This window comes from Saimiri boliviensis, chromosome 20, assembly GCF_048565385.1.
Source record: "Saimiri boliviensis isolate mSaiBol1 chromosome 20, mSaiBol1.pri, whole genome shotgun sequence".
In the NCBI taxonomy this organism is placed as follows: Eukaryota; Metazoa; Chordata; class Mammalia; order Primates; family Cebidae; genus Saimiri; species Saimiri boliviensis.
The window spans coordinates 24318643-24390731 of record NC_133468.1 but is presented as its reverse complement, the minus strand read 5'-3'; positions in this window follow the sequence as shown (position 1 = coordinate 24390731).

The window sequence follows — 72089 nt, the reverse complement described above, 5'->3', positions numbered from 1 at the left end:
TCTCTTGTCCTGACATACAGCACTTGTACATGACGGGCAGTGAGGAAATGTTTACTTAAGGATCCAATCACTTATGAATCCTCACCTTTTATTTTCCTTCTTTACTGGGGGAGAGCCAGGTGACCAACTTCACTAATCGCTATTTCCTCACAAACAGATTTCTCTGAAAGACATATTCAGTAAGGCTGAGAGTCGAGAGTGACTGTAACACATTCCTCCTGACTTCGTTTTTGCTGGATGTGCCAACTGATTTCCATTGGCTGCAGTCTGATTTTTTTTTTTTTTTGAGGGCTGTGGCATAGGTAGATACTTTTCTGGCTAATGTGCATATTCATTTTGTGTTTGCCATGGAAAAGACTCCACCTAATCTTTAAGGCATAAATGAATCATTCAGTTGTGTGGAACTCACTGAAATGCTGTCTGGATTTTCTAAACCCTGAGCCCCCAGGTGCTGTCATGACCCTGCCTTCATTTCCTTCCCTGCAGGCCTTTTCCCTTATTCCATGTTTCTCAAGACAGACGAGGGGAGTGTGGCAGGCAGGACATTTTCAGCTGTGAGTGGGAAAGAACCCAGTGAGAAGTGGTGTAAGCAATCTAGACACTGCTATGTCAAATTATAAGTTCGGAGGTAGGATAGTTGCAGGGTGGGGTCATTTGGGGGATCAACAAAGGGTGGCGCCTGGTTACCCCATCTTTCTGCTTATGTGTAGCATGTTTGCCTTTGTCCTCAGACTGACGTCTTTTCGTGATTGCAGGAAAGCTGCAGCGGCTCCAGCCATCACCTCCACACCAGCCATGCTGTGAGCAGAAAAATGGGCTGCTTCTCACACTTTTGCTTTTAAGAGTCAGAAAACTTTTTTTTTCAGGCTGGGCAAGGTGGCTCATGCCTGTAATCCCAGCACTTAGGGAGGCTGAGGCAGGTGGATCACCTAGGTCAGGAGTTCGAGATCAGCCTGGCCAACATGGCGAAACCCCCTCTCTACTAAAAATACAAAAATTAGCTGGGTGTGGTGGCATGCACCTGTAATCCCAGCTACTTGAGAGGCTGAGGCAGGAGAATTGCTTGAACCCAGGAGGCGGAGGTTGCAGTGAGCCAAGATTTCCCCATGATACTCCAGCCTGGGCAACAGAGAGACTCTGTCTCAAAAAAAAAAAAAAATTTTTTTTTTTTTTTTCAGAAATCAGAAATCCCTGTACAGATCTTCTCTTAATCTTGTTGGCTTGCCGGGCACGGTAGCTCAAGCCTGTAATCCCAGCACTTTGGGAGGCCGGGGCGGGTGGATCACAAGGTCAAGAGATCGAGACCATCCTGGTCAACATGGTGAAACCCCGTCTCTACTAAAAATACAAAAAAAAAAAAAAAAAAAAATTAGCTGGGCATGGTGGCGTGTGCCTGTAATCCCAGCTACTCAGGAGGCTGAGGCAGGAGAATTGCCTGAACCCAGGAAGCGGAGGTTGCGGTGAGCCGAGATCGCGCTATTGCACTCCAGCCTGGGCAACAAGAGCGAAACTCCGTCTCAAAAAAAAAAAAAGAAAAAAAATCTTGTTGGCTCATACTCAGCCACATGCCCACCTTTAAACCAATCACTAGAAGATAATTGGAATTACTATGATTAGTTTAGATTCATTAAGATTTATCCTTGGCTGGGTGTGGTGGCTCATGCCTGTAATCCCAGCACTTCGGGAGGCCAGGGTGGGTGAATCATCTCAGGTCAGGAGTTCGAGACCAGTCTGAACAATATGGTGAAATCCCATCTCTACTAAAAATACAAAATTAGCTGGGCATGGTGGCAGGCGCCTCTAGTCCCAGCTACTTGGGAGGCTGAGGCAGGAGAATCGCTTGAACCCGGGAGGCAAGGGTTGCAGGGAGCCAAGATCACACCACTGCCCTCCAGCCTGGACAACAGGGCAAGACTCCATCTCAAAACAAAACAAAACAAAACAAAACAAAACAAAACATTTGTCTTTGGGAATGGAGAGGGTCCCTGTGTCCTTTGGAGCATAAAACTGGAGTTGTGTAATCAAGGAAGAGGAGAGAGGAGGGCTGCTACAGGAAGCAAAAGGGGTATGATTGCAGGCTCCCTGGGAAAAGTTTGACTTCAGCCAAAGGCTGGAGCAGCTTCCAGAGGGACCCTCTGCCTTACCACACCATTGTAACTTCTCTCCCTTGGGCTCAGTCACACTTGCAAGCCTGTTGTTTAGGGCAGTGGTGCCCAACCTTTTTGGCCCCAAGGACCAGTTTCATGAAAGATACTTTTTCCATGGACAGGGGTTGTAGGGCGGGGATGGTTTCAAGATTAAAATGTCCGACCTCGGATCATCAGGCATTAGATTCTTATAAGGAGCGTGCAACCTAGATCCCTGCCCCTGCCCCCCTTTTGCCATTCACAATAGAGTTTGCATTCCTAGGAGAATCTAATGCCACCACCCATCTGACAGGGGGTCAGGCTGGGCACGGTGGCTCACCTGTGATCCCAGCACTTTGAGAGACCAAGGCAGGTGAATCATCTGAGGTCAGGAGTTTGAGACCAGCCTGGCCAACATGGCAAAACCTGTCTCTACTAAAAATACAAAAATTAGCTGGGTGTGGTGGGATGCCTGTATTCTCAACTACGCGGGAGGCTGAGGCAGGAGAATCATTTGAACCTGGGAGGTGGAGGCTGCGGTGAGCCAAGATCGTGCCACTGTACTCCAGCCTGGGCAACAGAGCAAGACTCCCTCAAACAAAGGATAACGGGGCAAAGCTCAAGCAGTAATGCTCACTCACCTGCTTATATCTTATACAGCCTGGTTCCTAACAGGTTGCGGACATGAACCAGTCTGGCTTAAGGATTGGGGGCCCATGCTTTCCTTACCTTACCAGTGGGATGACTTGCCTTACCAGTAGATGTTAGAGCCAACCTCAAGTCAGGATTCCCTGGGAGTCATTTTTTTTTTTGACCAAAATTTTATTAAAATTTCAAGAGCAAAACAGAAGTTGACAAGTAGGAAATAAAAGTTTTGCCTTTCCTTATGCAAATACCACTCTTCAGAGATGCCACTTAAAATCTTGTTGTTTATCCTTCTAGACTTTATAATGGTAGGTTTAAAATACATATATAATGAAGATATGCTTAGGGGAAGAGGTGTCATTGTTATAATTAAATCACCTGGGCTCCTCTGAGTAATGGTTCCCTGGATTCTCTAATCCCACACTGTGCAAGCCACCCACAGCCAGCCTAGACCTTAGCAATGCCCAGAACCAGACCAGAGGATGTCTCTCTTGGACATGATACAGTGACTTCAAACACCAGACAATGATGAGTTTTTCCAGGACATTGCACCCACTTCTTAAAATAAAACATATTAGTGTTGTTATAAATCAATCGAACATGGTTCATAATAGCAATAATGCCCTTGAAATCTGTTAATCTTGCCATTGAAGAATGGTATGCACAGCATTTGCTGCCCTTGGCTTCACCTTGAGCTATTAACTAACAAATCAGTTATTAGCCAGTGGTAATGACCAATTTTCAAGAGATGATTGCTTAAATATCACCCACCTTGAAAAGAGAATTATTACTGAACCGAGAACTGAACTCTTATTTTCGACTCAGTAGAGCTAATGATCTTATCTCACCCCAGTGTGTGTCCCTCCCCTCCCCCAGATCCCCCCACCTAACCCCCTTGTCTCATCTGCTTTCTTCCTAGCTATGAGGTGTATGGGGAATCACATGGTTACATAACTGCTTCCTTCTCGGCCTCAGTGACTTGAGTCCAAGATAAGTTCCATATTTAATATTTATTCACAAAGCAGCGGTGGATGAAGACAGATGGTAATGAAATCAGTCTTGCTGAGAGGGACCACAATGATAATAGATTCTTTATGATGTCCAGGAATTCTGGACTCTCAGTCTCTGCTTAAATGCATGTTGGCGCCAACTCTGTCATCTTAAGCCTCAGTATTCTTGTCATCCTCCTGACCTCTCCTAGACCAGAGCAGGCAGGCTGTGCTAAAGGCATCAATCTGTCGTTTTCCTCATATAAATGCTTTAAACACCTATAGCCACAAATGACTCACCAGCAGGGATACTTTTCAGAAGAGGACAAATGAGGAGATAAAATAAAGGCACCCCTGCAGCCCTGGTGTTAGGGCTGGTTTTGCGTGTGCTGCCTCTGTGCCTGTAACTGGTCCTGCACAGCCCAGGTTACCCATCTGGACTTGCTGGGGATTTCAGAATGCCTCCTCTTCGACATCACTTTATTGGCCTGGAATGAAACTGGGAGAGAGGGTGGGATAGGGAAGAAAAAGGGGGAAAAGGGAGTCGTAAAATGAAGTGGAGTTGGCAAAGAGTCACGCTCCTGTCAAATGAGTAAACTCAGAATGTTGATTGCACTGGAGATAGTGATGTCCTGGGTCAAGCAGAGCTTTTTTAAGCAATCTGGCAGCCCTTTTTAGTAATAGGAGGTAAATCATTCTGACGTTCCTTGCTATCCAAAGCATTAATCATATTGAATTCCTTTGTTGTTCTGGGGTCTGGATCAAGTGTAATTCTACAGGAATTCCATTGTAATCTAGTATTAATTAATCTCTGTGTTATATAGAGTGGTGCCAAAAACCTTTCTCTGCGTTTGTTTGCTTGTACAAAGTTACTAGCTTTGTGAATATCTAACTCTAGCTGGGGAACTGTTACTCCTCTCTCTTGTTCTTTTTTTCGTCGCAATCTTGGAATTGTCATTTTCCTTGGGTAGGAACTGGGGAAGCTCACATATGAAGGAGGACCTTGCCTTGTTACACGAAAGCGTTAGGAGGGGTGGGAGGCAAAGATGGCGATCTGGCTGGCTACAGTCGCCTGGTGGTTCCCATTCCAGCCTTGCCCTTCCCAACTGTCATTTTTGGGCAACTTGTCTAACCTGAGTTTCCTTATCTGTAAAGTAGACATTGTAATTGTTCCCACTGCCTGGGATTTTTATGAAGATTAAACAACAACCAGCTCTTTCTTCCGTGATGACAAAAGCTGCCCAGGGAGGGGCTGCAATTGACAGGATGGTCTTCGGTCAGTGACACAGCAGGAGTCTTCCTTCCAGGATGTAGGATCTCAGGGTATATCATCGCTAGTGTCACTTCCAACTTGGAGATGGTGAGCGTTTGCAGGAGAAACCATGTGTTACTGGCTCCAGGAAACACCTGCCTGCCTCTCGGCTCTTCCCAGCATATGCCTAAGCCATAATAGAGGGTCAGAGGCTGAGATTCTTGGTTTTTCAGTGGTAAATAATGAATGTTGCACCAGCTGCTGGCAGACTCTGAAATCTTCTGTTTTAAGATGCAGAAGGAAAAAGAAACACAATAAAAATACCCAATATGCATTTATCTGGTATATCATCTTTAAATAGCTCCCTTCAGATTTCAGAAAAGGTAACTCTATCCTCCTTCCTGGCTGGCTGGCTGCATTCTGCCACAAAATGGGGCTACTGGCCCTCGATTTTGACCTGGTATAAAAAGCAGTATATTTTTATGACCTGGTAATAGTCACATTTCTACACCATAAAATATTAAAGCAGGCATGACAGGGCCTTTAAGATCTTCGAGGCAGGTGCTATCAAAATGTGCCCCTTTATTATTTATTTATTTGACTCTTTTTGTACGGTGAGGCTTAAATGCTTTTCAGGCCAAATAATTAAATTCCAATATGGAGAGCGGGAATTGTTGGCAAAATGTATTCACTCTCGCTATTAGACCCTTGAGTCCCCAGGGGAACTCCATGGAGGGGAGTATAAACATCTGGCTTATGTTTATGTGTAAGATATGCATTATGACATATTGGGCCCACAGGAGTGATGCTATATAAAAAACACTTAGGAAGGGGACTGCGAGAAGTCCTTCTCTCCTGGCCAGCAATCTCCTAGAGCAGGGCTCTGTAAACTACGGCTTGCAGGCCAAATCTGCCCATTGCCTGTTTTTATACATCCTATAAGCTGAGTATGGTTTCTGACAATTTAAATGGTTGAAAAACCAAAAGAAGAATATTTTGTGGCATGAGAAAACAAAATGAAATTAAAATTTCATTGTGTATAAAAAAGTGTGACTGGAACACACCCATCATTTACATAGTGCCTATGGTGCAATTCCTTCAAGTTGAGTGGTTGCCACGGAGACTGTAGGGCTCCAAAGCCAAAAATATTGACTGTGCTGCCTTTTACAGGAAAAGTTTGCTGAACCCTGTTCTAGAGAATTCTGGACTTGGGCTCTGGAAAGGATAACACTGGGCTAACAGAGTTCAAGGTCCTTTATGCTGTTGATGCATTTGGATATTGACTTCGATTTAATGAACTTGATTATTTTCTGAAATGGACACAGGCAGATGAAGGGACAGGCATGCCCTAAAGTAGTGTTTGGACTCCACAACCCTCCCCTTCAAATGAAGCTCCTGGGATCGTACACTGGGCGCTGTCCTTTCCCTCTCTCTGCCGTGTCTCTTTATATCTCTGCCTCCTCATCTCCATGACTATTACCCACATTTAAGGCATGAAGATCACTTCTGAGTTTGGGCAAAAATCTCTAAACTGGTCTATTTCCATTTCATTTCAAGAAGCAGTTCATCCTCTACATAAAAAATAGTTGCAGCGATGTTTTAAGAAACAAAAGCAGGCCATATAACTTCTCTCAGATGGATGTGTTCCCTATTTTATTCAAGTCTCTGCTCAAATGACACCACCAGGGAAGCCTTTCCTTGCCCACCCTTTCTAGAACAGCCCCCATCTCACCCCATCATGGTTTTTTTTTTTTTTTTTTTTCATTTTAGTTTAGTTTAGTTTTTCTGTGTTCATATCTCACTTGCAGCCACTGACTCATGGCTCAAATGATTCTCCTGCCTCAGCCTCCTGAGTACCTGGAACTGCTGGTGTATGCCGCCATGCTTGGCTAATTAAAAAAAATTTTTTTTTGTAGACGTAGGCTTTGACTTTGTTGCCTAGTCTGGTCTTGAACTTCTGGCTTCAAACATCCCTCCTGCCTCGGCCTTCCAAAATGCAGGGATTTGCAGGCATGAGTCACCACACCCAACCTTGTTCCTCCTTTTTACTGCTGTTCCAGCATTTGTTATCACCTTACATTATATAGGTTGGTTCACAGGGTTATATCTGGTTTCCCCTGCCAGAGTGGAAGCCTCCTAAGAGTAGGTACCTTGACTGTCTTATTTATTAGGGTATTTCCAACATCTCACATGAGTACTCCAGAAAAGGTTGTTGAGTGAGGGAATAAACAGATCGGTCCTCCTGGCACAGGACATGCAGTGTTGGCATCACATTCTGCCTGTTTGCTTCTGCAGGGGCATGGCAGCGTTTAAAATTTCTATGTCCTTGCTCTCAAGGAGACCTGTGAATAGTAGGAGACAGAGACATTAAACACTGCTTAGCATTTAACTGTCCTGCCATCTGCAGCCTTCCTCCTGGATCCTGTTCTCTTTTTTTTTTTTTTGAGACGGAGTTTTGCTCTTGTTACCCAGGCTGGAGTACAATGGCGCAATCTCGGCTCACCGCAACCTCCGCCTCCTGGGTTCAGGCAATTCTCCTGCCTCAGCCTCCTGAGTAGCTAGGATTACAGGCACGTGCCACCATGCCCAGCTAATTTTTTGTATTTTTAGTAGAGACGGGGTTTCACCATGTTGACCAGGATGGTCTCGATCTCTTGACCTCGTGATCCACCCGCCTCGGCCTCCCAAAGTGCTGGGATTACAGGCTTGAGCCACCGTGCCCGGCCAATCCTGTTCTCTTTTAAGGCTAACCTGGTTATTTTCCCTGAACCCACGGAAGGTCGAGAAAAGCTTCCTGTGTGCGGCAGACACTGTCAGGCTGCACTAGGATCCCTTTGGGTCCCTTTCTCGCTCCTTCCCCTGATTGCTTTTGCTTTTGCGACCTGCACCAGTCACTCTTCAAAGGACACCTTTGGGCAACTGAAGTGGCTTTGCCCGAAATCTCAGAGAGGTGGGAACGCCTGTGGGTTTATCCACCAGGGGCTGTTCTTAGTGAACAGCTGACCTGTGCAGAGGCATGAAAGTTCAGCTTTTCTCTCCTCAAATGCAGGCAAACTCTGAGGTATCGAACTGTCACTCCCGGGGTTCTCTGTGGAGTTGGGCTGAAGCTGCTCTCCAGGGGAAAAAGCCAGAAATCAAGTTACTGCTCAGCTTCTCCCCGCTTCCTTCTCCCTCGCCAATTTCTCCTGGGAGCAGTTCCTTTACGAATCACTTGCCCACACACCTTCCTCTCTGAGTCAGCTTCTGAGGAATCTCACGTTAACACACTCTGCCTTTGCGTCACAGAGAGGCACATACACGTTGAATCCAAAGGAAGTACAAAATGGGAATATCAGTCACTGCGGCAGACCAGGGTTTAATATGTATTTTGGCTGGTGGGTGGAAGGCATGAGGCCCAAGACAGGAGGACTTTGAAGGGCCCTGAGAATTGAATCATGTCGGGGATGTACTGTTTTGATAATATGTTAGGCTCGTTCTTAGTAAAGGAATCATGTAAAAAGAGGAAGCTAAGAATGCTTTTATTTGAGTGATAAACGTTAAAATGAAAAAAATCGGCATGTATTTGGTTTTAGGGACTGGCAGAGCACGGGTCATTGTGGGGAGAAAAGGATGATTTTACATTTAGGAAGTTCTGTCAAGGTCCATTCTGGCAGATGTGCTAAGCTCTCCTGCCGCCGTTACTGACATGCCAACAAATCTTTTCATCCCGCACATGTCGGCAGCTTCTTTAAGATCACTGGGCCCCAAGTAACATGGTTTTTGTCCTTTACCAGGTGGTTCAATTAGTCAAGATTCTGAAAAAGCCAACTGGAACATTCTTTTAGCCCCATCTATTCAAGTCAGCCAACACTTCAAAGCTGGGTGGGGATTCTGAGAGCAACAGATTTCCCCAGCCCCAAGGCATCAGGGTTATTACTTTTTGATGGGCTCCTGGAGGGCTGGAGGAGGCTGCCAACCTTTCTCCATTGGGCAATGCCAGCACTGGAAGAAAATGGGGAGAAGAGCTTTCTTTCTGTTGGGCTGTTTGGAGTGAACAGCCTGTTAAGGAGTTGTCATGGAAGAACACTTTTCCTGTTCTCCTGCCATAATCATGTTGATTTCGATTCTTTAGTATCTTGGTGCTACCTGGATACCTTTGCTTCAATGATACATGGAATTAGTTTTACAGTTCTTCCCTTGCAATTAGCAGATTAATGTGGCAGACTGATAATGCTAGGAGGATGGATGCTTGAACACACAGGCTGCCGCCTTCCAAGGGTTCCGAATAGCAGCCCTGTTTTAGAGTAAACCTCAGCACATTGGCACCAAGTCACAGGATTTAAAATGTAAAGGGCATCATCTAGATCATTTTACCTGGAGGAAAAACAAGGCTTTAAATTGATGATATGAACTGATTCAAGGAAAGTCTGTTGGGCCCATATGCTAGAGACTGATGAAATGAAACAATTTTTTATTACAACGTCATATTTTAAGGAGGCAACTTGGTGGTGGTGAGAAAAATGAGAAGAATCCTTGCTTTCTAGTCAACAGACATGGGTTCGAATCTTGGCTTTCCTACTGGGTATCATTTGGGTCAAATGCTCAAACTCCCTAAGCATGTTTCTTCACTTTAGAAAACTGGGAGAGAAACAGCTTCTTGGCAGGGGTATTAAATTTTAAAAAATCTGTAGCAAATGTTTAATACAGCGTTGGCCCATAGCATTCTTTCTTTTCTCCCCAAAGACACACAGCTAATTAACGGCAAATCTGGTTGATGGCAAATCTGGTCTCTAGCTCTTCTGACTTCTGGTTTGGTATTTCTTCTATCCTACCTTGATTTGTTCCTTGATTTCTAGTTATTCTGAACAATTTTATTCTTGTGTGTGTGTGTGTGTGTTGGTGAATAGCATTGCCTGATCGTAAACCTCTGAAAATTATAAAGCATAAGGTAAGAAATGAAAAGTTACTATAAAACAGGACTCACAGAATCTAGCCATATTTTCCTGGAGAAATGAGAAAGTGGGGTGGTTTCTTTCAGTGACAGAATAACAAAAATGATTGATAATTATAGAATTAGTATTAATTATTTAGTGAAGTCACCAAATATGTATTGAGCACTTGTATTAATTTGGCACCAGAGGTGACTCAGAGGTGATTGAGGCAGATGTGGCAGATAGGTCTCGGTGCTCAGGTTACGTAAAGGGCTGGATGGGGTCAGAAGGGACTTATTTTTTTAAGTAAACCCTGACTCATTTTATTCCCTTTGAGCTGTGAAAGATAAAGCTAAACAGATGTAAAATAAAAGGAAGCCCTGGTAAACACAGCTTGCAATCAGATTATGGGACTCGTAAGAGATAGTAAAAGCTGAAAGTGTAGCTTTTAAAAATACTTAGGAAAAGGCGGTTTGAGGTGGTCCACACCTGTAATCCCAGCTCTTTGGGAGGCTGAGGCAAGAGGATCCCTTGAGCCGACGTGTTTGAGATTATAGTGAGCTATGATCATGCCACTGCAATCCAGCATGGAGCACAGAGAAAGATTCTGTGTCTTTAAAACAAAAATTAGGAAACAACTTTGATGATAGTTAGATAAGCAGCTATAAGAGGAAAGAAAGACATTTTGGGGAATATTTCTAATCTTTGAGGATGCTGTTAAGGAAGACAGACCTGTTTTCATACTTCATTCTTTTAGCAATAGGATGGAGTAATAATAGCTTGCTTTAGTGAACACTTATTAAACACCAGGTGTTGTGCTGAATGCTTTGAATGCATTATTTCAGTCTTCACAGGATGGGATGGTAGGTTTTAATATCATCATCCTTTTTACAGAAAAGGGAGTTGGAGTGCTAGGGGAGGTTGATGAAGTGACCCAGGGTTAGCCTCAAGGTTCAGATTCAGGCTTTCTGGCTCCAGAGCCCAGGGCATTCACGTCTCAGCCCAGTTTTGAAGGTAGACACATCTGGTAGGCTTAGTTAGCTCTGTGCTTTACAACCATACACATTGCGGAATTACTGAATACCTCTGTGATTCCATTTTCTCATCTGTAAAATGGTTTTGTCCCAGGATTGTGCTGAGGATCGAATGAGATAGTATTAACGAAAGCGAGCGGTGAATCTGCGAGGCAGGTAAGGTGTCCCAGCCTTCCAGGGACTTTCCCATTTTTAGTCTTTAAGTCTTGTAGCCTTGGAAACGCTTCAGTTGTCGGTAAATCAGCACAGCTGGTCACTTCCATGCAAGTCCCATTCCAACCTGCAGAATATCTGGGCAAAGTGATAATAGATTTTGGAGAACAGGAAGCAGCTCAAGGAGGCAAATGAATTTCAGCTGGTGTTTGAAGTGGCTGTCAACTCTCTTGGGCTGAAAGGCATCAGGGAAATTCTCCCTGATAAAGCCTGTGAGAAAAGTGGGGGAGTTAGAGCAGAGTTTGGGAAACAGGATGTTTGCCAAGCCGCGGTGCTAAGCCTTCGTGTCTGGAAGCCTCTGATGCACAGCCCCTTCCTGGGCCCTCAGGGCCTGGGATAACCTGCTGACTTAAAGAGCTAGGAGGGGGAGCCCAGGGGGCAAACTCAGCCCTTTGACATTTTGAGATACAGCTTTCCCCATTTCCCCTTTTATGGAACAGATTTTGGTGGATTTGAATCTGACTTTGCCACTGACTAACTGCATGATATTAGGAAGCTATTTCACTTCTTTCATCTTTAGTTACTGCATCCATGAAAAGGGAATGATGATAATCCCAACCCACTATGATGTGCTTAGGATCGAATAAGAAATTATGCTCGGAGTTTCACTCTTGTTACCCAGGCTGGAGTGCAATGGTGCGATCTCGGCTCACCACAACCTCCGCCTCCTGGGTTCAGGCAATTCTCCTGCCTCAGCCTCCTGAGTAGCTGGGATTACAGGCACGCGCCACCATGCCCAGCTAATGCTTTGTATTTTTAGTAGAGACGGGGTTTCACCATGTTGACCAGGATGGTCTCGATCTCTTGACCTGTGATCCACCCGCCTCGGCCTCCCAAAGTGCTGGGATTACAGGCGTGAGCCACCATGCCCAGCCTGTTATTGTTAATCTATTAGGGTAGCATTGCCAAATTTTGCAAAAAACAGTTTGGGCTTCCCAGTTAAATTTGAATTTAGATAAACAATAAGTATTTCTCAGGACAAGCTTATGCTACAAAATTATCATCTGAAATAGAAATTTATGTGTTCTGCATTTTATCTGGCAGCACTCTGTTAGGGTAAACAACTATTCTGGTTATAGCCCAGATTTGAGGGGTTTCCCAAGACCCAGGACTTTTAGTCTACAACTGGAGTAGCCACAGGCAATTAGGCATGATCGGTCACCCCATTAAGGTAGCAGTCTGGTAGCTGTTTAGAAGGCCATATTTGAAACTTAAATAATGGTAACAGGCCTTCTTCCCTAACCATACACACTCAACATAAAAATACACATGCAATGTTTTACATACGTTTTCAGGAATTTTCAGGAATTTTTTTTGAAGCCTATCCATGAGCTCCTGGTTAAGAATACAAGCTCCCCCAAAGCATCCAGATTTCAAATACTTTCCCTTCTTTTGGCAAAACTTGTGAGGATCTTAGGAAGAGACTCAGGAAATAGGTGGTAAGGGATCTGTGGCCCACTAGTCACTTCCAAACTGAGTTTTCAGTAGATTAGAACACTGATCAATAAAATGAAGATTAGAGCATATGTCTATGTAGCATAAAATGAGGCTGTGTTGAAATTCATCCAGTTAATTCAGGGCTTTCTTCTAAATCCACTTTGAGGTCACAGTGATCTGGTTTGATGGTCCATATTGATTGAATTGATTGAACTTATATGAAGAATTGAGGCAGGGCATGGACCTATCAGAATCTGGGAGATATTACAGAAAAAATATTGAAAACTGTATATGCTTGCTTACCTCTTTCTCTTTTCTTTTTTTTTAAATTTAGAAAATATAGTGAAATATACAAATGACTGAATGTACCAAATCAGGACCATATCAAGAGTATTAATAAATAACCACATACTAACAGCTTAATAACTAGAATGCCATCAATAATTTTGAAGACACCTCTGCGCTGTTTATTGTCACTTTAGTACAGTGCGCCATTGAATACATACATCCAACCTATTTATCCATTGTATCCTTGATGAACATTTGAGTTGTTTCATGTTTTGTCTTTATTTTCTGATTGCAAACAATGCTATCAACATTCTCCACCTGTTTTCCTGGTACACAGGAATTGACAAGAGTTGCTCCAATCTGTACTTTCTGGAGCGGAATTGCTGGGTTGGAGAACAGATGTGTTTTCTACATCGTGTCGCTTGTTTTCTCCAATGTGTTTATGGAAGTTATAGCCCCCACCAGCAGTGTAGGGGAGTTCCCATTGCTCCACATCCTCACCAGTGCTTGGTATGTTCAGACTTGCTAGTTTCTGCCTTTCTGGTAGATGTAAAATAGTATCTCACTGAAATTAAGCTTTTGTTCTTATTACTTAAAAGGTTGAACATCTTTTCATGTGTTTATTGCTATTCATTGTTTTCTTTTGTGTGAAATGCTTGTTCATGTCTTTGTCTAATTTTCTCTTTTTTTGGTCTTCTGCTTAGCTTTGTTGCTTATATGTGTAGCAAATATCGCCTTCCAGTTTGTGACTTTTCTTGCCACTCTCTATAAAGAAGAATTTGTTACTTGCTTGTGCTTGTCTTAGTTATAATTATTTGTTCAGCATCTACCCCTCCAACCCACCTGTAAGCTCTATGAGGACAGACACTGAGCCTGTCTCTGCCCCCAGAGCTAATACAGCACCTGACCTAAATAGTAGGTATTTGATAAGTATTAATATATAAATGAACCTACATGTCAATGTATTGTATAATATGGAGGGGTTCTTTTCTTTTTGTTTGTTGCAGTTTTTAAACTGCCATTTACAGGGGATGGTAGCAAAGAGGTGAAAATCTTTGCCATCTGAGCTTGATTAAGACCATAGGATCTGGGGTGCAATTGCTACTTACTGGCTCTGTGACTATGAGCAAATTAATTAACCTTTCTGTGCATCAGATCACTCTTTATAAAATGCTACCTATCTCATAGGATTGTTGTGCTAACATATATAATATAAGGCACTTAGAGCAGAGCCTGGGAGAAAGTGAGCAGTACATTAGTGTTTGATGTTATCGTTTTCCTGCTGAGTGAAAACCCTGGTGAGGTTTTCTGATTGTAATTTTGAGATTTGGAGTCAGAGAGTGCTAGCTTATTCTGTATGACAGAGAGGGGCAAAGATCTGAAGTTAGGGGGGCAGCTGGGTGTTGGGTGGGGAAAGAGTTGGGTAGGATACATTCTGGGGATGGGGTGCCTGAGAAGGGATTTTGAAAGCAGCATTGTCAATGATGAGTTAACATGAGCAGAAGCCTTCTAATCAGATGTGACAGGAACAGTAGCATAGTTAATAAAAAAAAAAGGTTAAATCAGGATATCATAAAAAACATATTTACATGTTTTATTTTAACCTGAGACACATAAAATATGTGTTCTTTACTCATCATCTGATGTCTGGCCAAGGACTGTTTTCTGGCCAGTGTCTGCTATTGGAATTTCTTGCAGCAGGCACTCCATCTATAAGACATTATGAATTCCAGTTATTATTATTATTTTTAAATTGGAACACCAACTTAAAAAATAAAAACTGGAGAAGTAATCTCAGGACAGAATCCTTCCAGAGGTTTACTCTTATCCCCTTATCTTTTTTTCCCCCCAAAGATTGAACCTGACAGTAATTTCACTCTAAGTCTGTTCAAAGCATTCAACTTAGTTTTGATAGAAACGAGAGCTGTATTTTGGTACTTGTATTTTTGTCTGCTTGTTTATACTGAATTGAATTACATAATCACCAGAGCAGCACAATTGCCACAAGCGAGTTGGAGCATCAGATTGGGTATTGGTTATAAGTTGTACAAGGTCATGGGTAGCATGGATTCCTCCAGTGGGTCAGTCAATAGAGGCCATTCAATGTGACTTCTCATGTAGCTTGCTGAAAGGCACACACTGTCTGCTCTGTGAGATCTTCAGTTAAATCCTCATTGTTTACCATTAGCTCTCTGAGTGGATTCTTTGGGAGCAACCTGAGGAGGGGCTGAACTTCACAGCTGGGTCCCTTTAGTGGAGATGAGAGAGAATCCCCTGGACTTGAGAGCCAGGGAAAAGCAGGTAAGAGAGAGTAAGCTCTTGGAAATCACAGGAATCTTGGGGGAGTTGTAGGGCTTCCCCCACACCACAAGAATTGGGAATTTAAGGCAATCCTCTTTAGACTTAAAGGGTCTGAGAAGTCCCAGATGACATTATAAAGAAATAAATGCTTAGATGTTAATTCAAAGCTTAGATGTTAATTCCAGAGGAAATTCTCCTGTATCTTTTCATAGATGTTTGCATGTTATGAGAAGACCAGAGAGAGATGACTTTACAAGTGACGTTTTTCTGTGGGCTGTGGATTCTCTTGCCAGGAGATCAGTAGCTAGGCCAAGTTTGCCTTCCTTGTAGTCTCTGTAAGCCTGAGGCTCAGCCTAGTTGAGGGGTTTGGGGTGGGAAGAAGGAAGTGGGAGGCTTTGCCTACACAGAGCTAAGGAACATCCTGCCTGGGGGCGTAAAACAATGCTTCTCTCATAAAGCAAGTGCCTTGCCATGTTTATGGAGCACCTCACAGTTTATAACCAAACTGTGATTCTAGGGGTGTCCACTTTACACCAAGTCTTAGTCACTTGTGAGGTAGGTGTAATAGCTCTTTGGGTTATTAACAAAATTATGAAAATGCAGATTTGATATTAGCTATTAAAACTTTTTTTTAAAGCCCTACAAATTGAAGCTAGACAACTTTATATAAACTTTGGGAGAAATCGTCACAGCAACTCACATGTAAGCAACCTTTGTGCTTTTCGATGGATGGACGACTCAGCCCACTGTGTTGACCTAATGAAAGAAACTGAGGCAAAGTTAATATAAGTAGAGAGTTTATTTGGGTCAAGTTTGAATACTGCAGCCTGGAAGACATAAATTCAAGTTGCCCTGAATATATCCTCCAATTAGCAGCACTTACAAGTGAGCTTTGAAAGAAAAAAACAGGGACAGTTCCTAAGTTGTTTGTCAAGAATTTATATCGGTTCATTAAAATAACATAAGCCATCGATTTGGTGTACATTGTTCTTTGGATCACAAATTCCAGGAACATGAAGATAATGGGTGAGGGTCACGTTGTGCAACTTGTGGTCACATTTTGGGTAATTTATCAGCTAGTCTGGGAACTACAGGGAAGGAAAGAAAAAAAATGCCTGAAACAATTACCCCCGGGCATGGCTGTGGGGGACCAGGCTGAAGTCTCATGCTCCTGTCACTTGGGGCCTGATAAATTTTGCTTACTCACATTGTTCAGACTGCTCCGAGACACTTTTCTTTCTCAACTGGAACATCCGATTTGAGCTACAACCAGGGAAATCTGTCAGATTGTCACTGCCTGCCCATGACAACTGAAGATGCTTCAGAAACTCTACAAAAGCTAGTTTATAGACTACTGTGGTAGTCCTTTTTTGTGTCACTGTAAAGGAATACCTGAGGCTGGGTAATTTATAAAGAAAAAAGGTTTATTTGGCTCGCGGTTGTGCAGGCTGTACAGGAAGCATGGCACTAGGTTGTCTCAGCTTCCGGTGAAGCTCAGGAAGCCTCCAAGCATGGCAGAGGCAAAGCGGGAGCAGGTGCGTCACATGGTGAAAGCAGGAATGAGAGAGAGAGAGAGAGAGAGAGAGAGAGAGAGAGAAGGGGGAAGTCCCAGATTCTTTTAAACAAGCAGATCTCGTGTGAACTAACTGAGTGAAAACTCACGCATCACCAAGGGGTGGTGCTAAGCCATTCATGAAGGATCCACCCCAACGATCCAATCACCTCCCTCTAGGCCCACCTCCAACAAAGGGGATCACATTTCAACGTGAGACTTGGAGGAGACCCAGATCCAAATCATATTAACTACTCTGGGCCTTCACCTTTGTTGTTCTTCCGTTTCTGTAGAAAGGCCTCTGATTAAAGATCTGCTTGCCTGCACTGTATACAGAGGCCTAGCTTTGGGAGCCCATCTGCATCGCCATCTCCTGAAAGGCAACATGACTGTTTAATTGAACTGACCTATTTCTAGAAACAGGAGACTGGTTTAATGGGATCCTTTGCCACTTGGCTGTTAACTCAACTCTTTTCTGCACAGCCACTAACTCAGCTTTTAAAGTATGAAACTTCTAGGGAAGTTTCAGACAGGGTAATGTGGGGGCTCAGAAAATGATACCTTGATGTCTGGACATGCTGAAAGGCCTCGGAAGTGGTCTCAGAGTGGAGGTCCCTCTAACCTGGTCCGCCTCTCACCACCCCCCAACCAAGCAAAGAAATACAATCACCTTCCTCGGTTCCCTGAAATCTCATTATTTATCTTAGAAAAGAAGACTGAAGAATGCAACCACACTCGGATGGACTTTTCAGAAGATAATGGCTGTCCCTGGGGGCTCATTTAAAATTTCAAAGAGAACCTATAGTTAATTTCTGTTCATTCAGATTCCCTAATCATTTGCTGCTCCTCAAAAGAATTGTCTGCCTTCTTCATCTCCTTCCTCCCCTATGAAAAAGGGTATTTAAGCTTCTGAACCCCACTGGGTTATTCTGTAGCCCATTGGGTGATTATTCTCCAATGATTTCTCCGTGCATCCAAATTGAAGTGAAAACTTCTATGCCTTTTCTTCCATCTAAAAAAAAAAAAAAAAAAAAAAAAAGCAGATTCAATAGAAGTGGTAGTGGAGTAAACCTCCATCCTTCCATAATACTTTAAAATACATGAATTTTTCAGATTAGTGAGAAGGTAGCAGAATCTGAAGCAAAGGGAACACGTGGCAGGTTTTGATGAGGAGTGGGGATGTTCCTTGAAGGTTCAGACGGGGAAGGGAAGGATGTTCTATGAGGTTGCTCCAGAAAATGTCGCTGATTTCCAGACCTGGCCATCAGAGGGCAGCATGAATTGCTGGGTGCCTAGCCAGGAGGGTATGCCCTAATATATCAAAAAAGAAAGAGATTAACAAAAGGCAGAACAAAACCTTGGTCTTCACAGTTTTGTTCAATGGCTCTGGCCTGACCAATTTGCTTCCCTGGCTGACCTTGCTTTTAGGCTAATCTTTTCTTTCTGCGTGGCTCCTTCCTGTTCTCTGGAACAGCTGACAATGGGCCCTTTGGAATTCCTTTCCTAGACTCCTTATACCTATTGGCTTCCCTCTTCCTTGAGTGCAGCGACGCTCTGGTTCTCTCCTATGGGCAGTGAGGGGAAAATCAATATTTATATTGGATTTAGCAGAGTCTGGAACAGCCACGTGCTGGTGCTGTGTCCTTTGTTTTCTTTAATGTATGTTCTATAGATGAAATCACTGGGCAGATGTTGGTTTAGCTGGTTTCATTATCCAAGTTCTGAATTCCCAGGAGGCCTGAGCTGTTTTCCATTAAGAATTATTATTTTAACAGCTAACTCTTTGTTGAGTTCTTACTGTGAATAGGTATTGAACGAGACAGTTTCTATGCATTATCTCATTGAATCCTTCCAACAGAACCGAGAGGCACGCACATTATTTTGAAGAAACTGAGGCTGCCTAAGGTTAAAAAGAAGCCATGAAGTGGCAGAGCCGGGATCTGACCTTGGTTTACCTAACTTTAAAGCTGGTGCTCTTGATGCCCACATGAACACATTGCTTCCTGAGCAGCCAGAGAAAACTATACTTTTCTTCTCACTTCTAGAGAGATAACGGGGTGTATCTTGCCCCATTCTGCAGACTTGCCTGAGATGAACTCTATTGTCAGCTAAGATGCTATCAACTGGGCTTTGTCAAGTATGTGAGGAATGTGGGGATTGTTGCTCTGTGTCAGGATCACGGTGTCCAGGTCAAAGCAACAGAAACTTCCAAACATCCTGAGACTAAGGACACGCTGAGACCCAGGCTTCTGTAGGCCAAGGCCGTGGCAGCCATAGGGTCAGGCCAAATAGGAATGGTCATCTGAGAAAACCCACCCAGAAGTGTTTAAAAAAACAAAAACAAAAACAAAAAATCAGAGCAAAACCAAGGGAGAAAGTTTTTTTTTTTTTGGTTGGGGTGAGGAGGTATGCTTGTGAATTACTGGAACACGTTGAAATTGTAGCAGTTCTCAATCTTATATGCTTAAGAAATACCGTACTCTTTTTTTCTTTTAAAACAACCCAATCCCCCATTTCCGTGGTGGGCAAGAACTTCAGTCTTGCTTAGTTCCAGAGACCGTCTCTTCCCCCGGCCCCAGAAGGGCTGAAGGTGTCTGCAGTAGAGTCAAAGGATTTGGGAGGGCCCCAGGTCGTAGACCATTAGTGAGCCTTGGATGCTGAGACACTCTTTAGCCCATTCTATGAGGTGTGATTCCTGTCCTGCTGCTTTTGTGCGGCAATTGGAATAAGAAAATTGCTGTCAAAGTAGAGAGCTACGTAACCATTCCTTGCTGAAGTCTTGCTATTTCTCTGGAACACAACCAGCCAGTCACCTTGGGTCACTGCTGCTCAGGTCCAAAATCCCTCTTGCCTTCTCTCTCAGCCTTTGGGAACATCCTTCTTAATCTTGAAAAACCTCACTTTTCTTCTTACTTTCATTAGAGGAATTTCTTCTAGTCTCCAACTCTAGTTTCCTATCTCCTAGGGATCCTGGCTTAGTCTCTTCTGTAAGTTTAGATGAAGAATTGCAAATTCCAGTGCCCGCACAGGCCAGGTAGGAATGGAAGTGAGCACCGGGGCTTGGAACATTACAAAGCACTTGGTGCATCTAAAGCGGCTGCTACTCGGCCCTGGTGAAACGCTGTCAGTCATGTTGACCTGTGCTGCTGTGTCTTCTGATTTTCCAAGAAAAGCCAGAAACCCAGTTTTTTTTAAAAAAATGAGTCATCTCTTTTGGATTAAATGTTGGCTTATGCATTTAAAATTACTCTGTGTAGGGCAAAGTAAAATACCTAGGGGCCACCAGGTTGCCACCGTGACCAGTGCAACCTTTTGAAAACAAAACCCAGGGAAGAAAGCGTTTTACAGTTTACAGACCTTCCCTTAGGCAAGAAAGCACATGGCTCAGTCCATGATTGGACACACACAAAAAAAGGAAAGATAAAAAAAACGGGAAGAAAAAAACACATCAGCAAATTTCTCAACCATCCTGTTTAAAAACAGACTGCCTTCACTCACACAGCCTGCATTCCTGAAAAGGAAGCGTCTGAAGATTCAAGGCTTTGCTTTTCTCAAATCGGTTGCTTGGGGAGTAAGAAATGAAGTTCCTTCTGGTTCAACATAAATTGCACACAGAAGTCTTGGGCTCGCATGATCTCGTCTTATGAACATAAAGTTTATACCTGTTGGATGCTGAAGTCAACATACTTTGCATCGCGGGAGTCAGGGCTTAGTGCAATTTGTTCACACTCAGTTTTTGATGCGGATTTTGCTCATTTGATTTGTTTAGAAACTACTCCCGACTCCGGAGAGAAACTTCACAGGAATGTGCCAATGATACAGATGATAATGTGTCTACAGCCAGTTTCCACATCATTAATAATATGCATTGTGTCTATTGAGCACTCTATGTACAGGTTAATTTGGCTGGAAGTGACACACACCTAATTCATACTGGCTTAGGTGGAGAAGAGGTTTCTATGGAAAAGCAAACTGTCTTTCTTCAGTGGTATGTTTCAGGAGTGACATAGTGGCTCAAGTGATGTCATGAGGACTTGCTTTCTCTTCATTTCTCAGCTGTGTCTCTTGCATGCTGGCTTCATTCCTAGGTTCCTTGAGATGGCCCTGGAAGCTCTAGACTCAAATTTTCCTTTCTGCTAGCAGACCCCGGGAAAACATGATGCTTTTCTCCCATCACTCTCGGAAAAGGTATCTTTGGTGCTGATTAGGTTACAAGGCCAGCCTTGAACCAATTGTTTAGCTTGGAGAATGCACCTTTTTGATTGGCCAAGGTGACATGAGTGCGCACGAACCCCTTCTTGCTGGAGCCTGGAATGACAGGAACTTTTCCTAAAGCTCATGGACTGAGAATGGAGGGCTCCAGAGCAAAGCTGAGATACTGTCATTTGCAGAAGGATGTATAGATACTGGGTGGGGTGGGGGGGTATAATAGATACCTATGCTAAGCACGTAGAGTGGTAAATATATGTTTTCACCATGATACCCCAAATACCTTGAATTATCTTCAGAACGCCTAACTAATGTACGGCTGGTGAATGATATTAACTTTGTGTAGTATAGATAATAGTGTTCGGGAGTCCGCTGTGAGGGAAGAAATTGAATATCATATGTAGAAGACCCTGGGAGGGTGTGGATATGGGGGCAGTAATTCATCAGGTTCTGTGCCTTGTCTAAACAATAAAATCACAATCTCCATGAAGGTAAGAACCATGTGTTACCGTGCCTGGTTTTCCTCACAGGCCCTGGATTCACAAATAGGGCACCTATGAAATATTTGATAGAAATCGGTATGTCAGAGAGATACCTGCGTTCCCATGTTTGCGGCAGCACTGTTCACAGTGGCTAAGATTTGGAAGCCACCTAAGTGTCCCACAGATAAAGGGATAAAGAAAATGTGGTACATATACATGATGGGATACTATTCAGCCATGAAAAAGATTGAGATTCTGTCATTTGCAACAACATGGATGGAACTGGAAATCATTACGTGAAGTGAAATAAGCCATGCACAGAAAGACAAATGTCATATGTTCTTACTTATTAGTGGGATTTTTGAGGTAGCGTCTCGCTCTGTTGCCAGGCTGGAGTGTAGTGGTGCAATCTCGGCTCACTGCAACCTCTACCTCCCAGGTTCAAGTGATTCTCCTGCCTCAGCCTCACAAGTAGCTGGGACTACAGGCATGCCCCACCTCGCCCAGCTAATTTTTGTATTTTTATTAGAGACACCCCTTGAGGTAGACTATCATCTGTGCTTTCTTTCATAAATCCAAAATGTAGAAGCACCTGTGGGGTATATACTGTCTTCCAAATACCATTCTAAGTGTGTCAAATACACAAACAACCCCACGAGGTAAATCCTATTACTATCATCACCATTTCACAAATGAGGAGACAGAAGTATGGGAAGATAAAGAAGCTTGCCCCAGTCTCACCCAGATAGTAACTGGTAGCTCTGAGATTTGAACCCAAGCAATCTGGCCTTAGAAACCACACTTGTCTACTAACCACTTCAGCTGTCAGCACCCATTCCTCCATTTCTTAAAAATAGTTAACTCTTTTTTGCTTGTGAAACTTTAAGAAAATACACTAGCTCTGCTGAATGTGACTGTGTTGATTCTCAACTTAAACTCATAGACTTAATTTTCTAGAATAGTTGTGTTAGCTAACTAGAAAAGTAGGAAGCAGTGAAGCGTGTTGAGTTTGACCTTAGACAGATATGAGCCACCTACTAGCTGTATGCCCTTGGACAAGTTAGGCTACTTCTTTGAATCTCAGTTTATTCATTAGTAAAATGGGATAATAATATTCTTACTTCATGGGGTGTGGCCAGGATTCAATGAGAAAACCATACGAAAACCTCAGACAGTGGCTAGAATGAAAAAATACACTAACAAGTAGACTTTCAAAAAATTATTTTGCCATAATAGGGATTGTCTGAGTGCAGGTATCCTATTAAACTTCTATGAGCACCATTTTTCTTTCTTTCTTTCTGTTTCTTTTTCTTTTTCTTTCTTCTCTCTCTCTCTCTCTCTCTCTCTCTCTCTCTCTCTCTCTCTCTTTCTTTCTGATGGACTTTAACTCGTTACCCAGGCTGGAGTGCAATCGTGCGATCTTGGCTCACTGCAACCATCACCTCCTGGGTTTCAGGTATTCTGCCTCAGCCTCCTGAGTAGCTGGGATTACAGGCATCCACACCATGCCCGGCTAATTTTTGTATTTTTAGTAGAGATGGGGTTTCACCATGTTGGCCAGGCTGCTCTTGAACTCCTGACCTCAGGTGATCTGCCTGCCTCCACCTCCCAAAATGCTAGAATTACAGGCATGAACCACCGTGTCTGGCCTATAAGCACTATTTTTTAATCACCTTCATTTTGTAATTAATGACTGGATTGTGCTATCTGATGAATGCCAGTCTCCTTCACTGAACTCTAAACTTCACTAGACTGTGAACATCACGTGTTTGTTTATATCATCCAGTCTTGATGCCAGGGCCTTACTGGGTACCTGGGTGTCCTGAGGGAATATCTTGTGTCCAGTAATGAACAAAGATTGGACATTTTAGAACATAAAGCATTTTAAGGATGACTCTGGATATAGGAACATTAGTTTACAAAACCAAATTGAGGATTTATTCTGTGCCATTTGAGATCAGTATTATCTGATGGGTGTTTTTCTGCTCCAGATTTGGTTCTGGTCCGACTGGGTTTTACATCCGTGTTCCTCGGACCACATCTTCCGCCTTTTTGCATTTGACCTTCCTCTTAGGAAACCCCATCTGAAAAATCCCCCCACACAGTGGCCCGTGCTGTATTTCACCAAAAAACCTCTGTATTTGGAAGGAATATTTACACATTATTGGTGTCTCTCTGAGAGTGTAAGGTGCTTACCGTATAGCTTGGCACAGTTTTTATTAAATAAAAGAACAAAGAGAGGAGAAACATGAAGGAATCACTAAATTCTTACATGCAGCTGAGACGATATGCCCCCACACTTGACCTCATAAACATTAAGCATTTTTTTATGGTGACATTTTTAGCCCATTCTGAAATGTATTGATTTGTTTCCTGTGAGTCATTGTCTGTTTCTTCTTTCTTTGTTAAAAAAAACATTAAATATCAATGCGATGATATAAATATATATGTGTGGGTGGATGGGCGGGTGAAAGGAATTTTCTTTCAAATTTTAAGAAGGGAAATAGGTTTCTCATAGGTTCCCACATCATCCATCAACTCATCACATCCTCCGTCTACTGCATTTCCCTGCTCGACACAAAACTGAATAATCACTCTGGTTTTAAAGCTGGAGAGACCACGTTTCAGAAGGTTCTGGAGAGGGCCTGCTATTTGGGAGACAGCTGAGGTTCCTTGCAGCTCTGATTCTGGGTGGAGGGGCAGTCCAGCCGCTATTTCCATTTTGAGCAGTAGAGGGCAGACGTCTCCACGCCCGCCCGCCGGCCCGAGATCACCTCGGCAACTTGATGTGTCTGCAAACAGCCTTTGACATAATAGCTTTGAAACAGCTGAAAATTGAATCGTGCCTTGAGGCCAAACATCGAGACCACCACCTCGGTTATATTCATCTGCCACAGTCAATGGGGTTCGCCATCGGCTCGGGGAGCTGCTTTTTCCTCTCTTCTAGTCCCACGGTAACTTTGCGTGGGAGAAAGGCAAATGGGGCTTGCTCACACAAAAGGTCGGCAGGGTTTCATTGCACAAACTTATCTGAGGGGCTGGAGATGTGGATTCCTCCCGCCGGCTGATGAAAGTCAAGGGAGAACTGGAAAGCTAAACCACATCCATCTCATTCTGGAATCTCTCTGTGGGTTTCCGCAGCTTTTTAGTTTCTCCGCTTAATCTAATTAGGACTTCGCCTCCCGAAATAAATACCTAATAAAGAATGAACCTATTAAAAGGCTAAATTTACTACACACGCGTTGGTGCGAACCCCCTGCCCGTTTCCTTGAAGCGGCAATGCCGATGCAATTGAACGTTGTTTGACTGGTTAATGGGCTCCCGCCGTAAGACGGATGATAGAAAATAAACATGGATGGGGGGAAAGCCGGCCGCTTGATTGAATTCTGTCGATGATAATGTCATCACCTGAAATGGCTGCCTGAAAAGAGTGTCAATGGGGGAGAAGCAGCAGCAGCCAGAGCCAATTGGCAACTGGGGAACAGTTCATTTTCTTAGAAGTAATTTTATTCTGTTTTGGGTTCACTGCCCTGGTTTGGGGGAGGTGGGGATTAACTTAAAGTAGATTTTTAAAAGAAATCTGATTGTGGGCCTCATGGATGCTTTTCAAAGTAGGGCATTTAGGCATTGACTAATTGATTCATTTGCTTATCAATAAATATTTCATAAAGGCTTACTCTGTGTGAGGTGCTAGGAGCTGGGGATTTGATATGGAGCAAAACAGGTTTGCCATCACTCTACTAAAACTTCAGAGTCATTACAGGAGGTAGAATTCGTTCATTAGCAAATGTTTATTAAGCACTCACTTTGGATCAGGCTTATAATCAGGAAATAATTATACAGTTACAACCTGGATGAGTAATATGAAGGCCATGCAGTGAGGTTGCTGGATGGGATGTCCACTATTTCTTTGAAGAACGTGTTAAGGAAAATCATGTAACATCAAACAGACCCTCCGATCAGTATGGAGGTTGGGAGATGATAGAGTTTATTAGCATGTTTGTGAGTTCACTTAACAGGTTCAAACCCAATCACCAAATTTCTCTGGACCTCAGTTTCCTTATCTTGATAGAAGTTGATAATAATTCACATCCAATTTGTCCAGTTTGAATAAAATGAGAGACTGTGCATGAAAGTGCTTTTTAGTTGTTGAAAATAAGAGAAATTATTATTAAGGACACGTGTTTTTCCAGGGTGTACCCACAGGATCTTACAGTCTCCTTGGGTAGACAAGAGGAGTATAGGTTGATCAGTAGCAAGCACTTCGGAACAGTTTAGGGATAAGTGGTAAGGTATACGGCACAGAAGATATGTGGGAATGAGGTCAGGGAGAAGGCGGGCCTGGGAAAACAGATCAAGTTTAGAAAGAGAAGAGCAGAAGCCTGAGGCCAGTTAACATTTGGGGCTCATGGGATGTTGGTGTTCACACAGGCAGTTGGAACACACAGAGACCTCAAGTTTAGGGTGGTGCCACAGGCACTGACGTGAAGTTGTGACTGGGCGTTAAGCAGTCAGTGCTAAGAAATTGATGGGAGACCATGGGAACATTCACATTTTACCCCACCTTCCTGAAAAGACAATGCTTAAAACCAGAACTTCTAAAACTTGTATAATGTATGGACCTTTCTTTTTCTTTTTCTTCTTAGTTGACACATAATAATTGTGTATATCTATGGGATACAGAGTGATATTTTCATACATGTATAGAATGTGTGATCATCAAATCCAGGTAATTAGCATAGCTATCACCTCAAACATTTATCATGTGTTGTGAATATTCAAAATCCTCTCTTCTAGTGTTCTTAAAATATACACTAAATTATAGCTAACCATATCCACCCTATGTTGTGGCAGAACATGGAAACTCCTTCCTTCTATGTACTTTGGTGTCTGTTACCCAGCCTCTCCCTATCCTCCCACCTCCCCATCCTTCCCAGTCTCTAAAAACCTCAATTACACTCTGCTTCTATAAGTATGTTTTTAAAAAGTTTCTATAGATGAGGGAGAACATGTGGTATTTGTCTTCTCATGCCTGACACTTCACTTAACATACTGTCCACGAGGCCCATCCATGTTGCCATGAATAACAGGATTTCGTTCTTTCTTATGACTAAATTATATTCTTTCTGTATATACCATATTTTTCTTTTTTTTTTTGAGGCTGGAATGGAAATGTTTCATTGTGGCATATATATGACACTATTACTGTTATGGAGACATTTTTTATGTAATGACACCTCATATTATGGAATCTATATAGTTCTGTACTGTAAACAAGGCATTTATACAAAGTGACACTTAGAGATATGTTTGGCCCCTTAAACTGGACACCATTGAAGACTGGCATACACACAGTCATAGGTGTGTTTAGCCTGTCTCCCAGTGTTAGGGTTTCTGTTTATTCTGGTTGTACTTCCCGTGGCAGACAATGTGTGTTTAGCCTGTCTCCCAGTGTTAGGGTTTCTGTTTATTCTGGTTGTACTTCCCTTGGCAGACAATGATCACGTTTTACTTTAGCACCATATTGTCAGTGCCAAAGAACTTGCATTTGCCAAGAAATAAATCTCCTGGGATGCAATGTCATGAAGTAGAATGGTATAGTCTATTCAATAAAGTCACTTTTTTTTTTTTTTTTTTACACTTCCCTGACAGTAATTTTTACCACTTTCTTTTTTTTTTTCTTTTAATTTTTTTTGAGACGGAGTCTCGCTCTGTCACCAGGCTGGAGTGCAATGGTGCAATCCTGGCTCACTGCAACCTCTGCCTCTGGGTTCAAGGGATTCTCCTGCCTCAGCCTCTCGAGTGGCTGGGACTACAGGTGCATGCCACCACACCCAGCTAATTTTTGTATTTTTAGTAGATACAGGGTTTCACCATGTTGGCCACTAAGGTCTCGATCTCTTGACCTCGTGATCTGCTCGTCTCGGCCTCCCAAAGTGCTGGGATGACAGGTGTGAGCCACAGTGTCCGGCCTAATTTTTTACCACTTTAATACCATGTGTTTTTGGTAGAATTTTGCCATGTTATAGAACCACAGGCAACCCAGGCTGAATGTTGAACTGGCTGCATTTTTGGAGATACAGTTCTCAAAATGTCTGGAATATTTTGTGCCTCTATTACAGTTTCCCTTCATGGACTTGAATTTTTGATCAAATGTGTTGTTTGCTTCATCTAGGCTCTTTCCATTCCTCCTTCAATTGTGAAGTTGATTTCTGGAGCAGTTTCGTGTCCCACTGCAGGGTAAGGTGATGGAGGTAGGCCGTCCACTGTAGCTTGTTTTAGAATAATTTATTCCACAGAACATTTGAGGTGATACTTAGGTCCTCTTCCCGGAATATCCTCTGTGCCGGCTTGTTTGACTGTCTGTCTCAGAAACACCTTGTGGGGTGTGCCCTGCTGCAGTCAGGGCAGTTGTCTGCCACCAAGGCTGCCTTGGAGGCTGGGTCATGGGTCCATGAGATTTCTATTCTTGGTGTGAGCAGTGACCTTGAGTCTGCTCAGGCTTAAGGGGACAGGTAGCCTCCCACCCCGCTTGCTCCCAGGGTGCTGAGGTAGAAAAGCTGTCATGCCTGGCTTGGGCTGGGTGTGGGAGGAATCACTTTTTTTTTTTTTCTTTTTAAGTATATAGCCCCTTTTTAAAGAAAAAATAGTATCTCCACTCCAGAGAAGACAGCTGCCTCTTGGTTAAGAACCTTTCCACGGCAAATAGTCGATTCTAAGGAGAAGTCTTGTTCTTACAGCTATAGGAACTTTTTTTTCCCTTTTAAAATTATCACTGAAGTGAGACTACATGATGAAAAAATCTTGAAACTCTTGGGTCCTGGAGAAAGCGTACACAGAGTCCTCGGGACAAACACGGGGCTCAGTGTGACGGGCACCGCCTTACCGAAGGCAGGCTTCGCCATGTGATTTTAGAGCGGTTTCAGGTCCTCTGGAGAGAGATTTGGGGCCTTTACTGGCCTTTTACATTAAGCACTGCAGCATTCTCCCTACACAGAGGGTCTCAGTTCCCTGCTCACTGCCGCATTTCTCCGTGATGTTTCTTTAGACAGCCAAAAAGCATTTATTTGATGAATGATGCTGGTGCCCCTCACTGGCCTTCATCCTATCTCCTTGTCATGACTCTTGCTGAAGATGGACCTCAACCCTTGTTGAGAGGCATGGTGGTGCCAGATTCACAGACCTGTTTTATACTTTGTGGAAAGAGAACTCACCCATTTAGAAGGCTCCTGTGCTGTCTCAGAGGGTTGTCTGCACTGTCCGCCTCAGTCTTAACATCCCCCTAAGCTTCATGGAGAAATCCAGTAAGAAGAGGCAGCCATTTTGAGAGAATTACTTAGATTCTGGCCGTAGAATCAGTAAGCTCAAGAGATCATCTTCATTTTTGTGCGATTCTGATTGTGGCAAACCATTCCTGCTCATGCCTTAGTTTGTATGTATCTCGGGTACCATGAGAGTCAACAGTGATAGAAACAGGCAGAAGTAGATTATTAAAAACAAAAGAAGAGGTGCATAACACGGTAGAAAAGAGATCAAGCCTGTAATCTCAGCACTTCGCAGGTTGAGGTGGGAGGATTGCCTGAGCTCAGGAGTTCAAGACCAGCCTGCGCAACATGGTGAAATCCCATTTCTACAAAAAATAAAAAACATGACCTGGATGTGGTGGTGCAGGTCTATGGTCCCAGCTACTTGGGCGGTGGGAAGATCCCTTGAGCCTGACAGGTTGAGCTGCTGTGAGCTGAGATCACGTCACTGCTCTCCAGCCTGGGTGACCAAGCAAGAGTCCCTGTCTCAAATTAAAAAAAAAAAGAAAAAAAGAAAAAAAGAAAGATATTTCCACGTGGTGCTGTCAAAGACTTTGGGCAGTGGTACCAATATATTGAGCATCTTCTATCCACCAGCTGAGTCACAGTGTGCCCTGCAATGTAAAGGGGAGGAATCTCCCCCCACAAACTCAGCTATATAATTCAACTATAAGCCCTGCATTCCGATGGCTAGAGGAAAACCTGACCCTATGGGAGTCCCTTTAACGTTCCCTGCTGTGTTCCACCCACTTACCTCCACCAGAGATTTCCCAAGATTCTAGGCTTTTTCATAGAGTCAGATACAGGTGACCTCATTGGTTCTTAGAGGTCAGCTCTCACTGCTTCCATTGGCCGTTTAGTTGCTGGTTCCTGGGGTTTAGGACTCTTTGGAAGCTCTTGCATCCTGGGCTAAGACTCCCTTAGCCTGCCAAATAGTTAGCCCTTGAGCTTTGCTGTTGGTGCTGCCCAAATGTCATCTCTTTCTGCTTACAAAAACTTTCCTCTTTCCCGGTCACTGGCTTGTTACCCTCAAACGCACACCTTTTCCTTCCCTTTGAGTTTCCTGCTTCAATCTCTTCAAAGTGCTGAGGCTTCACAAAGGATGGAAAGAACCATTGACTTAAGCAGCTTCTGCTTTCTACCCTGCAAAACACCCTAAGGCAAGGAGTAATTAAGGGTCACAATACGTGTTTGGGAAAGGGAAATAGGGAAAAATGAAGCAGAATGCTAATGAATATCTTAAACATTTTCCTGCCCGGTGATACTACTCCCCTCCTACGTTCAGGACCCTTTTAGAATATGATGAGAGGGTTTGGATATTTGTCTGATTTTCTTGTAACTCATGAAAAAAATACCTTTTGAATAGATAGTACACGCCTGTCGTTCAGAATTCAAAAGTACATCTATATTTGTAGTAGAAAGTCTCTCTCCCACCCTTATTCTCCAACCACTCAGTTCTTCTCTCCACGGGTGACTGTTTCTCAATTTTTCTGCCAGAAACACTTGATGATATATAGTCATATCTAGTATATCATTTTGCACCTGTTAGACTCAGTATATATATTTAAACTTTTGTCTACATAGTTACATGGAACTACCTCTTTAATTTTAGTAACTTTGTAACACATTCTATATTTCTTTCTTTTCTTTTGAGATGGAGTCTTGCTCTGTTGCCCAGGCTGGAGTGCAGTGGCGCAGTCTCGGCTCACTGCATCCTCTGCCTCTTGCGTTCAAGTGATTCTCCTACTTCAGTCTCCCATGTAGCTGGGATTACAGGCTCATGCCACCGTGCCTGGCTAATTTTTGTATTTTTAGTAGAGACAAGGTTTCACTATGTTGATCAGGCTGGTCTCAAACACCTGAACTCGTGATGGACCCGTCTTGGCCTCCCAAAGTGTTGAATTACAGGCGTAAGCCACCTCACCTGGCCCCGTAATTGCTTTTACTAGCCCTCTGTTGATAGACATTCAGGTTGTTTCAGTCTTTTCTATCATAAGTAGTGATACAATGGTGATCCTGGCTATTGTACACATGTGTAGGTAAATTTCAGCATGAATCATTAGAAGTTTAATTATTGGGTTAAAGGATATGTGAATTCTTAATTTTCATAAATGTTACCAAATTGCCTTTCTCAGATGTTAAGTCAATTCACATTTCCATCAACAATGTATAAAAGTACCTGTTCTCCCACCTTCAATACAAGTTACTACAGGTTTTTTTTTGTCTTTGTCAATCTGATCAGTGAAAGAATGTATTTCAGTATAGTTTTTAATGCTCATTTCTTTTATAAGGAAAGTGAATAAATTTAATATGTCTATAAGCCATTTTAGTTGCTGTGAGTATATATGTCCTTGACAATTTTTCCTTTTGTAGTTGGACTTTCTTATTGATTTCTAAGAACTCTTTGTATATTAATAAAAATAGCCTTTGATCTATAATACTCATTGCCACCTAGTTTCCTCCAGTTTGTAATTTCTCTTTGATTTTTCTTTCACTATTTTATTTTATGTAGAATTTTGTGGCATAAAATTCATCTGTACTTCCTTTTGGCATCTGAATTTTGTGTTACAGACCTGCTTTCTCCATGGTAAGATTATAGTATTTTCCCCCAAGTTTTCTATTAGAACCTTTAAGGAAACATATTTTCTGGTTTAATCTTTGGTTTGTCTGAACTACTTTTAGGTATAGGGAGTGATTTGGGAATCAAACATCATTTGTTTTTTCAGAAGATTACTTAGTTTTCCCAATGCCATTTTACTCATTTTGCAGTTCTTGAAAATTTTTTTGTGTGCATGTTGTTTCTGAATTATTCTAGTTTCTGAATTCTTCTAATAGGTATAGTTGGTACGCAGCATGAGAATTCTGGGTACACAAGTAATGAATGACTGCCGTTGAAGTCTAGAAATGAGTCTCATGGGCAGAAGTGGGGGAGGAGTCTATTTTCATTTCTTAACCCCTTTTATGGACGTTTATAGCCTTGAGAAGAATGGGTTGGCTTTAGAGTTAACACTCTTGGGGACAAACCTTGGCAGCAAAGAAAAACCTAGTTAGCATTTAGAATAAATAAGGTATAATGAGCCCATGTTAAATATATACTTTGCTATCATGTGGGAAGACCATTTGGCTTATAATGGCTTTTTTGTTCCTACTATAAATTATTTCCCAATATTTCTAAAGTTTTTTTTTTTTTCACAAAAATATGTCAGAGAGGTGATTTTTATCTCTGGAGGCACTCATTCTGAACTGTTTCCTTTCTGTTTTTCTCCGTAGAGTGATTTACTATACTGGCTGCATTTTTTCCATAGCCGTCTCTGTTATCCTGAAATCCTTTGTCCTATGTCACAGTCACAAATCATTGATCTTGGTTATTTTGGGGAAGAAGATACTTTCCAATAAGATGCAGTCATTCCGTCGCACACTGCCCCCACTGCCCTTGTCTCTCCCTGGGCCTGCGTCTTCGTGAGACTCTTGGATCATCAATCAATTTCCGACTGGCCGGTTTATTGAGGCAAACCTTCTCCTGGTATTTTTGGTTGGGTTGAGCAGGTATTTGGCACTGTGTGGACACAGTGAAAGCATCTCTCAACAGAAAATAATCAGATCTTCAGGAAGAATGCATTGCTGTTAAGTCTTTAGATGAAAATATATGTGACGAGGGAGCCATCTGAGATAAATATTTATTAGGAACTCTCACTTGGGAAGAGGGCATACTCTTGAAGTCAGTGGTTGTAAAAATGAATGGATAGGATAAGTACCCAGGGAGCTTGTTAACCAGGCAGAGTCCCAGGCTCCACCCCTGGGGTTTATGCAGTCTTAAGTCTGGGATAATTACTAGGCATTTTTATGTGAACACACTCTCAGTTGATGTTGATGTAAATTGTCTGCAGAGGACACTTTGAGATTCTTGACCAAAAGACTTGTACTTGGCAGTGCCCATTTCCAGCTGACATAGAGTGAAGACCAGGTTGGACTTAAGACTTGCCCCTTCATGCTCTGTCCATGATCTTTTCTTGGGCTGGGGTCTCCTTTTGCCCTCAGTTGTATATCCTTACTCCAAGTGTCTTAGGCCACAACTTGGTATTTTGTCTTTGGGCCTCTGATGCTTGCCATGGCCCTTCTCCTGATGAAAGTGGACTTCTTAGTTTTCGGTACCTGAGAGTTCAGATAAGAATCCGAATGGTTAATTCCAGTGACTCATCCTTTCATATGTAATCGATATTCTTGGAGTCCCCAACATGTGTTAAAATAATTATCCTTTATGTCTGTTTGCTGGGTGCTGGGGATAAGAAGATGAAGCACATAGCTTCCACCTTGAAGGTAGTCATGGTCTGGAGCTGGGCTTCGCAAACTTTAAAATAAAGGCTAAAATTATAAAGCTTTGTGAGCTATATGGTTCCCCGTTGTAACTACTAAACTCTACCACACAAGTGTGAAAGCAACCACAAAAAACATGTAGATAAATGAGTATGGCTGTGTTCCAGTAAAATTTTGTTTACAGAAATGAGTGGTGGATCCCTAGGGCATGGGTAAGCAATCAATCACATACGTTGTGATAAGGTTGGAATCAAGGCCAGGACCAAGGGTAGTTATTGTGCATCTCCTCAAGAGCCAGCTCTGATCAGTTGGTAGTGACTGTTTAAAGCACTGGGTTCATTCATTCATTTGCTCAACAATATTTCCCTATTTAATGTGCCTATGTTTCATATCGTGTGGTACGAATTAGAGTTATTTATTAGCTTTGTTTCCCATGCGTAGGGAGTTGTAGTGTTAGGACTACTATTTGCCTTCCATGAGTGATGTCTTCAAAATACACACGTAAATAAAGAATATTCTACATGTAAAACTCATATATGCAAGGAGTCTACAGTTTTGCAGTCACTCATTAAAGCAGACACCATTATGCCTTTTAAACAGATGTTAAAAGGATGTTAAGAAACATGGTAGAGATCACTCAGCTAGTGAGCTACAGAACAGCAGTTTCAGTCCATGTCTCTTGCTTATAAGTCTAAGACCTTTACAGTGCACCCAAGCTGCTTTGAATAATAATGATTTATGGTACAGAGCTGTGGTTTGAACTGTAGTGTAAACCAGAGGTCAATGACCTTTAAAAAGTGGCTTGCCGAAATTCCAGTCTTTTTCCTTTTGACATGCCTGGACAAGGTCAGCGTTGAAGCAGATCATGACAAGCTTGTCCCTAAAGGGTATGGGAAACAGGATTGCTGAGCTTATGCCACGTGTGTGCATGTGCATATGTGTGTGTGTGGGTGGTGTGTAACCCTACTGAAGCCAGAACCCACATAGTCCAGTCTCAGAACTGTGTTGCAATCAAAGGACTTAGTTAAAAACCCAAAAATGTCAATTCAGAACACCTCTCAAGTTCTTTATTTAAATTGCTCAAATGTTTAAAAAAAAAATTAAACCCAATTTTATTTTTGAAAGCTACATATTTAATATATACAATTTGATGAGTTTGGGGATAAGTATACACCTATGTAACCATCACCATCATTAAGGCCATAAACATATCCATCACCTGCTCAAGTTTCCTCTTGCCCCTTTTCTCCTCCTTCGTCTTTGTTGTCTCTTCTTCTTTTTCTTTATATCCTCCTCTTCTCCTCCTGGTCTTTTCTCTCCTCCTCTTCTTTCAATTTTTGTAGTAAGAATACTTAACATAAGATCTATCCTCTTAGCAAATTTTTAAGCCTGCAGTACCACATTGGTAGCTACAGGCACTGTGCTGTGTAGTAGATGTCCAGATCCAGATCTTATTTATCTGACATGTCTGAAACCGTGTGACCTTTTGCCGTCACCTTCCCATCTTCCCCTCCCCTCGACCCCTCATAACTAGCATTCTACTCTGCTTCTGTGAATTGGACTGTTTGAGATTCCACAGCTGAATCAGAGTGTACGGTATTTATCTTTCTATGTCTGACATGTTTCACTTAGCATAATGTCCTCCAGGTTCATTCATGTTGCTACAAATGGCAACTGAATAATATTCCATTGTATGTATGTACCACGTTTTCTTGATCTTTTCATGTACTGGTGGACATTGAGGTTCTTTCCATATCTTGGCTACTGTGAAAAAAGTATGGAAGTGCAGGTATCTTCTTGAGGTGCTGATTTCCTTTCTATTGGATATATACCTATAAGTAGGATTGCTGGATCATGTGGAAGTTCCAATTTTACTCTTTTGGGGAGTCTCCATACTGTTTTCATAATGGCTGTACTAACAACATTCCCATCAACAGTGCACCAGGGTTCCCTTTTCTCCACATCCTCACCTTTTGTTATATTTCCTATTTTGTGAAAAATAGCCATGCTAACAAAGGTGAAGTAGTATCTCACTGTGCTTTTGATTTGCATTTCCCTGATGATGATGAATGTTGAACATCTTTTTGTCTGTTGGCCATTAGTATGTCTTCCTTGCAAATATGTCTATTCAGATCCTTTGCCCATTTTTAAATTGGGTTATTTACTTTTTTGCTGTTGTGTGAGTTCCTTATGTATTTCAGATTATTAACCCTTTATCAGATAGAAGGTTCGCAAATATGTTCATCTGTTCTGTAGGTTGCCTTTTCATTTGGCTGATTGTTTCCTTGGCTGTCCAGCAGCTTTTAGCTTGATGTCATTCCATTTGTTTATTTTTATTTTTTTTTGCCTGTGCTTTTGGTGTCAAATCCAAAAGAACATTGCCAGGACCAGCGTCAAAGACTTTTCCCTTATGTTTTCTTCTAGGACTTTTATAGTTTCAAGTCTTAACATTTTTAAACCCATTTTAAGCTAAAATTTTTTTGTATGGTATAAGCTAAGGGTCTAGTTTTATCCTTCTGCATCCAGTTTTCCCAGCACCATTTATTGAAGAGACTGTTTCCCAAACATTAGGAAGGGGATACATATGCCACAGAAGCTCTTTTAAAAACATTCCTCTTATCTAATCATTGAATTCCTTCATTTCCTTGTGGCTTCTCCTTTTCTACAATTTTATAAAATTCGCATGAAACTACATCTTCATTGTAGCTTTTGTTCGGCTATCCCTGCTGCCTTATGCCATGAAGGCTAAGGAACCAGTCTGATGTTAGCAGAACCCATCCCACAGAGCTGGGGAGAGGAAAAAGCCTAGTGACAAAGCTAGAGACATCTTGGGGACAAAGAGGAATGGAAAAGCCTGGTAATCCTGCATGCATAGTCATACCTACAGCTACATCTGTATCTATTTCTATCATCCATATCTCTATTGATCTTTATCTCTCTCTCTACTGAGGAGGACACAGCTGTGAATCAGGGAAAACAGAGCTGGAGCCCTTATGGTACCACGCTCAAATCCTGCATCACTTCCGAATTTCACCTTGCCTAAGCCAGTGACATTCCTTATTGTTTAAGCCAGTTTGAGTCAGATGTGTATCATCTGCAGCTGAAAGGATTCTAACTATTCCACCGTACAATACCAATCAGGTCTGGCCTCTTACCTCTGTTCCTTACCTATCTTTTTCAAAGACTTTCCCTATTTGTGCCTTCCCTGTGATTATACCCTTCCTTCTTTCTGCAGTATATCTTTTTCTGGACTTTGCTTTCGTCCTGTTTTTGGAAATTGTCTTCATCTGCGAGAGAATGTGATACCAGCTTCAATTACACTTTTTCTATGACAGACATGCCTTTCCTCCTGTTTTTCAGTGCAGTGGCTTATCCTCGCTCGTCAGCTCTACAGGGAGGCTCCTTGAGCACCCGATGTGACTGTGTTCTCTCACAAGCCATTCCATTCCATGACTTTGTCTTCCTTCCTTCACAGCACTCATCATCAACCAATGACAGTACTGATTTGTTTACGCATTTATTATCCATTTCTCTGGCCATTTTCTCCTACGCAATGATGCTGAGTTCAGAGAGAACAGTCTTTTCTTACCTTGTCACCTGGAAAATAGTACGTGCTCGGTAAATATTCATTGGTCAAATGAATGAATGAATAATACAAGCTTAATGTGTTAAATCTCTTACAACTTCTTGCAGTTTTATAGGTAACAATGCCTTGACCCAAAGGAATTTCTTTTTTTCTTTTAAATAAATATAAGTTTTTCTTACTGCATTTTTATTTTATTCAAGTACTTTTTCCATTAGAATGTTTGTTTTTAATTTTTGTTTTGAGTTCTTAGGTACATGTACACGATGTGCAGTTTTGTTCCATAGATAAACCTGTCCCGCGGTGGTTTGCTGCGCCCGTCAGCACCTCACCTAGGTGTTACGCTCAGCATGCATTAGCTATTTTTCCTGGTGCTCTTCCTCCCCAACCTCCCCACTCATCGACAGGCCCCAGTGTGTGTTGTTCCCCTCCCTGTGTCCATGGGTTCTCATTGTTCAGCCCCCACTTATAAGTGAGAGAACATGAGGTGTTTGATTTTCTGTTCTGTTCCTTCATTAGTTTGCTGAGGATAATGGCTCCCAGCCCCATCCATGTCTCTGTAAAGGACATGAACTTGTTCCTGTTTATGGCCAAATAGTATTCCATGGTCTATATGTACCACATTTTCTTTATCCAGTCTATCATTGATGGGCATTTGGGTTGATTCCGTGTCCTTGCTATTGTGAATAGTGCTGCAATGAGCATACATGGAAATGTATTTTTGTAATAGAATGATTTATGACCCCAAAGAATTTCTAGTAGTGAGATATTAGGCACCAGTATCAGGACCATGGGGAAAATATTTTTGGTCATAGAACCTTTTTGGCAAACCTTTCATCAAATAGGCAGGTAGCAGAAGGATCTTGTTAGTGATATACTGTGGACTGATATTAGTGTTTGTTGTACCTGCACGAACCTCAAGAGGTTAGGACACCCTGCAGTTGTCGGCAGCTGTTTTACGTATCCATATTCCTTGAAGAGAGATCCACAGCTTTTGTTAGATATTTCTGAGATCCATGACCTTTCAACTTTTAAGAACTCCAGCCCTCAGTTACACTTGTATCCAGGATCTTTCATTAACTTTCCTTACGAACCACACCTCCCTGGGGTTTTAAAGGCATCAGAACAAAGATAGCTGGTGTGCTGAGTGAAGGAGTCTTCTTGTCCTCCTTCTTTTGTGTTCCTGCAAGTTGATTATTTTGTACTCCTGGCATTTGCATTTTGGCTTTTTCAAAATGGAAACTTAAATTTTGTTTTCTTAAGACAAGGTCTTGCTTTGTCACCAAGGCTGAGGTACAGTGGTGCAGTCATGGCTCACTGCAGTCTGTCTCCCAGGTTCAAGTGACCCTCCCACCTCAGCCCTGGAGTAGCTGGGACTACAAGTATGTGCCACCACGCCTGGCTAAGTTTTTCTATTTTTTTGTAGAGACGGAGGTTGCACAGGCTGGTCTCAAACTCCTAAGCTCAAGTGATCCTCCTGCCTTGGCCTCCCAAAGTGCAGGGATTATAGGTGTGAGCCACTATGTCCAGCCCAATTTAAAAAAGTTATAATAATCACACACACACACACACACACACACACACACACACACACACGTTAATAAATAACAAACCTATAACATTGCAAGTTTAAAGTAAAATTATCCTTCTGATTCCATGCTACAGAAATCAGTCCTAATACTGTGGTATAAATACTTTCTAACATCGACTGCAAAAATAATAAACTTGTATTATTATAATAACAATTATTTTTTGAGATGGGGTCTCTGTCACCCAGGCTGGAGTGCAGTGGTGCAGTCTTGACTCATTGCAACCTTCACCTCCCAAGTTCAAGTGATTCTCCTGCCTCAGCCTCCAGATTAGCTATGATTACAGGCATGCTCCTCATACCCAGCTAATTTTTTTGTATTTTTAGTAGAGACAGAATTTCACCATGTTGGCCAGGCCGGTTTCAAACTCCTGACCTGAAATAATCTGCCTGCCTCGGCCTCTCAAAGTTCTGGGATTACAGGGATGTGCCACTGCACCAGGCCTATCCATTATTTTTATAGTGGAAAATAATAAAAATGGATGAGAAAGAAATGCCAGTTGAATGACAATGAAAGAATGCTTATTTTTGTGGTCACTTGTGTGTTTCTACACCAAGTGCAGTTAGGCAGTGACATGGAGGTACAACTGCAACAACAGTTAGCAGGAAAGTGCTTGCTGGCATCATGCTAAGTACTTTACCTGCCTGGTTTTAAGCCTCACGAGAACTCTGTGATTCTCCTGTCTGTCTGTCTATTTATATCTTTATTTTCGAGATGGAGTTTCACTCTTTTACCCAGGCTGGAGTGCAGTGGTGTGATCTGGGCTCACTGCAACCTCTGCCTTCCTAATCCAAGCAATTCTCCTGCCTCAGTCTCCCAAGTAGCTGGGATTACAGGTGCCCGCCACCATGCCCAGCTAATTTTTGTAGTTTTAGTACAGACAGGGTTTCACCATGTTGGCTAGGCTGGTCTCGAACTCCTAGGTGATCTGCCTGCCTCGGCTTCCCAAAGTGCTGGGATTACAGGCGAGAGCCAATGTGCCTGGCTATTGTTATTATTTTTTAGCAGATCAGGAAACTGCAGAGAAATGAATGAACTTGCTTGAGGCAAGTGGTAGATTCCAGACTTTCTGGCAGCAAAGCCCACTCTCTTGGATTCTGACTCCAGCTCGGGTCCAGAAGCAACCACGATAATAGAGGAGTAGGGTTGGAGGAGTAAGAGGCAGTATTTGCTCTGGGCTCTTTCTTGTGTAAGGTCATGGAGTATAGTCTTGGTAATCTTTGCTCCTGTCCCTATCCTCCATCCTCTGTCACTCGTAGAGGGAGTGAATTGAACTTAATGAATATTATATTAATCCAGCTTCCTCAAAATGGCTGTCTGAAAAAACTCAGAAGGGGGTACCAAAATTGAACTGCGCATTTCTGAAATTCTCACATCAAATTACTTTTAAAATAACTATGTTAATGCCTCCCCTGGCACAGGAACTTTTGGAGCAGGAGTGGGACCTGCAGCTAGTTCAGGGAGAAGGAAGTTAATGATGTGCTATGGTAGCCGGTGGAAGCTGGGACTTCTACTCAGATTATTAATGGTAGTAAGAAGGATAATGATAAATGAAGTATATTTGTTAGATTTCAACAAGGTCCTAATTACAATATGAACACACAGGAAGACCTCCTCTTTGAAACAAAGCCGCTGGTGTATGAATGGTGATCGCTGATTGACTACGCTTCTGGTCTGAGTAAATGGAGACAGCTTCTTGTCATCTTCTTTGGGAAGATGGGGGAGTAGTCCAATTCCATGCTGAGAGCTTCACAAATAAAAGGTAGTCTGTCAAAATGCCACACTTTTGCAGCTAAAGTCCTGGGAGTTTAAGTATGAATCAGAATTTCCTAACTTACAGGATCTTGGAAAGTATTTTGTCCAGATCCTTCATTGACAGATAAGTAATCTGAGGCCAAAAAGCTTTCCACTGAAAGCGTTTCATCTATTCAGTGCTTCCTCCCTGGCATTTGGGGTATATATTGCCTTGGACCAGTGCTTCCATGGAAAACTGTGCATTGTTTAGAGCAGGCGTCCCCAAACGTTTTACACAGGGGGCCAGTTCACTGTCCCTCAGACCGTTGGAGGGCCGCCACATACTGTGCTCCTCTCACTGACCACCAGTGAAAGAGGTGCCCCTTCCTGAAGTGTGGCGGGGGGCCGGATAAATGGCCTCAGGGGGCCGCCTGCGGCCCGTGGGCCATAGTTTGGGGATGCCCGGTTTAGAGCATAGCTTTGCAGGTTGTTTGATTTTAGATTTTTACTGCCATTGAATTATTTTATTACTCTGTACCTTACAGGTAACAAATAGCAAGGCAAAACAGTTCTATTTAGTGAAGAGGCAACACTTCTCTCCTGTGGAAAAGTCAGTTTTGCATCCATTTCCACACTCTTTTCAACATTGTTTTACTCTATATTCATTTGAGGGTCTTTGGTGCCTACTGTGTTATGCTATCTGCCTGGTTCACTCATTTCAGTATTCAATAATAAATAAATGATTTAATGTTGTTTTATATATGTATGAGTCATGATTTTAACTTTGGTGGAAATGATTAACACTTCATGGTGGAAATGATTAACACTTCATCTTCATGTTTTTGGACATCTAAACCATCTTTTACTTAATTTTGAAACTGATTAAAATTCTTAATTTATTTTAGAACATTTGATATCTATACTATAAATGGAAACCATTTGCCATAAATAGAAGTTAAATGTAAAAATAGATACAATAAAAATAAAATAATGTTACTGAGTTTTAACTAGAAACTGGTTGGTGGAAGGCCTCTGAATGCAAGGCTTTCTTTATCTCTGTTATAAAGAGATTTTAATAGGAATTGAAGGTCATTAAGGACACACTAGCAGCAAAATGAGTCTTTCTCCTTGTGGGGGTCTAGTCAGAAAGATTGAAAGAAAATGGAAAATGAAATAAACTATTTAAGATGAGGTTCAATGTTGCTGAGTGCCATATCCATGCAACATCCAAAATCAACTCTAATATCACTTAAAATAATCTTCAGTGCACAGGGAGCACTGCTTTAGATAATTAGCTTTTTACTAATTTTGTAAACCTTCCTGGCTTGCTTCATCCACTGTAGCACATGATAAAAACGTTGTTTATAGTTAAGAACTAGAATGCATGGCCCGGCGCTGTGGCTCAAGCCTGTAATCCCAGCACTTTGGGAGGCCGAGGCGGGCAGATCACGAGGTCAAGAGATCGAGACCATCCTGGTCAACATGGTGAAACCCCGTCTCTACTAAAAATACAAAAAATCAGCTGGGCATGGTGGCGTGTGCCTGTAATCCCAGCTACTCAGGAGGCTGAGGCAGGAGAATTGCCTGAACCCAGGAGGCGGAGGTTGCGGTGAGCCGAGATCGCGCCATTGCACTCCAGCCTGGGTAACAAGAGCGAAACTCCGTCTCAAAAAAAAAAAAAAAAAAAAAACTAGATTGCATTTTATAGTACCATCCTTTTATGCAAAACCTTAACTAGCAAGAACATTTCCATAAAACTGAAAATGGGAAAGTTTTTCAAGTCGCTATGACAAAGTTCCGGCATTTGTTTTTCTTCAGGGATAGCTACTTTTATGCCTTACTCAGGTATGGCCTATGTCAAGTAACGGCAGATGAAAAAGAAGATTCTGTGGACATCAGGGTGACAACTAAAGCAAAGGGAGCTGACTTGTGAAAACAGAGCAGTCTAGACCATAGAGTATAGGAGCAGACAGCACTACACACATCCACGAACCCCTGGACCCCACTAGCGTTTCAGCAGCAGCAACCTAGAATGACTCTCAGGTCTTTAATTTCAGTTCAGAGCTCTTTCCTCAGCTCCCGGTTTCTATAATCTGTAACGTGGGAGACATCTTCACTGCGGCAATCCCATAGATGTCAGCAGTCCAAGAGGCTTATGTTTTTCCTCTTGAGCGTCTTAGCTCAGTGAATGGTGTGTCTACCCTCCTAGCTGCCCAAGCCAGGGAACTGATTCCCATTCTCACCCCCGCTTCCATTACATTCAATTAATTATCAGGTCCTTTGAGTACACTGCTTTACGAATTTTAAATGTGTTCACTTCTTTCCATTATCGCCGTCATTTATGCTGCCATCTTCTCTCTTCTAGACATCTTCAGTAACTTCCTAACGGGTCTTCCTTACTTTAGGTCTCCTCCTCTAGCTCAGATCTGTTCTACATATCCCTGCAAATGAATTTCATAAAATAAAACACCTGCCCGAAAGTTTAATGTGGCCTTGTATTGCGCCACATTATGAAGTCTGGATAGCTTTTGGAAATCTACGTGTTTGTGCGGTCCTTCATGGTCTCACCCTGCTTTCTTCACTAGTCTTTATTTGCGAACCATCCTTCTCCTAAGCACCTACCCTTTATCTCTCGGAACCCACAGACTCAGTCTCATGCCTGTTATAGTAAATAAATGACTCATGATTCTAGCTAAGGCTAGTTCCTTCACTTGTTCCCTAGACCCCATGCCCTCTTGCCTACTCAGAGGCATTATTTCAGCAGTCCTTCCCTTTCTCTCTTACAGCATCAAACTCTTTGTCTTTACTGGATCCTTTCCATCAGCAATCAAACTTGCTGTTATTTTTTGAATCTTAAAAAAATTTTTTTTTTGGATACAAGGTCTCACTCTGCTCAGGCTGGTGTACAGTGAGTGGTATGATCACAGCTCACTGCAGTCTCAACCTCCCTGGACTCAGGCTCTCACCTCAGCTTCCTGAGTAGCTACGACTACAGGTATGCACTGCCATGCCCGGTTAGTTTTTTTTTTTTTTTTTTTTTTTAATCTAGATGGGGTTTCATCATGTTGCCCAGGCTGGTCTTAAACTCCTGGGCTCAACAGATCCACCCACCTCAGCCTCCCGAAGTGCTGGGATTACGGGTGTGAGCCACCGTACTTAGCCAACAACAAAAACAAAAAAAATGATTGATTTAACTTTTCATGCCAATTGCAACTTTCATTTCTGTTTTCTTTGTTCTTTTCATTTTCTGCCCTTCCTTTCTCTTTTAAACCCAGCCTGATCAAGTTTTTGTCCCTATATCAATCCATCAAACTTGTTTCTAAGTTCACCAAGCAGTCTCTGCATTACTTAATGTAATGGTAATCTTTCAGGACTCATGTTCTGTGCCCTATGAGCTGCTTTTGGAATAGCTGCACATGTCCTGCTCCTGTTTTTGTTTTTGTTTTGTTGTTTGTTTTTTTCATTTTGTTTTTTTGAGACAGGGTCATGCAGGCTGGAGTGCATTGGTGCAATCTTGGCTCACTGCAGTCTCTGCCTCCTGGGCTCAGGCAGTTCTCCCACCTCAGCCTCCCAAGCATTAATAGCTGGGACTACAGGCAGGGACCACCACACTGGCTAATTTTTGTATTTTTTTGTAGAGAAGGGGTTTGATCATGTTTTCCAGGTTGGTCTCAAAACTTCTGGGCTCGAGCAATCCATCTGCTTTGGCCTCCCAAAGTGCTGGGATTACAGCTGCGAGCCACCACACCCGACCACTTCCTCCTCCTCTGATACTCATTCTTCCTTTGTCTTCCAGAACATAATATGCCTGCCTGGTTTTTCTCCTGCCTCGTCGGTTGTTCCTTCCCAATCTGCTTTCCTAGCTTCTTTTCTTCCTGACCTCTCGTGGTAGGAGTGCCCTGGGGCTTGGTCCTTAGTCTTCCTTCTTCTATCTACATTCACTCCCTTGGACTGTTGGGCTGGTTGCCTGACCTTTATGCTGTTTATACGCTGATGATTTGTAAGTATGCATCTTCAAGCTGATTTTCTTCCTGAACCTCAGACTCATACATTCTACAGCCTACTCATCTTCTTTATTGGAATACTTCATAGATAGCTCAAGCTCAACTTGTCCCAAACTGAATTCCAGATCTTCCTTTCTACTGTACTCGGAACCTGCTTAACTGACAGCCTTTCTCTTCCCAACTGATAGCATCCCCATCCTTCCACGTCTCTAAGCCCAAATCTTGGAGACATGCTTAAATTCTTTTTCTCCCACCTCCTGTAACCAATCTGTCAGGAAATACTGCGGACTCGGCCTTCAAAATGTACCCAGTATGCAACGATTTCTCCTCACCTCCATTGCTGCCACTCTGACCACTATCATATCTAGCTTGGATTATGGCTGAAGCCTCCTAACAGATCTCTCTATAGCCACCAGACTTAGGGCCTTTGCATCCTGCTTTCCCTCTGTCTGGAATGCCTGCTTCTTAGATATCTACATGATGATCTTTATTTCCTTTAGACCTTTGCTAAATGTCACCTTCTCAATGAGGCCTAACTGTCCACCCTGTTTTAAAAGATAAACCTCTCCCCTCCTAGGCTGGCTGTGGCATTCCCTATCCGCTTTGCTTCACCCTATTTTCTTTTTCTTAGCACTTAGCACTGTCTTATGCATTGCATGCTAACTCATTTATTATGCCTATTGCTCATAATGGGTTGGTGTGTGGGATACATACGCTATTCCTGCGATCAGCCTGACTCATGGAGGGGATGCCATGCTCAAATGGACAATGGATGACGGGCTTGGGCTTGTATTCCTCTTATCTTCTAGACTGTGATCCCAGGATTTGAGAGGCTCCAGATTCCCTGGATACCCCTAGAATGGGTCAGGATAGTAAGGCGAGGAATGCATGTTCTGATTCATTTGTCTCCTGAATTGACTTCTCAGGATTTATTTTTGACTTCTCAGAATTTCTAGCATAAGAATTCTGTTTTTAGGTAAATCTCTCTAAATCTTGAGAACATAGGCTTCCCTTCTCTTCTTATGTTGATAAGCAAATTCAAGAAAATATGGCATATGAAGAAATGTAGCATAGCTTGTGATTTCTGCACATTGATTTTGTATCCTGAGGCTTTACCGAAGTTGCTTATCAGCTTAAGGAGATTTTGGGCTGAGTTGATGGGGTCTTCTAAATATACAATTATGTTGTCTGCAAATAGAGACAATTTCCCAAGCATTCCTATACACCAATAACAGACAAACAGCCAAATTATGACTGAACTCCCTTTCACAATTGCTACAAAAAGAAAAAAAATACCTAGGAATACAACTAACAAAAGATGTAAAGGACCTCTTCAAGGAGAACTACAAACCACTGCTCAAGGAAATAAGAGACGACACAGATGGAAAAACATTCAATGCTCATGGTTAGGAAGAATCAATATCGTGAAAATGGCCATACTGCGCAAAGTATTTTATAGATTCAGCACTATCCCATGAAGCTACCGTTGACCTTCTTCAAAGAACTGGAAAAAACACTTCATATGGAACCAAAAGAGAGAGCCCACATAGCCAAGACAATCCTAAGCAAAAACAAAACAAAACAAAAAAAAAGCTGGAGGTATCATGCTACCTAACTTCAAACTATACTACAAGGCTACAGTAATCAAAACAGCAAGGTACTGGCACCAAAACAGAGATACAGATCAGTGGAACAGAACAGAGGCCTCAGAAGCAATACCACACATCTACAACCATCTGAACTTTGACAAACCTGACAAAAACAAGGAATGGGGAAAGGATTCCCTGTTTAATAAATAGTGTTGGGAAAACTGGCTAGCCATGGGCAGAAAGCTGAAACTGGACCCCTTCCTAACATCTTACACTAAAATTAACTCAAGATGGATTAAAGATTTAAACATAAGACCTAACACCATAAAAACCCTAGAAGAAAACCTAGGCAATACCATTTCAGACATAGGCACAGGCAAGGACTTCATGACTAAAATACCAAAAGCACTGGCAACAAAAGCTACAATAGACAAATGAGATCTAATTAAATTTAAAAGCTTCTGTATAGCAAAAGAAACAAACATTAGGGTGAACCAACAACCATCAGAATGGGAAAAAATGTTTGCAATCTACCCATCTGACAAAGGGCTAATATCCAGAATCTACAGAGAACTAAAGCAGATTTACAAGAGAAAAACAAACACACTCAAAAGTGAGCAAAGGATATGAACAGACACTTTTCAAAAGAAGACATATATGAGGCCAACAGACATGAAAAAATGCTCATCATCACTGGTCATTAGAGAAATGCAAATCAAAACTACATTGAGATACCACCTCATGCCAGTTAGAATGGCAGTCATTAAAAAATCTGGAGACAATAGATGCTGGAGAGGATATGGAGAAATAGGAACACTTTTACACTGTTGGTGGGAGTGTAAATTAGTTCAACCATTGTGGAAGACAGTGTGGCAATTCCTCAAGGATCTAGAAATAGAAATTCCATTTGACCCAGCAATCCCATTACTGGGTATATACCCAAAGGATTATAAATCATTCTATTATAAAGACACATTCGCCACACGTACGTTCACTGAGGCACTGTTTACAATAGCAAAGATTTGGAACCAACCCAAATGCCCATCAACAATAGACTGGAAAAGGAAAATGTGGCATATATACACCATGGAATACTATGCAGCCATTAAAAAATGATGAGTTTGGATCCTTTGTAGGGACATGGATGAATCTGGAAACCGTCATTTTCAGCAAACTGACAAAAAAAAAAAAAAAAAAAAAAAAACAACAACAAAACCAAACATCACATGTTCTCACTCATAGGCAGGTGTTGAACAATGAGAACATGTGGACATAGGGAGGGGAGCATCACACACTGGGTCTGCTGGGGAATGGGGGGCTGGAGGAGGGACAGTTGGGGGTGGGAGGTGGGGGAGGGATAACACTGGGAGAAATGCCTAATGTAGGTGACGGGGGGATAGAGACAGCAAACCATGTAGCATGTGTATACCTATGCAACAATCCCGTAAGAGCTGCACACGTACCACAGAACTTAATGTAATTTAAAAAAGGCTCTGCTATCAGGCTGCTTGGGTTCTAATCCTGGCAAAATACCACTTATGTCATTAATTTTATCCGTTCTGCATCAGTTTTTCTCTCTTTAAAATAAGCACAATAACAATACATATTGCCAGGAGATAGACTGCCTTATTTTGGTGTGTATGTATGGGTTGGGAGTGGAAGGATATAGGTGGAGACATTGAGGTGAAGACCTCAACAAAGATTCCTTTCTTGTCTCAAAGGATCTATGTCACTGGGAAAGTGGAGACAGCCACTCTCATCCATTTGATTTAATGAGTTAGTTTGGGATTGATTAATTGGTGGACACTGCTCAGTAAATGCTAGTTGAATGAGTAAATGAATGAATGTATCTGAAAAACAATACTGTACCTGCATCCTAGGACCCTGTGAAGTTGAATTAGATATCTAGGTAGGAGAGTAATTTGAATTTATATAGCCCCTTTTCTCTGAATATATCAAAGCATATACAGTCAATTCATGACTTATGTATGTGCGGTTAGCTATGGTAGATTTTTAATCCTGCTGTCTTTGCAATGCATGTCAATTTGGTTTTGGGTTACTTCTCTTTGTTCTCAGGTTGGGGTTAGAGTAAAGACATAGTAAGGCAATGCAAACTCATTTTAGTAGCAGCTTAAAAATAACAATGAAGATAAAACTGGGGATTTGAACATATATACTGAGTGTTCCAAAGCAGAATGAAAATGAGTTTTGTATTACCTATTCATTCTCATTGTTTACTTACACTTCCCTTCCCATAGTGTGAATAATTACTGTTGGGGAGTGGAAGGAACATGGGATTTAGAATTGGATGCATCTGGGATTAAGCCTGTGCACCTCCATTTTATAGCTGTGTTCCTTTAAGCAAGCCGTTAGCATCCCTGTGCCTCAGTTTCCTTATCTGCAAGTGTAGGTATAATTATGATGTGGATGATGCTGATGGCTATATTAGTAGTGATAATACCACCACCACCACCAGAGGAAGCATAGTGTAGGGGTTAAGAGTGAAGCTTCTGGGATCAGACTTAGCTGGGTTCATCATAGCCCTGGTGTGTTAGAGCTTAGACTTTTAACCTATTAGAGCCTCACTTTCCTTATCCATAAAATAAGCATCATCATCATAACACAGAGCAATGTCATAAAACATGATTGAATGAGTTACTGTAGGTAAAAAGTTTAGCATACTGCCCATGCATGTTATGGAGCAGAGTATATGGTCCACACATATTAGGATTTAAAAGTCACTCACTTGAACTACTTACTTTATAGAGTTCTTGTGAGGACCGAGTGAGACATTGAATGTGAAGGTGCTGAGTACAATTAGGTAGTTTCATTGTTATAATCCAGACATGACAACTTTGGATGCATTGTAAGTGCTATTCCTCTAATAGATAATGAATATGCTTATATTACATACACTCATAAACTTTCATTTTATGGCATCTATCTTTAATTTTCCCACGAGTCCAGGTAGTGTTGAATAGCTAGGTGGCTGTGTTGTTGGTCAGAGCTATAGCAATTTCAGAACCACATCCTTTGGTTTCTAGCAGGCAGAGAGTTAAAATTACATTTTATTGCCTTGTATGACCCAGGGCTGGAAAGAGCTGATTGTAAATGAATCCAAATTATATTTCCAGGAAGGGAATTTATAGGAAAAATATTAATGACAAAAGGGAGTTTAGAGTCACAAACATTTTATGGCATCATGGGCTTAGGGTCAGATTGTTTGATGCTTTTCCATCATACTGGGGTTTATTTTAAAAGATATAAAAAAAATACAGCTCTTGATTATTTTTGTTAAGTTATTCTTAAGAACTTTACATTTCTCATTTCTGTTTTAAATGGGATCTTTCTTCAACATGATGCTTTTTAACTGATTTTTGCTGACATGTAGGAAAACTGTTAGTTTTGGTGTGTTTATGTTATATCTTGATCCAGATTACACTTTTTTTTTTTTTTTTTTTTTTTTTTTTTGAGTTTTAAGGAGTGGAGAGTTTAGCAGGCAACAAGGAAGGGAGTTGAACTTCTTTATTAGTTCAAATAGTTTTTTCAGTTGATTTTCTTGGATATTCCAGGAAGATAATATTCACTATGATTAATAATAACTTTGTCATTTCCTTTCCAATAATTATTCACCGTTTCTTTTTCTTGTCTTACTGCATTGGCTAGGACCTCTCAAACAAATCTCAATGATAGCAGTAACAGTGGCATCTCTGCTTGTCCCTAATTTTAATAAGGGTACCTTTAGTGTTTCACCATTATGTATGTTTGCTCTTCGTGTCTGATATACACTTTAAAAATCATATTAAGAAAGTTTTCTTTGATTCCTAGCTTAAGAGTTCACAATTGGATTTCTTTATATCCATTAGTAGAAGTCACTGTTCTCGTATGTTCAAACAAGGACCATTTTCCCATTCTCCCTGGCTTGTAAAACCAGGCTTAGGAGGGAGTTGGGAAGTTTGGATAAATCCTAAGCAGCCAGAGGGTCTTGCTTAGATTCTTATAGGTCACGACAACTAAAGGAATTTGAACTGAACTGAGTAATCAACCACTGAAAGAAATGCGTACTAATTTTTTGAACTCTCGAGCCAAACCCAAATGTTATTTTTTAGTTGAGTGATGAATCAAAGAGAAGTCAATTTCTCTCTTTTTAAAACTGCCTAGCAAAATTAGTTCAAAGCAGTGCCAAAGCTATTTATTTTTGAATACTGTTAAAATGAAACAAAGTACTTCAAATGTCTCTAAATTCAATCTGCTGGGGACAAATCCTACATCCATGCTAAGCCTCCAGTAACAAGGGGATTAATGCTTGGGGACTGGGGTGCCCAAACTCCAGATGTGACAGCAGAACTCCAGCTCCTGCTTCTGATGTTGCAGTACCCTGATGACCTCTCACCTCGGCATCATCTCAGGCCTTAAGCAGAGTATGAAACTTAGTTGATGCTAGGAATTCAGCTAAAGCCATCATTTCCCAGGATATATTCTTTGAGGAATGGGGAAAAAAACTGCACAAACGTATGTATGCAGTCCATCTATAAATCCTCTTGTCATGATAAGAAAGCCAGTGGCACTAGCTACTTTTCCTTTTCCACGTAGGTGCTTTCCCGTAGCAAAGTTGTGAGGAAGACAAAATTGTGTCTTCAGTCCTACAGATTTGCATCTCTTTAATGTTTTCAAGAGAGGATGGGTCTTATTCACCTCTGTACTCTGAGGAACCAGCAAAGTACTAAAATGATCTTACTCTTTTTTTTTTAAAGACACCTCTTCAGTGGTATCACCATTTAAAAATTTGCTTTTTAAGGGAAGGATTCTTTGACTGTTGCACCACCTCAACCTAGGTCAATTTGAGTCTTGTGATCTGGTTATGTTACACACTGTATTCACAGCACTATTGCAACTGAAAATAAGTCATTTGTACATTTTTTAAATTTCTTGATTTAACATCTGTCTTCACAACTCATGGTTAAGCTCCATGAGATTGCTTATGTGGAACACAACTTGCTCAAGGTTTATGCCCAGTAACTACTGGATGGATGGATAGGTAGCCTGGAGGACTTCAGTGGGAGAACTCTAATGTTGACTTTGCTGCAGTACTGGTTGTCACCCTTTTGAACATGACTGTGATCTGCTTTCTCTTTAAAAATATTAATTTATAATGTCCCCAATGACTATAATTTAACCGTGCTAGATGCGTGTTGGGGTTACATTGCAATTCATCTACAGTGCCAACCGCTGATTGGTTGTCAACTGATCTAACAGATGATGTGCAATCTTAAAAAAAAAATGCAAGCTCCATCCACAGTCTGGTTTCTTTCTTTCTTTCTTTTCTTTTCTTTTCTTTTCTTTTTTTTATTGTACTTTAGGTTCTGGGTACATGTGCAGATCATGCAGGATTGTTGCATAGGTACACACATGGCAATGTGGTTTGCTGCCTCCATCCCCCGGTCACCTACATCTGGCATTTCTCCCCATGTTATTCTTCCTCGACCTCCCCACTCCCCTGTTGTCCCTCCCTTGGCCTGCCCAACAGACCCCAGTGTGTGATGCTCCCCTCCCTGTGTCCATGTGTTCTCATTGTTCAACACTTGCCTATGAGTAAGAAAATGTGGTGCTTAATTTTCTATTTTGTGTCAGTTTGCTGAGAATGATGGTTTCCAGATTCATCCATGTCCCTAAAAAGGACACGAATTCATCCTTTTTTATGGCTGCATAGCATTCCATGGTGTATATGTGCCACATTTTCCTTGTCTAGTCTATCGTCAATGGGCATTTGGTTTGGTTCCAGGTCTTTGCTATTGTAAACAGTGCTGCAGTGAACATATGTATGGTGAATGTGTCTTTATAATAGAATGATTTATAATCCTTTGGGTATATACCCAGTAATGGGATTGCTGGGTCAAATGGAATTTCTATTTCTAGGTCCTTGAGGAATCACCACACTGTCTTCCACAATGGTTGAACTAATTTACATTCCCACCAACAGTGTAAAATGTTCCTATTTCTCCACATCCTCTCCAGCATCTGTTGTCTCCAGATTTTTTAATGATCGCCATTCTAACTGGCGTGAGATGGTATCTCAATGTAGTTTTGATTTGCATTTCTCTAATGACCAGTGATGATGAGCATTTTTTCATGTGTCTGTTGGCCTCATATATGTCTTCTTTTGAAAAGTGTCTGTTCATATCCTTCGCCCACTTTTGGATGAGTTTGCTTGTTTTTTTTTTCTTATAAATCTGTTTTAGTTCTTTGTAGATTCTGGATATTAGCCCTTTGTCAGATGGCTAGACTGCAAAATTTTTTTCCCATTCTGCTGGTTGCTGGTTCACTCTAATGATTGTTTCTTTTGCTGTACAGAAGCTCTGGAGTTTAATTAAGTCCCATTTGTCTATTTTGACTTTTGTTGCCAATGCTTTCGGTGTTTTAGTCATGAAGTTCTTGCCTATGCCTATGTCCTGAATGGTTTTGCCTAGGTTTTCTTTTAGGGTTTTTATGGTGTTAGGTCTTATGTTTAAGTCTTTAATCCATCTTGAGTTAATTTTAGTGTAAGGTGTCAGGAAGGGGTCCAGTTTCTGCTTTCTGCACACTGCTAGTCAGTTTTCCCAACATTTGCTAAACAGGGAATCCTTTCCCCATTGCTTTTTGTCAGATTTGTCAAAGATCAGATGGTGGTAGATGTGTGACATTGCCTCCAAGGCCTCTGTTCTGTTCCATTGGTCTATATCTCTGTTTTGGTACCAGTACCTTGCTGTTATGATTACTGTAGCTTTGTAGTATAGTTTGAAATGAGGTAGCATGATGCCTCTGGCTCTGTTCTTTTTGCTTAGGATTGTCTTGGCTATGTGGGCTCTCTTTTGGTTCTATATGAAGTTTAAGGTGGTTTTTTGCAGTTCTGTGAAGAAGGTCATTGGTAGCTTGATGGGAATAGCATTGAATCTATAAATTACTTTGGGCAGTATGGCCATTTTCACCATATTGATTCTTCCTAACCATGAGCATGGAATGTTGCTCCATCTGTTTGTGTCCTCTCTTAGTTCCTTGAGCAGTGGCTTGTAGTTCTCCTTGAAGAGGTCCTTTACATCCTTTGTTAATTATATTCCTAGGTATTTTTTTCTGTTTGTAGCAATCATGAATGGGAGTTCACTCATGAATTGGCTCTCTGTTAGTCTGTTATTGGTGTATAGAAATGCTTGTGATTTCTGCACATTGATTTCATATCCTGAGACTTTGCTAAAGTTGCTTATCAGTTTCAGGAGATTTTTGGCTGAGATGATAGGGTCTTCTAAATATATAATCATGTTGTCTGCAAATAGAGACAATTTGACTTTCTCTTTGCCTAACTGAATACCCTTTATTATTATTTTTTCTTTCCTAATTGCTCTGGCTAGAACTTCCAATACTATATTGAATAGGAGTGGTGAGAGAGGGCATCCTTGTCTAGTGCTGGATTTCAAAGGGAATGCTTCCAGTTTTTGCCCATTCAGTATGGTATTGGCTGTAGGTTCGTCACAAATAGCTTTTATTATTTTGAGATATGTTCCTTTGATACCTAGTTTATTGAGAGTTTTTAACATAAAGGGCTGTTGAATTTTGTTGAAGGCCTTCTCTGCATCTATTGAGATAATCGTGGTTTTTGTCTTTGGTTCTGTTTATGTGGTGGATTACGTATATAGACTTGAGTATGTTGAACTAGCCTTGCATCGCTGGAATGAAACCTACTTGATCATGATGGATAAGCTTTTTGATGCACTGTTGCAATCGGTTTGCCAGTATTTTATTGAGGATTTTTGCATTGATGTTCATCATTGATATTGGCCTCAAGCTTTCGTTTTTGTGGAGTCTCTGCCAGGTTTTGGTATCAGGAGGATGTTGGTCTCATAAAATGATTTGGGAAGGATTCGCTCTTTTTGTATTGTTCGGAATAGTTTCAGAAGGAATGGTACCAGCTCCTCTTTGTACATATGGTAGAATTCAGCTGTGAACTTGTCTGGACCTGGACTTTTTTTGGTTGGTAGGCTATTAATTGCTGCCTCAACTTCAGCCCTTGTTATTGGTGTGTTCAAGGTTTCAACTTCTTCCTCGTTTAGGCTTGGGAGGGTGCAAGTGTCCTGGAATTTATCCATTTCTTCCAGGTTTACTGGTTTATTTGTATAGAGTTGTTTGTAGTAATCTCTGATTATAATTTGTATTTCTGTGGAGTCAGTGGTGATATCCCCTTTATTGTTTTTTATTGCATCTATTTTATTCTTCTCCCTTTTTTATTAATCTGGCTAGTGTCCTATTTTGTTGATCTTTCAAAAAAATCGGCTCCTGGATTTAATGATTTTTTTGAAGGATTTTTTGTGTCTGTCTCCTTCAGTTCTGTTCTGATCTTAGTTATTTCTTGTCTTCTGCTAGCTTTTGAGTGGTGTTTTTTATTTTTTATTTTTTATTTTTTATCTTGCTCCTCTAGCTCATTCGGTTTTGATGATAGGGTATCGATTTTAGATCTTTTCCCCCTTCTCTGGTGGGTGTTAATTGCTATAAATTTCCCTCTAGACACTGCTGTAAATGTGTCCCAGAGATTCTGGTATGTCGTTTCTTCAGTCTTGTTGGTTTCAAAGAACATCTGTATTTCTGCCTTCATTTCATTGTTTATCCAGTCGACATTCAGGAGCCGGTTGTTCAGTTTCCATGAAGTTGTGTGGTTCTGAGAAAATTTCTTAATTCTGAGTTCTAATTTGATTGCACTGTGGTCTGAGAGACTGTTTGTTAGGATTTCCATTCTTTTGCATTTGCTGAGAAGTGCTTTACTTCCAATTATGTGGTCAATTTTAGAGTAGGTGCCATGCAGTGCTGAGAAGAATATACATTCTGTGGATTTGGGGTGGAGGTTCTATAGCTGTCTATTAGATTTGCTTGGTCCAGATCTGAGTTCAAGTCCTGGATATCCTTGTTAATCTCTCTAATATTGACAGTGGAGTGTTAAAGTCTCCGACTATTATTGTGTGGGAGTCTAAGTCTCTTTGTAGGTCGTTAAGAACTTGCTTTATGTACCTGGGTGCTCCTGTGTTGGATGTGTATATATTTACCATTGTTAGTTCTTCTTGAGGCATTGATCCTTTTACCATTATCTAATACCCTTCTTTGTGTCTTTTGATATTTGTTGGTTTAAAGTTCCTTTTATCAGAGACTAGGATTGCAACTCCTGCCTTTCTTTGCTCTCCATTTGCTTGATAAATCTTCCTCCATCCCTTTACTTTTAGCCTATATGTGTCCTTGCACATGAGATGGGTTTCCTGAATACAGCACACCGATGGGTTTTGGCTTTTTATCCAATTTGCCAATCTGTGTCTTTTGATTGGGGCATTTAGTCCATTTACATTTAAGGTTAATATTGTGATGTGTGAATTTCATCCTGCCCTTTTGATGCTAGCTGTATGTTTTGATGTTACCTGCCCTTTAGTTGACACGTTTTCTTCATTGTGTCGATGGTCTTTACCATTTGGTGTGTTTTTGGAGTGGCTGGTACTGGTTGTTCCTTTCCTTGTTTAGTGCTTCTTTTAGGATCTCTTGTAAGGCAGGCCTCGTGGTGACAAAATCTCTTAGCAATTGCTTGTCCATAAAGGATTTTCTTTCTCCTTCACTTATGAAGCTTAGTTTGGCTGGATATGACATTCTGTGTTGAAAGTTCTTTTGTTTAAGGATGTTGAATATTGGCCCCCACTCTTTTCTGGCTTGTAGGGTTTCTGCCGAGAGATCCTCTGTGAGTCTGATGGGTTTCCCTTTGTGGGTAACCTGACCTTTTTTTCTTGCTGCCCGTAGCATTTTTTCTTCATTTCAACCCTGGTGACTCTGACAATTATGTGCCTTGTGGTTGGTATTCTTGAGGAATATCTTTGTGGTGTTCTCTGTATTTCCTGGACTTGTATGGTGGCCTGCCTTGCTAGGTTGGGGAAATTCTCTTGGATAATATCCTGAAGAGTGTTTTCCAGCTTGGATTTATTCTCTCCGTCACATTCAGGTACACCTATCAAATGTAGATTAGGTCTTTTCACATAATCGCACATTTCTTGGAGGCTTTGTTCATTTCTTTTCACTCTTTTTTCTCTATTCTTGCCTTCTTGTTTTATTTCATTGAGTTGGTCTTCAATCTCTGATATCCTTTCTTCTGCTTTTTCGATTTGGCTATTGAAACTTATATATGCTTTGTGAAGTTTTTGTGCTGTGTTTTTCAGCTCCATCAAGTCATTTATATTCTTCTCTAAGCTATTTATTCTAGTTAGCATTTAGTCTAACCCTTTTTTCCAGGTTCTTAGTTTCTTTGCATTGGGTTAGCACATGTTCTTTTAGCTCAGAGAAGTTTCTTATTACCCACCTTCTGAAGCCTGTTTCTGTCAATTCATCAGACTCATTCTCCATCCAGCTTTGTTCCCTTGCTGGTGAGTAGTTGTGATCCCTTGGAGGAGGAGAGACGTTCTGGCTTTTGGTGTTTTCATCCTCTTTGCACTGGTTTCTTCCCATCTTAGTGGTTTTATCTACCTGTGGTCTTTGTAGTTCCTGCCTTTCAGATGGGGTTTCTGAGTGGATGTCATTTTTGTTGACATTGAAGCTATTTCTTTCTGTTTCTTAGTTTTCCTTCTAACAGTCAGGACCCTCTGCTGCAGGACAGCTGGAGGTCCACTCCAGACCCTGCTCTCCTGGGGATCACACTGGGGGAGCTGCAGAACAGCAAGGGTTGCTGCTGGTTTCTTCCTCTTCTATCCTCGTCCCAGAAGGGTACCTGCCAGATGTTGGCCTGTGCTCTCCGTTATGAGGTGTCACTTTGGGTATATGGGAGTTGGGCAGTTGTTTGAGGAGACAGTCTGTCCCTTATAGGAGCTCAGGTCCTGTGCTGGGAGCTCTGCTGTTCCATGTAGAGCTGCTGGGCAGGTACCTTTAAGTCTGCTGCAGCTGAACTCATAACCACTTGTTTTCCCAGGTGGTCTGTCCTAGGAAGGTGGGGCTTTATTTATAAGTTCCTGTCATGCTGCTGCCTTTTTTCATAGATGCCCTGCCCCATACAGAGTAGTCTAGTCACAGTCTGCCAGCAGAGGCATTGCTGAGCTGCCACAGACTCTGCCCAGCCACTGTGTGAACTACCTAGGTAGTGGCAAACTGTCTCGCTAGTGGTGGTCACGCTTCCCCTCACTGAGCTGGGTGGTCCTGGGTCCAGCTATGCTTGCTGTGAAACTCTCAATCCAGAGCATTTCAGATTGCTTGTCTTGTGGGGATGGTACCCTCCAAGCCAGATCGCCTGGCTCCCTGTCTCAGCCCCCTCCCTTTCAGTTGAATAGGCAGCTCTGTCTCCCAGGTGTTCCAGGCACCAGTAGAAATGGCTGCCCAGACTTGTGTGCGTTTCTGTGCACTGATGGGGCACCAGCTGAAACTGCACGCTGAAAACTTGTGGCACTTTTTGGCCTGGGAATCTCCTGGTCTGTGGGCAGTGACAACTTGTTTGGAAATGTGGTGAGCACTCACACTCTGCTGTTTTCACTGGGAACCGCACTCCAGAGCTGTTCATATTTGGCCATCTTGGATCTCACAGTCTGGTTTCATTCTTACATTTCACTTATTTCACTGGGTAACTCCGTTAAATTTCCCTTGAACTTACTTTGTCCTTCTTGCCCCTTTACGTTTTCCTGAATTGTTCCTCACTAAAAGGCCCTGTTGTTAGGTAGTATTAGTAGCTACCTAATACTAACCACCATTCTGGTTCTAATCTTCCCTCCTCTAGAAATCCTAACTTAATTTTCCTCTCCTTCCAAAGAGAGCCCTTAGCCCTTACTCTCTGATACTCTTATTTGGTAGATAACATTCATGGTGTTGAATTTAGTTTGTCACAGGTTGCATTCTCTGGGAAGTAGACTCTGAGATGGAGTTTAGTAGGCTAGCAGGCGTCCCCAAACTTTTTACACAGGGGGCCAGTTCACTGTCCCTCAGACCGTTGGAGGGCCGCCACATACTGTGCTCCTCTCACTGACCACCAATGAAAGAGGCGCCCCTTCCTGAAGTGCGGCGGGGGGCCGGATAAATGGCCTCAGGGGGCCGCATGCAGCCCGCGGGCTGTAGTTTGGGGATGACTGGGCTAGGGTGTTTATTCTGGAGTGTCCTTAGGAATGCCATCTGTGGAAGGTAGAGAAACAAAGGAGTAGGCAGAGGGCGAAATTGACCTGAGATGTAGCTCTTTAAAGAGACTCCATCGATGTGGGGAGGTCTGGCTGGTCAGTGTTGTTCTGGATTACCTTAAGTGGTCAGGCTTTTACACCCAGAGAGTGATCAGTCACTAGACATGGCCTCCCCGGGCAGGGAGCAACCTTAGGCCAGGCAGCTGTATGCAGAAGCTCACTGCATATAGCATTCTCAACAGGGTGGGACAAATTCTTTCTAGAAGAGCAATCTGTGTCTACTAGGAGCTTCTAGAGGCACAGACCATGTCTTATTTTTTCATAAAGGCCCCATAGTGTCTAGCCCCGTGCTCAACACATAATCATTTCTCAAGACATCAATTGATGCTCAATGAATTACTAGTTATGTTCTTCCTAGAGGCTTATTTCTGACCATATAATGGATTCCTTGTGGTCAAGAACATTTGGCCCTCTGGAACTTATTACTGGGCCTCTCACATAATTGGGGTGATTAACTCTCTTGTAGAGCTAATGCAGAGGGGTGTGCTTCATCGCTGGGTATGTGTCTGTTTGAGGTTGGCTGGAAGATACATGTTGTCAAGGCACATAGGTCATGACCGGGTGTGTGTAATGTTGGGGTTGGTGTGGGTTGTGGCTGAGGAAATGGGAGTATGCATGTAATATGGCTGAATATTTATGTTGAGGGTATGCAGCTGCATAACTAGATGTGGATACTGAGGTTTAGGGGTGCATGTCTTGGTTGGTGCATGTCTGGGCATGTTGTGAGTAGATGTATAAGTGGGCCATGGGTGATATGAGTGTTTATGTGGGTTGAGCTTGGGCATGGTGACTGGGGGATGAGGGGGGATGAAGTTGTTGGAATGTGTGTGTATGTTGTGAGGGCTGTGTGTGTGTGTGTGTGTGTGTGTGTGTGTGCATGTACATTCATGTGCGTGTCCATGCTTGGTTTGAGTGTGGTAGCCAGAGTGCATCTGCTGTGCCTGGGGTGCTGGTGTTTGCATGGTACTGGGGGTTGAACATGGGTGGGAGCCCGCCTTGAAACTGAAGGCTCCTTTCCTCTGGCATCTTGAGGGCTGAGCAGGAGCCATCCCAGCCCTAGCAGCATGAAGTCCCTCCACTTTCCACAGACAGCAGTATCAGCCATAATTAAAGCTAATTATTCCACGGTGCTCTGCATGTGTGTCAGCCCCAAAGTCCCCTGCAATGAGCGGGGAGGCAGCAGGGCTGTTTTTCTTCATAAAAACTTATGAGGAGCGCTGAGCAGATTAACAGCTTTAATGACAAAAATTACCGCTTACAACACTGACTTCAAATCAAAGAACAATATCCGCAGACAGATATTTTCATGGTTTTCATAACAATTCATTATAGGTGGCACCAAGGGATTACATTTTTATTTCCCCTGTGTCGTCTTTCTCAGACTCAGGTTCATTTCTCTTAATGAGGCAGTGGAAGATAAAGGGCAGAGACAGTGTCTCCATGGTGGCTGCCGAGTGAGAGGCATTTAGGGTCACAGAGCCATCAGAACAGGAGGGGAGGGGGCTGAGGAGAGAGAGATGGGAGTAAGAGGCTTCCTGCCATAATGAACCAAAATTAAGACATAAATTCTCCCACCTTTGTTCCAACAGCTCCAACTCGGGGATTCAGCTTTTTAATGAGGAATGGATCAGAAGCAAAAATTATTAGCTAATTAATTGTACAGAGAACAAAAAAAAAATCTTGTAGGAAAGATCGGGAGTGGGAGCTGTCCCATTGCAGTCCTTCATAAGCGGGGCTGAAGGGAAGGCTCCCTAGCCTGCAGGACGGTGTTGGGGAAGTGAGGGTGCTGGCAGAGCTGGGTCCTGTTTGCCAGGCTGGCTTGGTGAGGTGGAACATGGGAGGGCATTCAAGAGCTTCTTGGGAGGGGCTTCCCATAATGCCTGCTTGCTGCCATCCTTTGGATTTCTATAAAGTGGCTTTCTGGCTAAGCCAAGCATTGCAAAACCACTTGAAGAGTCTAGTGTTGTATTTCTCATGGTGTGGCTTCTGGCCCCTGAACCAGTGGATCAGTGGCACTCAATTTTAGATCTTCATGCAAATCACCAGGAAGCTTGAAGAAGTGTAGCCTCCTGGCATTATCCCTAGAGAATCTGATTCATCAAGTCTGGGTGCGAACTCAAGAATCTGCATTTAAAATAAGCATGCCAGGTGATTTTTCTGCCCGGTAAAGATAAAGAGCCACTGGCCTAGTGCTGGGAATCAGGAGTTCTATTCCACTTCACACCATCCCCAGGTTCTCCATGTGACTTTGGGCCGTGTACTTCCCTGTTTTGTGTCTGTGTCTTGCTTTCCTTGTCAGTGCACTGAGGACGATAATACTAGCTGAGAAATTACTTCGAGATGAATGCCTCATTTGCTTTCATTGCTTGTAAAACCAAAATTAAATCTTGGAAATCTTGGCATAGTCTTTACAATCCATTCAGATCTCTAATAGGTTTATAAATAAAAATAATAAAAATAGAAAAATACATTGCTTGTCATCAGCTTTTCATTTTGAGTGTGGTCTCTAGTTTTTTTGTTACAATTTTCCTTGGTATTGGTAAGGTAGAAATTTTTAAAAGTTTTTTTGTGGAACTGCAGACCTGGAGATCACAAAATGCTTGTGGCAAAGTATGAGAAGAAGCAGATCGGTTTATAGTGCATTTAGAGGGCAGCAGATGACATCTGAGTGTCTTGATTAAAATATGTCAGGCTACACATCTCCACCTATCAATTTCAACAGGTTGAGGAACATTAACATGGCAACTACCTGCCAGGGGCTAATGCAGCTGCACGTGATCATCTTTGTATATTAGGTGATAAAGGATTCGGCACTATAGGGTTCTGACTGCAGCTTGAGTATGTGCCAGACACTGTGTTAGGTGTGGACACAATGGAGATAAATAAGACACATTCTTTGCCAATAAGAGGCTCGTGATCTGGAGGACAATAGGTAGCAGAACGTATAATCATAATGCCATATGGCCATGCATGCTGGTTACTGTTGGGGGTACAGAGGAAGGACACTTCACTCTTGGTGGGAAGCAGAGCAAGGCAGTATGGAGGCATTATGAGAGTGGCACAGCATTGGAAGGCAATTAAGGTAGGTTCTAATTGGCAGGACCAACACTTGGCAATATAGCCAAAAGGCTAGAGACTATGGCACATCCTCTATCTCTGGTTCTCACAATTTTCTTGCTACTTCAGTTACCTCCTAACTCCATGGAAACCCTGGAACTCAGATACTCAGGGATTCCTCTGCTGCTCAGCACCACCAGAACATGATCTTCTCATCACTCTGATTTACAAAGAATGTCTCTTGACCACCAACCTTACCTGTGCTCTCTCCTCATCTCTTGTCTGACGTGATGCTTAGGAGCAACTTCAACTCTTTCTTCTCTCTCTCTTTTTTTTCCTTTGAGATGGAGTTCCGCTCTTCTTGCCCAGGCTGGAGTGCAATGGCGCAATCTCAGCTCATTGCAAACTCCACCTCATGGGTTCAAGTGATTCTTCTGCCTCAGCCTCCCAAGTTGCTGGGATTATAGGCATGCACCACCACGCCTGGCTAATTTTGTATTTTTAGTAGAGATGGGGTTTTACCATGTTGGTCAGGCTTATCTTGAACTCCTGACCTCAGGTAATCTGCCCACCTCAGCCTCCCAAAGTGCTGGGATTACTGGTGTGAGCCACTGTGCCAGGCCGCTTCTTCTCTGTCTACCTATGACATTAACCCATCACCAACACTCCTTGCTTCTATCTCTGAAATATCTCCCGATGCTTTTCTCCCTCCCTCTTGCCTTCTCCATCAAGCTACCTCAGTGGCTCATCATCTCTCACCGAGATTCTTGATAATAACCTTAAGACAACTTTTGGCCTCTACTTTTTCTACCATTTGGTACATTCTCGACTTGGCCACATAAAAGTTTATTTAAATAGAAATATGAAGAGTTATTACTTTTCCTTTATTTGCTGGATAAGTACAACCACTTCTGTGTAGTCTTAGAGGCCATGCGTTTTCTGATTCAAATTCTGTCTTTCTGGGATTCACTTCTGCCATGTTCTGTCTTCTGCCAGAGGAAGGCTCCAGTATTATCTCTATTGAGCCATTTGTCGTTTTCTGAGCATGCAGTACACTTCCATGCTTGGCTAATATGATCACGTCTGCTGAGAATCCCTTCCAGACAAATTTATATACCTACTCTATCCTAGCAGAGTTGGAAAGAAGATTGGGAGCAGTGGTATCTCCTCCATCATGAGCCCATGTGATGGATGATGGGAAGTCTATATGGCTTGGTCCACTGCTTGGTCTAAACAATTCAACACATCAAGTTACATTTCACTACTTTATTCTAACCATGTCCACCCCTCGTCCTATGATCAAGTAATGCATTGGGTTTGTTGAATATTTGCAGTTGCTCTTGTGAAATGTTTGAGTCCTTTTGGGCCTCTTCTGGCACCCTGCTGGAGTTGGATGAGTTTTAAAAAACTTAAGTGCTTGACTTTATTGTTCACCTATCACAAATTATAACATTACTTGTAATAATTACAACATTATTGCAAATAAACATTTATTATTATTACTATTTAAATTTTATTTATTTTTTTAAGACAGGGTTTCACCACGTTGGTCAGGCTGGTCTTGAACTCCCAACCTCAGGTGATCCGCCTGCCTTGGCCTCCAAAGTGCTTGGATTACAGGCGTGAGCCACCACGCCCGGCCAATAAACATTTATTGAGTGCTTATGATGTCCCAAGCATCCTTCTAAATTACTTACAATAAATTAACTCATAAAACTCTCACATTAGTCCTATGAGGTAGGTTCTGTTATTGTCACCATTAAAAACTTTTAGGTTTGGGGGTACACGTGCAGGTTTGTTCTATAAGTAAACTCTTGTCACGAGGGTTTGTTGTACAGATTATTTTGTCACTCAGATACTAAGCCTAGTAGCTAATAGTCATTTTTTTTCTTTGCTTCTCTCCCTCCTCCCACCGTCCACCCTCAAGGAGGCCCCAGTGTCTCTTGTTCCCTTCTTTCTGTCCATGAGTTCTCATTTTTTACTCCCACTTATAAATGAGAACTTGTGATATTTGGTTTTCTGTTCCTTTGTTAGTTTGCTAAGATAATGGCCTCTAGCTCCATCCATGTGCCTGCAAAGGACAGAATCTCCTTTTGTATGGCTGCATAGTATGTTATGATTATCACCATTTCAAACATGAGGAAATTGGAACCACAGAGAGTTTAAATAACTTGTCTAGGAAGTAGTGGCACCCTGGCACCAGAGCCTATGCTCATGTACACTGAGCCCATAATTATGTACAGGTGGATAGAGAGATATCTAGTAGGGGTATTATGTAGGTGTCGAGATTCTGTCTGGTCTCAGCCACTTCTCCCCAGTCCCAGTAAGGTTTCCAAAAGAAGTGTGCCCACAATAAAGCCAGGCAAATGGACAGTTTATCACCAGCTTGGGCTTTAGCCTCCTACCTTAGTGTGGCACTCTCTGGGCCAAAGGGAGGCCATCTTCTTCCTTAAGCAGAAGGAGACCCAGGCCTAGAATCTAAGCTGGCTATGTGGTCTCCTTGGCCTGATTTTGGAACCTATGACTCTTTGAATCTTATCACGGTATTGGTGAGGAAAGGTCAGTGGGGGAAGGAGTAAGATAGCTAAAAGAATAACAAGCATTTGTCTTGCTGTCTGGAGCACAGTTGATTTAGTCTACCTGGAGATGGGGTCTTCTAGAGAGAATTTATAGTATAGTGCATGTTTCTTATTTAAAAAATTTATATTCACATATTTGCCTTTGGTATTGCATAGACTAGAGAGCAATATAGGGTTCCTAAGAGGTCTCAATCAATTTTTTTAGAAATAAATTCCAGATTCTGCAAGTGGAGGAACATAGCAAAGATTTATAAAAAATTCACATTGAAGGCATTGTTAATATTTTCTGAAGAATTCAAAATATTCATAATTAGGTAATATTTATGTAAATTATAGTTTGCTCACGTAGTAGAACATTTTGCAGTCATTTTTTTTCCTCTTTGCATTTTAGTTTGGGAGTCATTGAGATTTCTTTTTACAAGTGATTTTTAATGAAGTAAGGATTTTTAATGAGATATTAAGACAAAAAGCAGGTTACAAGATTATTATACATGTGGTCTCTTTTATATAAATACATGCATTAATAGTCACTTAAAAAGAATAAAGATTATATGTGATTCTCCAGGGTATATATTATTTTATATTTATTTATTTATTTTTGGAGACAGAGTCTCACTCCATCGACCAGGCTGAAGTGCAGTGGCGTGATCTCAGCTCACGGCAACCTCTGTCTCCTGGGTACAAGTGATTCTCCTGCCTCAGCCTCCTGAGTAGCTGGGATTACAGATGTGCACCACCATGCTGGCTAATTTTTGTATTTTTAGAAATAGGATTTTGCCATGTTGGCCAGGTTGGCCTGAAATTCCTGACCTCAAGTGATTTGACCCCCTTGGCTTCCCAAAGTGCTGGGATTACAGGCGTGAGGCACCGGGCCTGGCTACTCCAAGATATATTTTTAAGTGATAGTGCAAGGAGCAGAATAGAGCCTACAGAATAATACAGTTTTATGTAATATATACATTTCTGGAAGACCACACAAAAAATTTTTAGGGAACAACACGGGCTGGTAATGGCTAGTGTGGAGGACTAACTTAATTTTTCTTATACATTTTTTATGCTTTGGATTTATCATGTCCACGCATTTTCTTTCCAATACTAAAAGTAGTTTCTTTAGTTTCTTTTTAATACTATTTATATACATATATGTGTATGTGAATATGTATATACACACAAACATACATGCCAGTCAGCAATAATGGCACTAAGTGAGTTTGTGCCATTATTTTGAGTGAGTTTGTGGGCAATCAGATTTTTTTTTTTTGCCTTTTTTTTTTTTTTTTTTTTGAGTTTCCAAATGTTTTGGAATGAGTATATCTTATTTTTATAATAAAAAATATTAAACAGGATTTGGAGCAGGTTTGGAGCAGGGTGAAAACCTGGGAGGGAGTGGGGGGCAGGGTGATAATAGTCTCCGTCCTGTTCTCATGAAACCCCACAGCATCCTGCTGGTATCTGCTCAGAGGTTGTCTCCTCAGCATGGCTTGTCCTGAGCACTTGGTTCTAGGTGGGACTGCCCTGTTCCATTTTCCATAGCACCCTGTTTGGTTTCTTTTATTGCATTTTCTCAATCATCTTGTTGGTGTGCGTGCCTGTTTAGTATTTGTGTCTCTTCCGGGTTGCAGGTTCTGATCTTGGATCATGTCTGCTTGTTCACTATGCTCCACCACATAGCCCAGGGCCTGTTGAGTAGTAGGTGTTCAGTAAGTACTTGTTGTTGTTGTTGTTTTGACACAGAGTTTTGCTCTGGTTCCCCAGGCTGGAGTGTAGTGGTGTGATCTTGGCTCACTGCAACCTACACCTCCTGGCTTCAAGCGATTCTCCCACCTCAGCCTCCTGAGTACCTGGGATTAGATGCACTCACCACCAAGCCTGGCTAATTTTGTATTTTTAGTAGAGATGGGGTTTCAGCATGTTGGCAAGGCTCGTCATGAACTCCTGACCTCAGGTGACTCACCTGCCTTGGCCTCCCAAAGTGCTGGGTTTATAGGCGTGAGTCACTGCACTCAGCCCAGTATTTGTTGGATAACTAAATGAAGGAATGAATGGACACATCTTCATGACTCTTAAATCCCAGAACCCAGTGACAGTAGTTGTTACAGACAACTATTGTTACAACATCCACAATGGCCTTATTCATTAGCACGATGGCATGACAGAGCCAGTCAGGGCAGCAAGAGGGCAAGGTGGGTTGCACAAAATTAGTGGAAGGAAGAGAGGAGTGCCTCCTGCTTAGGACAGCTGTGTGATGCTGGCAGGTGGGCATCTTCCATGATATGGTGGAAGGTGTCAGTTTGTCAGATTTATGGTGAAGGCTCTTCTATTGCCGCTTGGAAACTAGGGGTGGCTCCCATTTTCCAGTGGACTGCCACCCATTATCATTAACCCTAGTACGAGTCCGTGCTTCCTCTGCAAGGAAGACTATGACATTAGAGATACAGAGCATGAGACGGTGGAGAGCTAGGTTCCTGTAGACCTGGCAGATAGCTGTGTGTCTTCGTTGTAGACACTTTACCTCTCCGAATCTTTGCTTTGTCATTACAAAAGGGATGACGTTGAATGGATGTTTTCTTAGGGTCCCTTGTGTGTGCCATTGAATAAGATTGTATAAAATAGGGGGTTTATAGGGCTTGGCAGGAATAATGCTTTGATCTGATTTCCAGCCACTCTCAAAAGGGTCCCAACTTAAGGTATGGCACAGATTCACAATGTGGGTCTGTTCATGGATGAAAGGCTAACGTGGTGTGAGAAAGGGTAATCTCAGCAGCTTGCCATAGAAAAGCATCAGGTTCTCTCACAGCCAATGAGCTCCATGAAATGCTCAAGTATGTGCATACGGAAACTCTAACTCTGCCATCTACTATGTGGGTGACCCTGGGCAAGTTTCAAAGTCTCAGCTTTCTTTTCTATAAAATGAGGAGAATATGACTACTAAGGGAATACTAATACTAAGGGATTCTCTAAGGATAAAGTAAGAGGATACATGAAAAGCACCTAGAATGCTATCTGTTCCATAGTAACTGCCCTATAATCATCAACCTTTATAATTTAATGTCGTATCAGCTACAGTTAGAGTGCAGACTGTGTGCAAGCGTTGCATTGGTTTTCCATGGCCCTTAAAACAGTTCTCTGGAAGTAGTTGGAGTTCTTTAAGGGATTGCTGTCATGCTAAAGCACTTCCTATTCAAGAGAAGGGCTTCTTGCATCTGAATGTCTTTGAAAATCTAGGATGAAATAGAGGATTTGAATTGAAGGATACACACATAATTATTACAGCCACTTGCTACCTTCCACATGCCTTACCTCCATCGCCTCCCTTAAGCTCCACAGCAACCTTTGTGCAGTCAGTTTTCTTCTCTGCCTGTGCAGCAGAGGTTAGGCAAGATAACCTGCCTGAGCCAGCAGCGCTGCCACGCTGGGCGCTGAGGTCTGGCTGACTCCAAAGCCCATTCCTTTAACCACTGGCTACACCGCCCTTTGTGACTGTAAGTTGGCTTTCTCTAAGCTCTATCTTCCTGTGGTTTCTCTTCTGTGGCAGGTTCATGGGTTGCAGGGGCTGGGAGTCAGTCCTCTGTATTCCCAATGGGTATTCTGGGACTGTTTCCCATCAGTTTCAGCTTTAGCTGCAACTTGTGCAGGGTCTTTAACTGTGAGTCCTCTTGATATTTCTAAATGAGAGAAGGGACCAGGCCAGCATGAGCTGGCTGCAGAGTGTGGGAAAATTATCAGCAAGAGACAAAACAATTTTTTCTCCCTCAAGAACTGTTTTTGCAGGGTTGCATTTTCCGACGTGTCCGGCATGTTTTTTGTTAATCTGCTCCTGGTGGCTGTGTCAAGGAGAGTGGGACAGGGATAGTTTATCTACCCCAAACAATTCATCAAACAAACTGGGGGGATCAGAGATAGTCTCTCTCACAGAAAAGTCAACAGTGTTCCCTTTGTCTTAGGCCACACACACAAAACATGTCTGTGAAAGGTAGGAGAGGTCATCTTGATGTTCCGTGGATTGCAGCAGGAACCATGTCCTTTCCTTGATCCCTTCCTGGCCCCCAGGGTGGCCTGGAGTTCTTTGAGGCTGGTTAAGAGGAACGGTGGGAACTAAATGAATGTCACGGGGAAGGTAAAACCCGGGCATGGGGAAGACTGGCTTGGTCTCTGGGAAAGCACTGGAGAGCAAAGACGAGAAGGTCCCTCAAGAACACGCCAGCTTCCCTCTGCTTTGGGACAGAAAAGGTAGTCATCATGCTGCTAGCAGTGCTCTTTGAGCACTTTCAGAGTGCCAGGCATGATGCTGAAAGCCTACATAGGCTCTCTTATTTCATCTTCACAGCAGTCCCAAGAGTCAGGGACAAATTAAGGTCCCGATTTTTGAACTGGCAGCTAAGACTCAGAGAAGTTAAGTCACTGGCATGAGGCCACATAGCTAGAAGGCAGGGAAGGCAGGATTTGGATGGAGACAATCTGATTCCAGTCCTACATTCAGAAGCCCAGAGGACCTGTGAGTTACTCTCCTCCTCAAAGCTAGTTAAGGGGCAGAATTAGAATTCCTGCCTTCTGACTTTCCATTTTTCTCACTGTGTCACAATGCCTTTTGATTTCAATGGTCACAAAACACAGCATTTTAAAGGAACAAAGCAGAAATCGAAACTACTCATTCATCCAAACTCATCTCCCAAGTAAGTGGAAAAGCTTGGTGTTTTTTTCTTAAACAGTTTCAAAAAGGAATCAAGGTGAACTTTTTTGTTAAACTCTCTTAAAATTATTTTTCTCTCTGAATATGAAAGTCATACAAACCCATTGTGAAAAATTTGGAAACTAAAGTGAAAATAACAGTGACCCATAATCCTACCACCCAGAGATTTAGCATTTCAGCATAATTTAGTAAACATAATTAATAACAGAATACATATTTATGTCTTATATGTTATTTTATATCCAATTGGAAATTGTATTCTCAATGACAAGTAGGTTTTAATTCGAATGCCCGTCTGAATGATGGGCATTCAGAAGCGTTCTGAGGCCTCATGGGCTTCTTGGTGCTGTGATTAACTAATGATGGTTGCTGTTGTGTATGGATGAGGATTGAATCAGGAGACATGTATGTTATGTGTGGCATACTTTCAAGGATGCATCAGGGCTGCAGTCCATTTGAAGACATTTTGATGCTAACTTTATTTCCAGGAATAAGGATGTTGAGACAAGCTAAAGGCTTACACTTTCCCATTGGTGAGGTTTTCCTAGTGACCTGGATTACAGACAGGGTTTTCCTTGTTGCCAGCGCTCCGTGCGTCCAAAGGATATGGGTCACCTCTTGATGGGTTTGTAGAGGCTCCCACCCTTGGGGCTGGAGGGGCTGGCTGCAGGAGTGGCTGCTGTTTTCATATACTCAGCCCAGAGCACTGCCCTCCCGGAGACTGAATAGAGTGCTTTGCAGCGTTTGTCCACTCCACCTTACCCCAGCCCTTGTTTTTGTCATCTTGTACATGGTCATCTGCTTGTTCAAGAGAGTAAGTGAATCATGGTCTGAAGTCAGGCCTTTCTGACTGTTTATGAGTTTTACTGAATCACTGAAGTAGTAGTCACTGAAGCCTTTGGACTGGAAGGGGCCTTCAGGTACATTTCAAAGCCCTTATATTTCATAGAGAGGCAAGCAAATTTCACATAGAGGAGGTGACATGATCAAATCATCAACTAGGGGTGGAGCCAGACCTGGGGTCCAGTTCTCCTGTGTTCCATTCTTCTTCTTCATTGTTGATTTGTTTTGAAAACTTATGGCATAGCATTTTTTTTTTTAAAGGAAAAAAGGTGATGAATAGATTTGATGTGTAGATTTAGAATGTGACAGAAATGATGTACTCACAGAAGAAAGAAATCATTGTTGGGTAATTCATACTTCGCTTCCCCCCCCCCCTTTTTTTTTTTTTTGAGATAGCATCTCACTCTGTCGCCCAGGCTGGAGTGCCATGGTGTGATATCGGTTCACTGCAAGCTCTGCCTCTGGGGCTCAGGTGATTCTCCTGCCTCAGCCTCCTGAGTAGCTAGGATTATAGGTGCCCAGCACCACGCCTGGCTAATTTTCATATTATTGGTAGAAATGGGGTTTCACCATGTTGGCCAGGCTGGTCTCAAACTCCTACCTCAAATGATCCACCTGCTTCAGCCTCCCGAAGTCCTCAGATTACAGGCGTGAATCACTGTGCCAGGACTATATTCTGCATTTATATTCTTCCACTGTGACCACTTTCTAGACCAAAACTTGGATCATGTGTCAAAGAGTTATTTGATTTATGAACTTACTTTTAATCAAGGCCTTACAAAGTTTTAAAATAAAATCATGTTTACTTACGTAATGAGAGCTAACACTCATTGAGTAAAAAAACCATTTTAGGCTTTTTACATGACTTTAATTTTTCCATTATCTTATTAGGTAAGTATTGGGAATATTTTCATTCTGTAGTTAAGAAAACTAAGTCTTAGTGAAATTAATGAACTTAGCAAAGGTCCATCAGTATGTGTCTTTCCAACTCAGAAATCTATGATCTTATTCACTATACTGTGTTGCTTCCCAGTTCATATTGACATGTACATACGTTAGATATAATTTGGGAATCAAGTGATTTACTAAAAATAATAGAGCTATAGCACTTGAATAGCAAGTATTTGAACTGTGCAAGTTCACTTGTGTGCAGATTGTTTTCAAATACATACCTGTCAAAAATACAGTATTCACAGAATGCAAAACCTGCATATTCAGAGGACTGAATTTTGCTATACTTGGGTCCCACAGGGTCGACTGCAGGACTGGGGTATACACTGATTTCGGTATACACCGAGGGTCCTGGAACCAATTCCCTGTGTATACCAAGGGATGACTGTGGGCTAAATTGTATATATATTGAGAGAGTAAGGTTATAATCATCATGATGGAAGATCTCTGATCACTGGTCCTGATTTACTGTAAGCCGGTACTTGGTTCCACAATGCTTAGGAGTCTTGATGCCACTTACGTATATTGTAATGGACTGACACAGCTTGACATTTGAGCTTTCCAGCATTCATACTCTTATGCAAAGCACAGTCTCCATTCAGTGGGCAGTGGGCTTTGGAGATAGTTGAATTCACAAAGGACAGGGGTGAAGTGGCAGAAAACAGGGATAGCCCATTTTGAAGTCCCTCTTATTAGTTTGGGACTATGTTCCTTTTGAGGTGCTGACCATCTCATCAGAAGCCCTGGTAACTTAATTATTAGAATGCATTTGCTAATCAGAAGCCCTGGTAACTTAATTATTAGAACAACCCTTAAAGATGGCAGTTCCATAACATTATTTTTAGGATGTTTCTACTTGGTGACTTGATGTCTGGGTTTTGTCATAACAAGGCCAATTAAAAAGAAAAAAATGCACAAAGCCAAGGTACATCCCCTACCCACGGAATGAAGTTCATATGCCCCTTAAGGTTTGCAAATCCCCTGTTCTTCTGGAGCTTAGGGCTGCTTCTCAGGAGCTAGCTGTGCAATTTTATGGGCTGTCCTTACCCCATGATGTCACTAGGTCATCAGAGAAGGTGTTTTGGAGTTAGGAGAAGCTGGCTCCTAGGAAGCAGGCCCAAGGCACAGGACTGTTGAGAGTGCATCCCAGAATAGCTGCAGGGAACTGGGGAAAGGAAGCAGGAAGACCTTCCCAGGAAGGCTTTCCCCTGCCCACAGTGAGGGGCCCCGTCTCAGTCCATGTGGGCAGATGGACATGGCAGTTCTTCTCGCACCCACTGCTTGAACCTGAGCATGAGATCTGGCTTCAAGGAATACAAATACCTGTGGGGAAAAAAACCAGACACACACACAAGCAGCTATATTGGCCAACAGACTGCTAAAAACGATACTCAAGCAATGCCCACTCCCGTTTTTGCTCCCTTTTGCAATGTAGATCTCACTGGTAAAGATAACATATGATCCCGAGGCAGAGAACCCTAAGGAGTATTTCTGGTTCCAATAATGCTGGGAAATTGTTCTCCTTAGGGCCTTGTTGTTCGATACCGAGGCAGTTTTTTTGTTGTTGTTAAAGATTTCTCTAAAAATACTATTACTACTACTACAGGGAAAAAACCCCACCCCTCTATCGGGCCTATTTTCCCCAGGGAGTTTGAAATTCTATGGGGTGAGGAAAGAGATGTTTCCCTTGAGCAGGAGCGCTATCAGAAAAATGATTGCCTATGGAAAGGGCACTGGGCTGGGAGTCTGAATGCCTGAGTTCTGAACCTGGCTCAGTTGTCAATTTATGGGGGCTGTTCAATAGATCTTTTGCCTTCTGTGGCTCTAGTTTACCCCTCAAATGTAGGGGTTAGTTAACTCTTTGAATTCCATGTAGTTTTAAGATAATAGCATTGATTTCTTTAGTGTCTTCATGATGTAATTAAATAACCCTTTCCAACTCTCAAGACCTCTGGGAAATGCTCTTTGAAAATATACCTTTATCAAGCCCCCTAACTCATCAAATCATTGCCAGCTATCCTGAAAAGACTCCACAGAAGTCTGGAAGCTGAAAGGAATTAGGGTTAGAGTAAAAATGAATCATAAAGCAGGCTGGAAGCGGGTGAGACCATAGTCATTTGTTGTTGATAGAGGAACCTTTTCCAACAACCTTCATCCTTATGATATTTTCATTTAAAGATAGTTATTTTTTCGTAAATGGAAATGTGACAAAGT